Source organism: Zingiber officinale, chromosome 8B, assembly GCF_018446385.1.
Source record: "Zingiber officinale cultivar Zhangliang chromosome 8B, Zo_v1.1, whole genome shotgun sequence".
Classification (NCBI taxonomy): Eukaryota; Viridiplantae; Streptophyta; class Magnoliopsida; order Zingiberales; family Zingiberaceae; genus Zingiber; species Zingiber officinale.
In genome coordinates, this window is record NC_056001.1 from 39,247,125 (window position 1) to 39,319,213 (window position 72,089).

The 72,089-nt window shown below is 40.4% G+C and overlaps 3 protein-coding genes and 1 long non-coding RNA gene across 5 annotated transcripts; 3 read left to right on the forward strand and 1 right to left on the reverse strand.

Annotated features, from left to right (window-relative positions):
• Positions 1–13,770: 13,770 nt before the first annotated feature.
• Positions 13,771–15,389, forward strand: LOC122016249 (proline-rich receptor-like protein kinase PERK10). The gene is made up of 4 exons (XM_042573483.1): positions 13,771–14,341; positions 14,437–14,534; positions 14,989–15,061; positions 15,137–15,389. The coding sequence occupies exons 1-3, from the start codon at positions 13,855–13,857 to the stop codon at positions 15,046–15,048; spliced, it is 645 nt and encodes a 214-aa protein (XP_042429417.1). The 5' UTR covers positions 13,771–13,854; the 3' UTR covers positions 15,049–15,061; positions 15,137–15,389.
• A 95-nt stretch (positions 15,390–15,484) lies between these two features.
• LOC122016248 (rust resistance kinase Lr10-like) lies at positions 15,485–17,249 on the reverse strand. Of its 2 annotated transcripts, XM_042573482.1 has the most exons (3): positions 17,135–17,249; positions 16,932–17,021; positions 15,514–16,840 (listed from the first exon to the last, which is right to left on the reverse strand). In XM_042573482.1, the coding sequence occupies exons 2-3, from the start codon at positions 16,972–16,974 to the stop codon at positions 15,630–15,632; spliced, it is 1,254 nt and encodes a 417-aa protein (XP_042429416.1). In that variant the 5' UTR covers positions 16,975–17,021; positions 17,135–17,249; the 3' UTR covers positions 15,514–15,629. The 2 variants fall into 2 exon arrangements, with proteins under 2 accessions (XP_042429415.1, XP_042429416.1); XM_042573481.1 differs by having other exon boundaries at positions 15,485–16,840; positions 16,932–17,221.
• A 5,602-nt stretch (positions 17,250–22,851) lies between these two features.
• LOC122015912 lies at positions 22,852–24,581 on the forward strand. Its single transcript, XR_006121006.1, has 2 exons — positions 22,852–23,068; positions 24,283–24,581. It is a non-coding gene; the product is annotated as an uncharacterized LOC122015912 (long non-coding RNA).
• A 32,747-nt stretch (positions 24,582–57,328) lies between these two features.
• On the forward strand, positions 57,329–58,735 carry LOC122017321 (transcription factor JUNGBRUNNEN 1-like). The gene is made up of 3 exons (XM_042574903.1): positions 57,329–57,554; positions 57,642–57,955; positions 58,039–58,735. Exons 1-3 carry the CDS (start codon positions 57,329–57,331, stop codon positions 58,447–58,449), a joined length of 951 nt encoding a protein of 316 aa, XP_042430837.1. The 3' UTR covers positions 58,450–58,735.
• The last annotated feature ends 13,354 nt before the right edge of the window (positions 58,736–72,089 follow it).

The following is a 72,089-nucleotide window of genomic DNA, read 5'->3' on the forward strand; positions in this document are numbered from 1 at the left end:
TCTTGCAAAGCATGGAACCTTCTAAGGACCAGAGGCGCGGGAGCAAGATGGATGCGACAGCTAGACCCGGTGGCGGTGGCCAAATATGGCAGCAGCTTGGGATGACAACACACGGAGGACAACTAGAGATAAAAGTCATAATAGTTGAAAATTAGATTTTCTATTTATTGCTTTTATATTGTTCTGTGTGTGCATGTTAGTATACATGACTAGTAGGCTAGCATAGTTAAAATTCCTCGTTTATAAATAACTAAGTGGGAGAGGGATTTTTAAATAAATCTCATGGTCTCCATTACTGGTTTGTAAGTGATGCAAACAAGCTTGCGCGTTGGCTCTGAGTGCCTTCCTCCATAACGGATGAGCTTGTTTGTGGATCACTAGAACAGACTTCCATTTTTGGATGACTATAGGAAGTTAATTAAGAGCGTGTGATCTTCCCCAACGGAAGGGGCATAATCTTATTAATGGACTTAGTGTCAAGTAATGGTATACACTTAGACACATCTAATAGTATCCTCCCCATCGGAGTCACTGCTATTATTTGTGTGACCAAATGAAACCAACTATTAATTTGTCATAAAACTAGGTTGACAAGATAATAAAATTAAAGGGTTAAAACCCCTCTTACAAATGATTGATTTTGTATACGTCCACACTAACGTGGCATACAAAATTAACGGTGTTTGAGATAATTTTATTTGTCATAAAGATACGTTGACAAGATAGTTAATGGGTAAAACCCTCCTTTTACAAATGTTGAATTTGTATGCGTCCACACTAACGTGGCATGCAAAATTCACGGTGTTTGAGGTGTTGGTGAATTTAAATAATATTGTTTGAGGAATCAATATTTTATTTTAAATTCAAAAAGTCTTGACCAAATATTTGATTAAAGATAGACCAACTATTAATTTTATTCGTCATAAAGTAAGGTTGACGAGATAATAAAATTAAATGATAAAATTTCCTCTTTGAATTTGTATACGTCCACACTAACGTGGCATACAAAATTCATGGGGATTTTTAAGGAGTTGGTCTTAACCAAATATTTTTGTGATTCTTAGGATGATGGTCAATCCCTAGCTGATATACTTTAGGATAGACTTAGTGGTCCCAATAATAATTGATTGGAAATAGGATTTGGACATTAAGGTAGACTGTCCTCTTAGAACTAAGAACAATTTAGGTGTATTTAATTCATTAGTTGAAACATGTCTAGTGGTGTTATATACCAGAACCTGGAGTGTAGATACAGATGCCATTAATCATGTCTGCAATTCATTGCAGGGTTCCAGGAAACCCGATAACTAAATGAAAATAAAAACACCGTCCACATGGGCATTACTACAAAAAATAGCAGCTGTTGCAGTGGGAGAGGTTTATTCTCTAATAGGAATAAAATATGGATTATTAGAAATTATCTTTACATACTAAGTTTAGAAAGAACCTGATTTCAGTTTCTAAACTATTATAGAATAGATATTGTGTCTATTTTGATAACAAAGTTGTTATCAAGAAAAATAGGGAAGTTATCTATTCTGATATGTTGGTTGAAAATTTATAATCCAATAACTCCCACGATGCAACAAATAGAAATTAGTAACACATCTTCTAACTTTAAGAGAAAGCAACCTTCGGAAATGAACCAATTATATCTTTGGCATCTAAAGCTAGGTTACATTAACTTAAGTAGGATTCATTGGTAGCTGATGAACTTTTGGGTTCATTAGCAGTGGAAATCTTTCCAACCTACGAGTCTTACTTGGAAGGAAAAATAACCAAGAAGCTTTTAAGTCTAAGGGGTATGGAGTCAAAGATATATTGGAATTGGTTCATTCTGATTTGTGTGATCCTATGAGCATCCAGGCAAGAGGTTGTTTCAAATATTTTATCTATTTTATAGACAACTATTTGAGTTACGGATATATTTACTTGATGTGCCGCAAGTCTAAGTGCTTTGATTAGTTCAAAGAGTACGAGGCTGATGTGGAGAAACGACAAAGTAAAAGTATCAAGACACTACGGTAAGATCGTAGTGGCAAGTACCTCTTGGGAGAATTTAGGAGTCATTTATCAGAAGTAGGGATTCAATCCAAACTAACTGCACCTGGTACACCCAACATAATGGTGTAGGAAAAGGAAGGTATAGGACTCTTATGGAAATAAGTAGATTGATGGGTTATTAAGAATATTATCAAAATCATTTTAAGGATATACTCTAGAAACAGGAGTGAATATAGTACCTTCTAAAGTCAGAATTCTCTACTCATATAGAATTGCTGAATAGGCGTAAGCCTATTTCGAAGCATATTCGGATTCGAGAAGTCCAGCACATATGCAGAAGAGAGACAATGATAAGTTGAACAGGAATTCACTTGTTTGTGGGTTATCCTAGTAAAATGAAAGTAGGTTTATAGTCTTAAAAATCAGAAGATCATTGTTAGTATCAATGACCGATTTTTAGAAAAGGACTATGTAATAAACCATGTGCCCATAAGAAAATTTGTTCTTAAGGAAATAATAAAAGGCATGTCTAATCTAGTACCAACTGTACAAGATGAGATATCACAAGGAAACTGCAACACGTATCACAAATGATACACAATTGAGAAAGTGCCTTGTCGTAGTGGGAGGGTTGTTAGGCAACCTAAAAAGATTCATGTTTTGGGAGAGTTTTTGGACTCGATCCCTGGAGGACATGAACCTGATCTCCGGACATATGACGAAACACTCCAAGATAAAGATGCAACATCTTGGCAAAGAGTAATGAATATCAGAATTAGAATATATGTATTCTAATAAAATCTGGAAGCTTGTAAAACCACCAAATGGTGTAAAAGCCTTTGGGTGTAAAAAGGTCTATAATAGGAAAAGAGGGATAGAAAGGAAGGTAGTAACTTTCAAAGCAAGGCTTGATGAAAAAGGAAACTTTTTCACTGGTAGTCATGCTTAAGTCTATCCGGATTCTTTTATCTATTTGGCAAGTGGATGTCAAGACAGCATTCCTTAATGGAAGTCTTGATGAAAGCATCCATATAAAGCAACCAGAAGGGTTCATTGCAAAGGGCTAAGAGCATCTTGTGTGCAAGCTCAATCAGTCTATGGACTGAGGCAAAGCTTCAGTTGGAACATCCGGTTTATCAAAGTAATCCAGACCTATGGATTTATTGAGTAAACGGATAAGTCTTGTGTATACAAAAGGTGTGATGGAAACGTGGTGGTATTTCTTGTACTATACGTAGATAACATTTTTGGTAGTTGGAAACAATATCAAAATGTTGTCAGAAGTAAGGGTATGGTTGTCCAAATAATTCGATATAAAGGACTTGGGAGAATGTATATATTTTTGAGATCAATGTAATAAGGGATCGAAAGAAAAAAATATATTTTACTTATCCCAAGCTTGATACATCAGAAAATCCTTGCTCGTTTTAAGCATGAAAAACTCCTCAAAAGGTTTCTTACCTTTTAAGCATGGAGTGTCTTTATCTAAAGAGATGTCTCCGATGACATTAAAGGAGATTGAGGACATCTAGGCAGCTCTTTATGCTTCGGCAGTTAGACAACCTAATGTATGCTATGCACGAGATCAGAAATCTGTTTTGCCAAGGGCATAGTTAGCAGATATCAAAGTAACTCTAGACAAGGACATTGGACTGCAGTAAAGCATATATTAAAGTACCTTAGAGGCGCTAGAGACTATATGCTAGCTTACAAGGCAGTTAATTTGGTCCCTGTGGGTTACACGGATTTTGACTTCCAATCGGATAGGGACAATAATAAGTCGACCTCGGGGTTTTGTGTTTACTTTAGGAGGAAAAGTCATAACTATGGAAGAGTGATAAACATAGGTGTTTTTCTGGACTCCACCATAGAAGCTGAGTATATGGCAAGCCTCTGAGGTAGCCATAAAAGCTGAATGACTTAATTACCTCAAGATAGACTTAGATATGATTTCTAGTTTGTCCAAAGATTATTACAATTTATTGTAATAATAATGGTGCAGTAACAAACTCGAAGAAACCATGAGTCTATAAGCCAAGTAAACACAATAGAGCGCAAGTACTACCCAATACGAGAAATTGTATAACGAGGAGAAGTTGTTGCCGCCTAGATTTCATCAGATGATAACCTAAGGTCCTTAAGGCAAGAGCTTTTTGAAAGGCATGGGAATCAGATGTATGGCAGCATATATGGCAGCTTAGTCTTTTAGTATAAGTGGGAGATTGTTAGAGTGTATACTAAAAGCCTAGCTTTTGGTATAAATATTTATTATGAATAAAGAATCACATTTGGTCAAATTGTCTACATTTGTTTGTAGTTGTTCATTTAATTTATATTGTAGATAACATAGTATGTGGTGTCACATACAAAAGATGATGTTATCAGTACCTTATAAATTATAAACAGTAGCTCACGACCAAAATGGAAAGGAACAAACCATTAGAAGGTCGTAGTGTAATTAGGTATTAGTTTATCTTGACTATATAATTACACTAGTACACTCAGAGTGTATTGAGTAGGATCATTTGAGGTCGTTTCTTTTATACTGACTTTATAAAGGAACAAAGACCTCGGTTATTATGGAAGTGTGTGCTCTTAATCCTAATATAATAACAAGCACATATATTTGATATTTATTTCTTTAATTTATCAATGGGTGAGATTTAGTTCGATGAATCAATAAGCCCGATAAGTTGGGAAATGGTATCACTTATAGTGTGTGTTGTTGATTATAGAAGGAAACTATGTCCTAGAGATACTAGGTTGATAATGTCCTCAAGAGGAGCTCATAAGGATTGTCATGTTAAACCCTGCAGGTGGACTTAGTCCGACATGATAATAAGGTTGAGTGGTACTACTCTTGGATTTAGATATTAATTAAATGAGTTGTCAGTAACTCACTTAATTAGTGGACATTCGATATCTTAAACACAGGGAGACTAACACACTCATAATAAGAAGGAGCCCAAAAATGTAATTTGGGATTGGTGCGGTAGTTCAATAATAATTCTCTAGTAGAATGAATTATTATTGATAAAATTAAGTTGTGTGTTCGGGGCGAACACGGGATGCTTAATTTTATCGGGAGACCAAAACCAATTCCTCCTCTCGGTCCCTATCGTAGCCTCTTAATTATAGAGTACTATACCCACCTATACCCACCTTCTTACCCATCCTATAGGGGCCTGCCAAGCTAGCTTGGAGACCAAGCTAGGGCCGGCCATGGGTATGTTCATGGGTGAATTCATGTGGCCGTCCTTATTAAAATAAAAAGGAATTTTAATTTTAAAATTTTTCTTATGTGGATAATATAATTTAAAAGAGAGTTTAAAAATTTAAATCCTTCCTTTTATAAGATTCTACAAAAGATTAAGAGAAGAGTTAAAATCTCTTTCCTTATTTGTAGATTAAAAGGTTGATTTTAATTTTGGTAAAAACTTTCCTTTTAATTATATTCATGATTTAAAAGAAAGTTTAAAAATTAAAAATTCTCTTTTATTAGTTTCTACAAAAGATTAAGAAAAGATTTAATATCTTTCCTTATTTGTAGATTGAAAGGAGATTTTAATTTTTAGAGATAACTTTCCTTTTTGGAAATTATCCACATGTTTAAAAGAAAGATTTTAATTTATAAAATTTCTTTTTATTAACCAATCATGAAGGGATTAAAATTATTGGAGAAATTTTTATAAATTTCTAGAAACAAATTAGGAAGTTTTAATTTTTGTTTTAATTAAAACTCTCCTTGTTTTGGGGAAAGAGGTGGCCGGCCAAATAAATTGAGAAGAGAAAATTATTTTTAATTAAATAAATTTTCCTTTTCATGGCAAAAGAATTAAGGAAGTTTTTATTAAATTTTCCTTATTTGCCAAGATCAAGGATTATAAAAGAGGGGGTAGAGGAGGCTTCAATGCTAACGACTCTATTCTATTTTTCCTCTCTTTTCTCCTTGGGTGTGGCTGGCCCTTTCTTTCCTCTCCTCTCCTTTGTGTGGCCGAAACCTTCTCATGGTGAAGATAGCTTTGGTGGCCGGATCTAACAAGGAGAAGAAGGAGAGAAAAGAAGCCTCTTTTCTAGCATCCCTTGGAGCATGGTGGTGGTGGCCGAACCTCTTCATCCTAGGAGAAGTTTTGATGGTCGAAACTTGTAAGGAAGAAGAAGGTGTTTGGTGGTTCTCATCTCGGAAGATCGTTGCCCACACAACGTCCGAGGTTAGAAGAGGAATACGGTAGAAGATCAAGAGGTCTTTCTAAAAGGTATAACTAGTAATTTTTGTTTCCGCATCATACTAGTTATTTTTGGAAATAATACTAAATACAAGAGGCATACGATTCTAGAGTTTCGAATTTGTTTTCGATATAGTGTTCTTTTGTTTTTCTTTCCCTTGTGATTTGATTGTTCTTTTCGGTTAACCTAAAGTTATTTTAGGAAATTAAATATTAGCTTTCCATAAAAGGTTTTGTCTAGTCGGTGGTGGTTGCTCCCATATCCAAGAAGGTCATGTGCCTCGCCACGTCAGTACTGGGAACCAATTATGGAAATTAATATTTAATGGAATTAATAACTTAAGGTGATTTGGGTCGAACGTGTTAAGTTCCGCAGGAGACCCAAGTCAAAACCTAAAAGAACGAATAGATTAAGTTTTGGATCAAACGTGTTAAGTTCCGCAGGCGATCCAAAATTTAATTTAAAAGAACACATGGTAGCTAGGAAAAGGTTCAGACCTTTGTACAAAATTTTTGTACAGTGGAACCTCTAGGTTTTCCGAGTAGCAACCAACAGTAATTAGGTCCAGTAAGTCTATTCTGTTGAAGTATGATGGACAGTGGGTTGAAAGTCATCCTAAGAATCACAAATAACTTTTGGTCAGAACTCTAAATTTAGAATAATATTGATTCCTCAAACAATACTATTTTAAATTAACCAACACCTCATAACACCGTGAATTTTGTATGCCACGTTAGTATGGACGTATACAAATTCAACATTTGTAAAAGGAGGGTTTTAACCCATTAATTTTATTATCTTGTCAACCTAACTTTTTCACAAATAAAATTAATAGTTGGTAACATTTGGTCACACAAATAATAGCAGTGACTCCTATGGGGAGGATACTATTAGATGTGTCTAAGTGTAGGGCTGTAAACAAGCCGAGCCGAGCCGAGCTTTGGGGTGTTCAATCTTGTTTGATAAGATAACCAAGCCAAGCCGAGTCGAGCTTAAAATGAACCAAGCTTTTGAAATGAGTGTTCAAGCTTGGCTTGGTTTATTTTTTATGAGCTTGAGCTTGTTTGAAGCTTGGCTTGAGCTTGGTTCGTTTAGATGTTATCAAGCTCTCAATTCAAGCTTGACTTGAGCTTGGTTCGAGCTTGACTTAAGCTTGGTTCGAGCTTGGCTTGAGCTTGGTTTGAGCTTGGCTTGAGCTTGGTTCGTTTAGATGTTATCAAGCTCTCAATTCAAGCTTGTTTGATTGTTTGAAACTTTTAATTATTTGATTGGTTATTAAGATTGATAATTTAAATTTATTTATTTTATTTTATTTAATTATTTATTTAGGATATTGAAAAGAGTTTTATTAATAAATATGGTTCGTGAACATTGTTCACGAATGTTGTTCACGAACATTGTTCACGAACGTTAACGAGCTGAATACATATGTGTTCAAGCTTGTTTGTTTAGCTTAACGAGCTGTTCAAGCTTGTTTGTTTAATTAATCCTATGTATATTAAACAAACATAAACAAGCTCTTACCAAGCCGAACACCAAGCTTGTTCACGAACGCTTGGTTCATTTACAGCCCTATCTAAGTGTATACCATTACTTGACACTAAGTCCATTTATAAGATTATGTCCCTTCCATTGGGGAAGATCACACGCTCTTAATTAACTTCCTATAGTAATCCAAAAATGGAAGTCTGTTCTAGTGATCCACAAACAAGCTCATCCGTTATGGAGGAAGGCACTCAGAGCCAACGCGCAAGCTTGTTTGCATCACTTACAAACCAGTAATGGAGACTATGAGATTTACTTAAAAATCCCTCTCCCACTTAGTTATTTATAAATGAGGAATTTTAACTATGCTAGCCTATTAAACTTGTAAACTAACATGCACACACAGCACAATATAAAAGCAATAAATAGAAAATCTAATTTTCAACTATTATGACTTTTATCTCTAGTTGTCCTCCGTGTGTTGTCATCCCAAGTTGCTGCCATATTTGGCCACCGCTACCGGGTCTAGCTGTCGCATCCATCTTGCTCCTTGTTCCGCTGCGCCTCTGGTCCTTAGAAGGTTCCACGCTTTGCAAGATTCGATCCGCGACATAAATAGAATTTTACATTTTTGATCCTATATTCCATAAAAGGAATGTACATGTATCTAGATCAAAAATAAAATCCTAATAAAACTAAATACAGCTCCTGCTGTATTTTAATACAATCATGCACACACATATAAATGCCCTTGACATGTCCAAGGGTCCAATCACACACATAATAACTAAAAGTCATAATAGTTGGATCCTGCATCCACAAAGTTAGCACATCCTACTATTAACCTGCCTAAATTATGTATGACATGTGCATAATTAACCTAATACCAAATACACAGAGGTAAAACCCTAGCTCTGATACCAATTGTTGGTTGCTACTCGGAAAACCTAGAGGTTCCACTGTACAAAAATTTTGTACAAAGGTCTGAACCTTTTCCTAGCTACCATGTGTTCTTTTAAATTAAATTTTGGATCGCCTGCGGAACTTAACACGTTTGATCCAAAACTTAATCTATTTGTTCTTTTAGGTTTTGACTTGGATCTCCTGCGGAACTTAACACGTTCGACCCAAATCACCTTAAGTTATTAATTCCATTAAATATTAATTTCCATAATCGGTTCCCAGTACTGACGTGGCGAGGCACATGACCTTCTTGGATATGGGAGCAACCACCACCGACTAGACAAAATATTTTATAGAAATCTAATATTTAATTTCCTAAAATAACTTTAGGTTAACCGAAGAGAACAATCAAATCACAAGGAAAAGAAAAAACAAAAGAACACAACATCGAAAAACATATTCGAAATTCTAGAACGTAAGCCTCTTGTATTTGGTATTATTTCCATAAATAACTAGTATGATACGGAAAGAAAAATTACTAGTTATACCTTGTATAAAAACCTCTTGATCTTCTACCGTATTCCTCTTCTAACCTCGGACGTTGTGTGGGCAACGATCTTCCAAGATGAGAAACCACCAACCACCTTCTTCTCCTCCTATCTAGGTTCGGCCACAAAAGAAGCTTAACCAAGGATGAAGAACAAAACACCAACCAAGCTCCAAGAGATGCTAGCTTTCTCTCCTTCTTCTTCTTCTTCTTCTCCAAGTAGTATCCGGCCGCCACAAGAGCTCCAAGCCTTTGAGAGATTCGACCACCACAAAGAGGGAGAGAGGAAGAGGATGGCCGGCCAATCCAAGGAATAAAAGAGGGAGAGAAATAATAGAGGTTGTGTCTCATGAAGACACCCTCACCCCTTCTTTTATATTCCTTGGCCTAGGCAAATTAGGAAATTTAATTACAATAAAATTTCCTTAATTTCCTTGACATGATTTAATTGAGAAAAATAAAATAAAATTTCCCAATTTAATCTATATTGGCCGGCCACATCAAGGGGAAACAATTTAGACAAGTTTTAATCAACAAATTAAAACTTCCTAATTTGTTTCCAGAAATTTTAAAAAATAAAATTTCTCTTCAAAAATCTCTTCATGGTTGATAAAAGGAAATTTCTATAATTTTAATTTTACAACATGTGAATAATTTTTAAAGAGAAAATAAAATATCTCACCAATCTACAAATAAGGAAAGAGATCTAATCTCTTTCTTTAATCTTTTGTAGATCTTTTATAAGAGAGATATTTTAATTTTAATTCTCTTTAATAAATTATTTCTTCCACATAATAAAAATTAAAATTAAAATTCCTTTTTAATTTAATTTGGCCGGCCCCCACTAGCTTGGGTTCAAGCTAGGGCCAGCCACCCACCTAGGCCGGCCCTAGCTTGGCCGGCCCCCTTTGGGTGGGTATAGAAGGTGGGTATAGGTGGGTATAATACTCTATAAATAAGAGACTACGATAGGGACCGAGAGGAGGAATTTGTTTTGGTCTCCCGATAAAATTAAGCATCCCGTGTTCGCCCCGAACACACAACTTAATTTTATCAATAATAATTCATTCCACTAGAGAACTATTATTGAACTACCGCACCAATCCCAAATTACATTTTTGGGCTCCTTCTTATTATGAGTGTGTTAGTCTCCCTGTGTTTAAGATATCGAATGTCCACTAATTAAGTGAGTTACTGACAACTCATTTAATTAATATCTAAATCTAAGAGTAGTACCACTCAACCTTATTGTCATGTAAGTCCACCTGCAGGTTTAACATGACAATCCTTATGAGCTCCTCTTGAGGACATTATCAACCTAGTATCTCTAGGACACGCTTCCTTCTATAATCAACAACACACACTATAAGTGATATCATTTCCCAACTTATCGGGCTTATTGATTCATCGAACTAAATCTCACCCATTGATAAATTAAAGAAATAAATATCAAATATATATGCTTGTTATTATATTAGGATTAAGAGTACACACTTCCATAATAACCGAGGTCTTTGTTCCTTTATAAAGTCAGTATAAAAGAAACGACCTCAAATGGTCCTACTCAATACACTCTGAGTGTACTAGTGTAATTATATAGTCAAGATAAACTAATACCTAATTATACTACGACCTTCTAATGGTTTGTTCCTTTCCATTTTGGTCGTGAGCTACTGTTTATAATTTATAAGGTACTGATAACATCATCTTCTGTATGTGACACCACATACTATGTTATCTACAATATAAATTAAATGAACAACTACAAACAAATGTAGACAATTTGACCAAATGTGATTCTTTATTCATAATGAATGTTTACAAAGTTTAGGTTTTTAGTATACACTCCAACAAACTCAAGCTTGGTCAAATTGGTCAACCTTGATCTAAGAAAATTGCACCAACAATCATGACATAGACCTCCATTAGAAAGCAATCACTATAGTAATGATATCTTAAAAGTAGGTGTCGTGTATGAGTAAGCAGGCCGACATAATTCTAAAAGTCTATACCGATTATCTCGGGATAGACCATCTTTATGTGTATAAATATTGAGGTAAGAGAGAATGATATATAAAGTGTCAACAGTCGTCGTGGTGAAAGGAAACTCCTAAAATTACTCTCTAAAATTGATTTTCTCCTAAAACTTATTTTACTTTCTCAATTTATTCTCTCTCATAATTCTTACGATTTCAGTTGTTCTAGATAATTTATTTAGTGATTCTAATTAGTCCTCAATTTATAATCCTTATAAAATTAATATTTTATTATTTGACGATAGTCATGCATTTACTATTTTTGCCCATCAAGTTTTTTTTGGACATCATTGTCGAAAATGATGTAAAAATCGATATTAGTTCAATCACGAGTTGATTAATATAGATTTTTCCCTTATTGTCAATTTTTATTGTTATTTTGTTTTCTTTTCTTTCACGGTGTCAAAATCGATAATAGTTAGTTGACATAGTAGATGATAATACACAAACATTTCCTACCTATCACTACCACCTGTTAACAATTCATGGCCAACGCCACCTAGTCAGTCTCACTATCAAGGTTTAGTAGTTGTCCACATGACTTCCCCTTTTTACAAAGCTTCCTAGTCATGCACATGAGCACTTTGCAAGATTGCCTACACATGCCTCAAACTCAGTCGTACAGCACAGTGAGACTACACCTCTCTGGGGCACATGGAAGTTCAATGGAACAAAGAATTAGAACACATTCTCTCAGGGCGAGAGTAGCAGTATCTCATATTTTTTGACCTAGAGACGGGTTGACCGGGGCGCTAGGGGCGAGCAAATCGTCTTTATGCCACGTGAGAGTAGCAGTATCCCGACATCGATGTCTTATTAGGTTGATGATTCATCTATATAAATCTTCCATGTGCCCTCCAATTTTTGATAGTGAACTTCGGTTAAGAAGTTCATTAAAGCTTGAGTTTTGATCATCGTCTGAAGTTGAGATTAAATGTCATATTTATTCAACTCTGTAATCTACTTGAACAATCTCCTGAACCTCTGGATTGATTAATGCTCGGCCAAGAATATTGTTAAAAAGAAATGATGTTTTTTTTTCCCGATTATTCTTTTTTACTATATACAAAAACTAATGATACCATTGTGGAAGAAATAACGGTGAAATAAAACTAAGTACGAAGAATCAGTTAACCTTCTCAACATTCTACTCACTCAGGAATTTTATCCATCAGCCTTGTTTCTATCCCCATTTTTAGCGTCATTGTAGAGCTTGGGCAGGAACCACATGCTCCTTGCAGCTTCAGCACCACAACCAGGCCATCTATATCATGCAACGCCACATTCCCTCCATCTGCCATTAAATTTGGCCTGACCTCATCCAACACCAACTCCACATTCTCTTCAGTTAATGGAAGAACACACAGTAGTGGCCTCGACATTGACATACCATGTATAAGTACCATCCGGTAATTAATTACCACGAGAAGTGTATGATAGAGCTCGTACATCCCTAAGCCTAGTGAAATAAGAACTCGAATAGGAAAATACAATCATAGGCATAAAGATATATATAGTCTCATTTGTTTTTTATTTGTCTTACTTTTGTTGTTTCGTCGGTTAAATAGAGAGACCATTGTCTCAATTTGCAGATATTTAGGAGCGGTGATTCTAGTTGGTAGGTTAAATAGCTAACCTTGTAATTAACTTGCAAGTGACCCCATATAATTACTTGGCCTAGCATAGCTCATTCAACTAGTTTTGCGTAAAATTAAAGCAAAATCCTACAAGTTTAATATGATTATGATATGGAAAGATCTGACTAACCCACTAATTAATGAGTCACAAGGCCCAACTCAAGCATTTAGACGCTGTTATCCAACAAAAGCTATCAGTCTTCTCGTATAAAATTCAACAATATATCAAATGGTATGTGCATACATTATATAACGCAATGGTCAGCTCCGCAAACCACAATGCAACGGTCGCTCCGCAAGAGATTCATACATTGGCTATGTAGTGATCGGATTTTTTATCTCATTTTTTTCCTATTTCCGTATTTCACTCATCATCTCCAGTTTATCACCGACGGCTTACGATCATTGGATCGGTCAAAACTATACTTTTGAATAAGGTGAATCTAGAGGTATCGTCGTCGGTGCCATCGATGTCAAAATTTGGCGACATCTGAGGAGCTCAGATTAACGAGAGAAGAAAATTTACTCAAATATGATCAGATTTTGACAAATCCCGGATTCATCTCCCAAGGAATAATTTTGATCAGGTCGACGGACCACCGGTAATAAACTGAGATGACAAATGAAACACAGAGATTGAAATTTTTGAGGATAGAGGATCCCATTTTAGCTCCGTGAGCCCACCGCTGGTCGAGAATAAGACAACGCAACGGTCTCCTCGTGCCAGAAGCCCAACGGCTAGCGCTTCCCCCACCGAATTTAATGCTGTGAGACCCGAAATTACTTAAATTGCCACCATCTTAAACATGAAATTACACTGGCAACCAACATGTGGCAAAATCATGCTGCTCAAAATAACTCAACATAGAGTTATTAATGTAATTTCGACCAATTATTGAGGTAGACATGTAATTTCCGCTCTATTTATACCTCTTTCTTTGATTAGGAGCAGATCGGTGGGCCGATGCCGAGGCAGTAATAGAAAGAACAACGGGAAAGCGAACCCACGCTCCGCATGCCGCCCAAAAACCTCGAGTCCAACGGCTGTAGTGCTCGCCGAATCAGCAACCCTAATCCCGCCCAAAGCTTACCGCTAGCCGCTAGCCGTGCAATGGCCGCCGTGCGCGTTCGCGATGCCCCGCCACCGCCGGTGATTGGGAAGGCCGGGAGGTACACCGTTTTCATCACCCCTCCGCGCACCCCGAAGCCTTGTGAGGATTCTGGTTCGAAAAGCGCGAGCCCTGAGGCCGGGCCTGTTTCCAGCCCTGGAAAGGTGGCTCTTTTACCAGAAACGACTGTCCGTTCGCCTTCGCCGATGGCTGTGGAGGTTTCCTCGCCCATAGTTAGCGCTAGCCCTGGAAAGGTGGTCCCTTTGCCGGAGAAGGCTTCTCCTTTGCCGCCTCCGGTGCAGGTCCCGCCGCTTCAAGTCGAGAAGCAGGCCGCCAAGTCATCCGGATCCGTGTTCGGGTTCTTCTGGGACGCCATTACCAGAGTTCAAGATGGTTCTCTTCTGTCCTTCCAGATTTCGATATTTGATGCCTTTTTGCTGAATTTATGAGGGTTTCCTTGAAGCTTGTATCTTCGGTTTGAATTTCAGTGCATTCGAACTTGGATGAGTGTTTAGCGGATTGGTTCGGCTTAAACCAGTCAAAATATCAGTGGGCCTTGAACGATTACTACGATTATACTGGAAAGGTAAGCTTTTCCCTTTCAGTATCAGACTACAAGTTTATATGTTTTAAAGTTTCGAGCTTTTGGCTTATGATTCTCGCGCTTGAATGTCTTTTGGAAGAACGTCTTCTCTTTGGAGGCATTCTTAGGTAATTCTAGTATTCATGCCGTTTGAAGAGACGATGTTGGAAGAGATCGAATCAGTCGTTTCTCGTCTGGGACGATTAGTATGAGTTTGGTTGATGGTTATTAGGAACCAATATCTTGTAGTGCATTTAGTTGGGTAGAATAGAATGGAATGGGAATGGTTTATTGCCTCTGTGAATGCTTATCGGGGTGCTTGTTTATACTAATTTGACACCATTGTCGAATGTATTCTGTTCCTGAGGTCTCTGTTTTAAAAATGTTTGTATAGGCAGTTCCACAGTGGTATATAATAACTCATATCAAGTTTGTTTCTGCCTTCTTTCCACTGCAGAAGGAAGGGGTTAAACGTGATCGGTTGAAAGAAATCGGTTGTAAGGAGCAATCTGTATGACACTTCACATCAGGTATATTCAGGTCACCTCTCCTGCTCCATGTTTATCTATCCTCTTGTGAATCTTTTCCATCTATATTTGTTGCAGAAAAGCTTCTCCGAATTGGTTCCAAGTTTGAAGTTGTTTGGTAGTTATATATGATGCAACCGTTTTCTTGTCTGGCCCAACCAGCTCAATGTTCCAGTATAGCCAATTCTAGATCTTTTACTAGTTATCATTTTCAGTCATGCTATTCGTAAACCCAGTCACATTCGCGTGTCTAAGAATGTAGTAGAACTCTCATCTGAAATCATGCTTTGTTTATATAATTGCAAGCAATCAAAGCAATTGTTCTTTCCCATGATGCAATATGTTTACTGTTATCGCTCATGTACAATTGAGAATGGAGCTAAAAGCATCGATGCTAACAGATCATGTCCTAATTGTGAGAAGTAGTGGATTGTGAGCAATTGGAGCATCCATAGTAGTAATAGACTAGCTCTGTTTCTATTTTATAGGTAATAACATAATGACAATAGAAAGAAACTTAAAAGTAAACTGCTGGTACATGTTCCAAGACTTTGCTATTTATTCGATCTTGTCATGATGAACTCCCTACTCCAGTGCTAGTTGAGAATGTTGCAGTTGTGCTCGTCATTGAGCTCCACATAGAGATATCGACACTATATGGCTCAATATGCTTGAATGGATTGTTAACAACTGGATTTGTATCTCTTCCCTCCAAGACCTGCACAACACAGTTCATAGTTGGCCTTTCTTCAGGCTGATGCTGAATACACTTCAATGCTACTAGACACAATCTCTCGACCTTCTCCCTGTCCTTCTCTTCGACCCCACTTTCTTCAATTATGCTCTTTATCTCGCCTTGTTCGAACCTGTTCCACACCCAGACGGGGAACCACTCCTTGCTCTCCGCTTGCTTGGCGTCAAAATTCTTTCTTTTCCCCAGCATCTCAAACAGAAGCATGCCGAAGCTATAGACGTCAACCTTATGGGTGACTGGCGAAGGCGACCACATCTCGGGTGCAGCATAGCCAGGAGTTCCCCGACCACCAAATGCGACCACTGAATGAGTCTTCAGCTTGTTCCTCTCACATAGCTTTGCCAGTCCAAAGTCGGCGATTTTGGGCACAAATTCTGTTGTAAGAAGTATGTTTGCCGGCTTTATGTCATAGTGCACGATCTTTTGTTGGCACTCCTCGTGCAAATATCGGATTCCTTTTGCAGTGCCAACTGCGATTTCATACAGCTTTCTGAACTCAATCCTCTCTTGTGCTTGATCGAACAAATACTGGTCTAGTGATCCCTTCTCCATGTACTCGTACACGAGCGCCTTTGTCATTTCGTCGAAGCAGAAACCATAGAGCTTGACTAAGTTGAGGTGATAGGTTCTGCCTATGGTGCCAACTTCTGCCATGAATTGCTCCTCGGCTTTCTTGCTCGAGGTGCCATGGAGGACTTTCACTGCGACTTGTACTCCATTCGGAAACTGGCCTTTGAATACCGTTCCATTACCACCAGAACCCAATTTTTCCACAAAGTTTTGGGTGAAATCTACAAGATTTTGAGGTGTGAATCTAATGGGCTTCTCTTTCATGATCCTAAATAGGAACTCTTCAATAGGCTTCATTTCAATCCTCGATTCATGGCTCAAGGAAGGATCCATAGATCCAGTTTCCGAACAAGATGGATGCATCCTCGCATCTATCGACGACTTTCTCATGTTTTGAACACATCGTATGACCAAAATTGCTATCACGAGTTGGATTATCCCACCAAAGATCACTAATACTGTAAGGTTTGAAATTCAAACTTTTAAACTATTGAAATTCGAACAATAAAGAAACTTTTCACATATCGAACCTGAAGTAGAAAATCTTACTTATTATGACAGCAACAGAGAGGCCGCCTGAGCCCGAAGCCATCCCCTCAGTCGCGGAGGTAGTTTAGGATCTTAAGCTTGGATTTCTTTCTGCATAAAAAAAATCGTCTCTTGCAGTAAAACTAACTTTAGAACAGGTAGATCTCCTTTATACACTCTTTTCTTAGAAGCAGAAATAAACTGAGGGAAGAAGAGAAACTTACGAGCTTGATCAGTGATCAACAATGGTAGATGTTTTTCTGGTTCGGTACAAATGGGAAAGTTACAAATGATGAAGAAAGACTTTATTTTCTTACACTAAATGGATGAAAGAAATCTTATCAAGAATGAAAGAGACTTAAACAAATTTCTCAAATTTTCTTATTGCAAGTATATTTTTTTTGTGTTTTTTGATTGGTTAGCTGGGGCAGTTGCTGTCTGGTGATGGCTGCTAAGCTATCGTTTATCTAGCGAGGTGACTACTATTTTGGAGTAAAAAATAATTTCAATAATGAGGGCAGTTGAAAGCTTGTGACTTTGATTGTGATATATGCAAAAGTAAAACCTAAAATCAACTTTCATATTATTATTTTTTTCAGAAATTAAAAGATCGTCTTCTTTTTAATTCGAATTGTTAAAATAACACACTTCTTTTTTATTAATTATCAAAATAATATTTCATCACATTTCAATCTTATTTGGTTGTTATAACATAAATGATGTGCAATTTGACAGAAATTTTATAGGCCCCTTGGGATCGATCTTGCATGGGTTGATAGTGTCTTCAAGGGGCGGACAGTTGAAGGATAATAGTTTTATTATAAGAAGACAGGTATCAAATCTTAACAAGAGTATATTCTTTAAAAAAAAAAATTCTTTTGGTTGTCGGCTATAAGTTGAACTCGTTCTTTATATAATTTAGGGATAAATTGTAAAAAATATCTAAGATAAGTGTAATTATTTTTTATTATAATTTAATGGATTATTTGAAAAAAAAAAAGCTCCCAAGTTATGTTTCTCTCACCCACAAGTTCTTCCTTTATCCCAGTGCAAATTCAGATGCACCTCCTTCTTAGCATTGTAGGTCTTCAGGCTACAGCTTGGATAGGATAAAATCAAGGGAGTTGCACCTCTTCCTAAACATTGTAGGTTCGAGCATGTCTTTTTATATATCTTAATATTAATAATCAATAGTTATTCATGATTTATTTTTTCCATATTTACCTAGGGACATATTAGTGGGAGGATATTGGGATGAATAAATTATATTTTACCACATGTAAACCTTCTTGTTATAGCTTGGATAGAGCAGGGATTTTCTGGTCCAAGATCTCTAGATCAATCCTAAATCCCTGTTCATTCATTGGTGGGGTAAATTATACTCCACCTATTAAATAGATGGAATACAGTTCACCCTACTAATAAATTTATAGGACCTCTTTTGGTCCAAAAGATCCTGAACCACTGTGGCTTGGATAGGGTAAAATATGGTTCCACTGTGAATGATGTGTATTTATCCCATTTCAATCTATTTTAAATTTTGAAAATACTTTTAATTTGTTTGATATGATATTATAATAATCAAAGGATTATAATTATTACAATTACATGATTATAGTAATTATTGTGTAATTATTATACTACTATAGAATCATATTTATAACCGTATAGTTCCCGGGATTATGGTAGTATAGTAGGATATCTAGATTGTCACCCAAGTATCTATAGTTTAAACCTCAGATACGGTGTATTTGCAGAATTTTTTTCTTCAAATGGAGGGCGTAATCATAAGATACTAGACTTCTGAATTGGTCACCACGTATACTTCCTGATTTATCTTAGTGTCTAATAGAAAATTTCTATACGATAAGATTGAACATCTCTGGTCAATAAAATTAACTTAAATTATCAAGAATCGTGAGATAGTGTGAAAATAAAACTATTTAAAAAAAAATTAAAAAAGGATTGAAACGGGATGAGTTGTTTTGATAATAAATATCCTTTTGATAATTTTAATAAACAAGTATATATATATATATATATATATATATATATATATATATATATATATATATATATATATATATATATTATCTTTGTGTATATATTTAACAATAATTGCCATGAGTTTAGGAAGCCGAGTTGGTTGACCAAGTCATAATACATTAAATTGATCGATTTATTGTGATTTGACATAGAAAAGGTTCGATCTAAACGAAACACTAAGTTTTAATATCCACCTCTATTTTGACTCACCTTGCTCGACCCAATTGATTTATTTGACTAACTTGATTAGTATGCTTGACTCGTCTGACCAATCTACTCAACCAGATCGCATTATAGCTTCCTCGGCTCAGCCAACTGCTTTGACTCGATCAACTCATTTGGTTTACTCATCAAGCTCAACTTCATCAAAACCAACTTAACTAGCAATGCTTGACCCACTCATTTCACCAGCCCACTCAATTTGACCGACATGATCAACAGCTTGACTAGGTTCAGTTCAACCAACCTTGTCAGCCCGACTAACCCTACTTGGATTTGATCGACCCATTCAGCTCCTTCAGCCTGGTTGGCTCGACCACTCAATCTGTCCATTTAAGCGACTCAATCAACCTAACCAACTCATTCGACTTTTCTGATTAGCTTGGTCAGCCCCTTTAAACTGTTCTAGCCAACCCAATTGGCCAACCTAAGCACTTTTAAAATTTAACTTTTTTTAATATATATATATATATATATATATATATATATATATATATATATATATATATATATATATATAACGCATATTTGTGGGGTCAGTAAAATGAGGTGACTAGAAGTCAAGACCACAAGATGGTCAGAAGTCAAGCTGACGTGGAGCTCAGGAGGGTCAGAAATCTAGCCTCCGCGACGGGTCAGAAGTCAAGCTTATGTGGAGGTCAGAAGTCTAGCCTCCGTGGCTGGTCAAAAGTCAGACTTACGTGGAGGTCTGAAGTCAAGTTTGCGTGGCCAAGGTCAGAGTCTCGGCGGACGAGGCGAGTCGGACAATAGCCGACCTCGATAGTGATCAAGAATTGGGCCCACGGGCCAAATACAATTAGGAACTGAACCCACAGGCCGGGTATAGTTGAAAGCTGGACCTATAGACCAGGCATAGCTGAGAAGGGGGCCCACATGCCAGATAGAGACAGAAGAAAAGGCCTTGGGCGAAACCCAGAAGGGCGGGACACAGACCTAGCGTACAGGTCGGGATGTACAAGCCATGGATAACAGTAAACAGAAGCAGGTCGGGATGTACAAACATGGATAACAGTAAACAGAAGCAGGTCGGGACACAGACCTAGCGTATAGGTCAGAACGTACAAGCCATGGATAGATCGGGACACAAACCTAGCGTATAGGTCGGGACGTACAAACCAAGGATAACAGTAAACAGAAGCAGGTCGGGACACAGACTTAGCATACAGGTCGGGACGTACAAGCCAAGGATAACAGTAAACAGAAACAGGTCGGGACACAGACCTAGCGTACAGGTTAGGACGTACAAGTCATGGATAATAGTAGGCAGAAGCAGGTCGGGACACAGACCTAGCGTACAGGTCGGGATGTACAAGCCATGGATAACAGTAAACAGAAGCAGGTCGGGACACAACTCTAGCGTACAGGTCGGGACATACAAGCCATGGATAACAGTAGGCAGAAGCAGGTCGGGACACAGACCTAGTGTACAGGTCGGAACGTACAAGCCAGGGATAACAGTAAACAGAAGCAGGTCGGGACACAACTCTAGCGTACAGGTCGGGACGTACAGGTCATGGATAACAGTAGACAGAAGCAGGTCGGGACATAGCTCTAACATATAGGTCGGGACGTACAAGCCATGGATAACAGTAAACAGAAGCAGGTCGGGACACAGCTCTAGCGTACATGTCGGGACATACAGGTCATGGATAACAGTAGACAGAAGCAGGTCGGGACGTAGCTCTAGCGTACAGGTCGAGACGTACAGGCCATGGATAACAGCTGACAAAGGCAGGTCAGGATACAAGCCTAACGCACAGATTGGGACATATGAATCACGGATAATAGAATATAGAAGCAAGTCGGAGTACAAATCTTTGCTGCTTACTCCAATCGTTGCTACCAAAGGATGGTCGTTCAGCATCCTCGCCTTGTCGACTGGGGGCTCCTGGTCAGTTCGATTGGCCGACCAAGACCTTTGACCATTTTTGACTTTGACCTCCATGTTAGCGGACCTTTTCTTCCTTTGACCCTCCTTTGATGAGGCTCTTCTTTATCATCGTATCACCCATCGAACTCACTAGGCTAATTGACTCGTTATTTAGTTGACTTACCCAAACCAAGCAATGAGTACATGCTAAATGACTCAACTCGCATGTCTCGCTCGACCAACTTAACTTGCTTGACTTCACAAGATCACTCAAGCTAAGCCATCCAACTCGTCTCAAATCTACTAGTTCATTCGGACCGCCTAACCAGCTTAAACCAACCAACCCAGCTAAGCTGATTGACCAACGTACAAAAACTTATTAGCTTGCTTGATTCGACTCATGTAAACTAGTAGACTTAAACCAACCAACCAAACTAGTCTGATTGACCAACCTACGTAGGTAGACTAATTCACTCGTACACGTAGACTAATTAGCTTGCTTGCTTCGACTCTTTTACACCAATCAATATGCCTAGCCGGATGAACAAACTTTATCTAACCTAAATAAGGGGAAAAAAAAAAATTTCACTTATGTGTCAAAACAAACAATATAACTCGTTTAGACCGACCAGCCTATACTTAGATCGATCAGCATGTCTAGCCCGATGAACAAACTTGATTGCTTCAAAAACTACCACCAATCAATCTCCATAATAAATCAGGGTCACCTGTGACTGTACATTGCAAGTCTGAAAGGCATGTGATGTGATGCACCATCACTGATAGTGACCCAACGTCCTGTTCATGAAAATAGATTTCTCATTGTCCGGTGCAAGAACCAAACTTGTTCATGCAAATAGACATTTTCTCAAATCTAATAGATATGCCATCAATAATAATAATGGATGAATCTTATGCTTAGATTGTAAAATTAAATTTATAAATAAATAAAAGGAAAATATGCAACATTATTCTGAAAGACCCTCCTCTCCTCTGTTTAATTAGCCTGAAACTGAGCTGAAAGCATTAACTCCTTCCTGTTCAATGGTCAACTATTTCAATCAGCAAATTTAATTCAACCTCTTCAACGAGGCAAGAAACCAAATAGCAAGAACAACAACACTGATGCCTGCATGTGACCTTGCACTTAATGTAATATGCATTGCCCCAACATTCAGACTAGGCACCAGTGGCTTAAAACTGAACCGGTTGGGTTGAGTCGATCTGCGGTTCAACCGAACGTTGGGGGCCATTTAAACCCCATTTCCTCACAAACTCCGTGCTTCAAATTCTTCCGAGCAAAATAAGCCATGGGCTCCAAGAAGGTCATGTTTGTGTTCCTCTCTTTCCTCCTCTTTGTATCTTTAGCTCATGCGGGCAAGCCCGGACCTTTGGATCAGAACAGCACAAATCATGAGGTACTTTTCTTTTGTTTATGGCCGTTCGATTTTATGGGAAGTTACAGTTTGGTTTAGCAGGATGTGAAGAAGATGGCTGAGAGTAGTGCAGAAGGATGTGAGGGAGCAGGGGAGGAGGACGCTGAGTGCTTGCTGAGAAGAACACTATCGGCACACACTGACTACATCTACACCCAGGAGGAACATAATTAAGAGTTAAGACGAAGATTAAGGCAGCATAAATTCCAGGGATTAGTGATAGCTTTTTATATATGTATGTGTATATGTTTGTACAGTCCGTGTCTTGAATAAAATGGGTGTGAATAGATAAGTATATGATTTACTATCGGATTATTGTAAATTAATTATGTTGCTTGAGCATTTGCTTGTGTGAGAGCGTTACGCCTCTTCCGCAGCCGTCCATATGTGATCGGACAGTGGATCTCGGAGTGGTAAATTGTGACCGTTGGATGAGTCTATGTCTGAGACGCGGATGCTTCGGTTTAGCGGTTTAAGGGAGACGGGGAGGAAAAGGTCGAGGAGGAGGCGAAGATGTTCCGGAGGGGGAGGTTCTTGTCGTTCCCGATGGTGATCGGAGCCGTTGTGTGAGTGCTTTCTTCTACCCTTTTCGTCTCCCATCAATTTTGATATTTTTTTGTATTCGATCTGTATTCGTCTTTTGGAAACCCTAATCGATAGGTATGGATTTGTTTTTTAAACATCTTGGATTTATTAGAGATGCTACGGCATGTATCTGCATGATTATCAAGATCCTAAACGCTAAGATAAAAAACGGGGTTTTGTTTAGCTTCGGTCGTGGTTCCTGTTGGACTGCAGTGTATACGAGCACTTTGGTGAGTTTCAGTGATGTTCTAATTGGAAAGCAAAGGGAAAAAAAACCTTGTTTTGAGCAAAGATGCAACCATACTTGGGGATTTTTGTCTACTTGATTTGTTTTCTGAATGTATTAGAATTATTATAGTTTGGTGAATCTGATGGTGCAAATTGATGTTTCTTTGTTAAATTGAGTGGATCAATTAAGGATATGTAGATGCTTGCTTGGGGAAGCAAGAAAGATATCTATAATTGTTGTACAAGAGGCTATTGTCTCATGATTGTGGAGTAGTTAGTTAATTGAGAGATTGTGCCGCAGGAATTTGATGCTCTTTTTCCAAAAGGCACATCCTTATGTTGTTCTACTCAAGCAAGACATCTAGATACAACACACCTTTAGTATATGAATCTACTGTACTTCTGTCAAATCTGTTACTGAATTTTCCATTTCTAGTATTCTACTTTGCAAGTGGAGGTGATAGGAAAAGTTGTCATGTAAGTAAAATTGAAGGGCAAATCAAATTGACAGATTTCATGCAGTTGAGTAGTTGAACTTAAATAGTTGGAACTTAGCTTATTATCGGCAATCCTTCTCTTATGAGTGACTTGGGTTGGCTATTATGTTGATTGGCGATTCTAGAATTGAAGTTACAAGCTTCTCTTTTATTAGTTAAATGAGGAATGATCATCATTCATTGTTTCAAGTTTTCAGCAAACCATAGCACACCGGCTTTTACAGTTCGACTGATTTTATAATCAGCTTATCTTTTCTTCCTCTCTTCATTTTTTTTCTAGCCCTATACGACTCGCAATTTCCAACGGTTTCACAATATATGAATGCTACTATTTAGTTCATATATTTTAAATTGTGTGATAGCACTTATATCTAGATAATTACCAACTTTGATCAGAGCCAATAACCACTTACCACCCCAATAATCTTAATTGTTTGCAAGAATCATGCTTGGTTGTTTAATGTGTATAGGATCGGAGTGGTCTCTGGTAAGGCAATTTTCGGGCCGCCTCTTGATGAGTACTGGACAAAGAAACTGCAGGAAGAGGCAGCAAAGAAGGGTGATGCTGGGTCCAGCTAGTTGCCAGCGAAACATGGCTAAGTGATGATTTGTTATTCTCTTTCGTACCTTAAGTTTTTCGTCACCAAACTAATACCAGTTGTATGAAGGTTGTAGTTTCTTTCTTTCTTTTTTTTTTAATCGAAAGTTAAGTGAGTTTTTACCAAATTCTCTAGAATAATGATGAAGCTTACAATTTTATTGGCGGTTATCGAGTCTTTAACCTTTTTATTTTAGGTTCAGTGGTAGCAAACTTGCCTTTCAGCATATATGCTTTGATTAGAGCCCCAACAGTTAGAACTCACTCTAAAGATAAAATGTATTAAACAATCAACAAATGTTCTCTAGTTCTTCAAGTGAGTTGTTGAGCTTATCTTTCAATTCTTTCATCATTCCAAGAATTATCGAGCTTAATTGAGTCATCATCAACTTCCAAGAAGTTCAATTGATCTCCTAGCATCCAAAAGTATCATTTGGATCAAAGTACTCACTCTAAAGATAAACTACACAAGTGAGATATGGTTACTCTTATCAAATAGAGAGACATTTTGTGGGAGAAAGACTAAAAAAGATAGTCTGTCAGAAGCTCTCGTCAGTGTGGGATTCCAAAGAAAGGTTGGATCACACTGGTATATTGTATAATGTTTTATTCTACATTGCAAGATATTGTTATTATGAGAGAAAGATCAATATAACAATAGTTAGAGTTGATATTGGAATAACTTATGTTGAGCTTGGGTTATAAGCTTTAGGAACGCTAAGTTTCCACCAAGAAAGCACATGTGACTGAGCTTTGGTCTAATAGGCAAGATGATCAAGCATTCCAATTTTTTCCATGATCTAGGTGGAATACCATGGGGGTAACACTAGATTGAAATTGTAGGGAGATGATTTGTCTCTTGAAGGAGCTTAACTTGTCTTCTTAATGTTGTCGTTGCTACATTAGACAATTCATATTCATGAGATGTGGGAAGGTCGGAGCAGCGTTCCAACTCATAGCCATCCCAACTTAGACTTTGATACCAAATGGACACCCAAAGAAGGAGAAAAATAAATGGTCGAGATAGAAGGTCCATCAAGAAGAGAGAAAAATTAAAGAAACTAATGATCTTAACAAAAATTGTACCTTAACAAGTATCTATTTCATTTTATTGTTTGCATTCTATGTGGTAACTTGTTTCAATGTTTGACGATAATAATGTAACTCGAATGCACTCTCCGAGTTCCTTCTATTTCATGTCAAACTCTACAATTAAAGAGATTATAGTGTCAAGTAGTCGAAAGAGTCAATGTTCAAGGAGAAAAATTAAAAAATTAAATTGAGAAGCCATGTCGCTAACTCCAAGTTGAGGGTACCACAAACTTCATGCTAAGTCACAAAGAGATTCAAGAATAGTCTTCACTTAGGTTTAGGTTGCGCCTTGACCGGTTGTAATGCATATTAATTTTATGTACATATTCTAATTTAGCATGTGAACAACATAAGTTCATATTGTCCATGGCCCATGGTGTGAAGAATCCTTTCGACACTAGAAAAGTACTCAAATGGTGATATAAAATTCGATTCATAATGATTTTGAATTCGGGATGGATATGAAGATTCAACCATATGAAAAATACTATAAAAAACTACAAATATATATATAAGCATTTTCTTAAAGATTATTATTTATTAATGTGCATCATATTAATTCTTGGAATAATGATAAATTCAATTAGCCTTATCGACTAGTCCTCAAGTGATCGGTCTGGTCCTACGAAATTTTTTCATTAGTCATCAAGGTAAATTGGGAAGCGTGTGCATCGGATAGCCTAGAAGTTCAGTATTCTTTAATTGTGCATTCTATTTAAAGAAAAAATTTCTACAAATATATCATAATTAGAGATTAAATTACGGATATCTGAATGACAACTTAAATATCCTATCATGACACTGTAAGCCCGGGCATAAGAAACTAATAAACATGGTTGTAATCCTTATGTATCAATAATCACACATCTATTAAGGAGTACGGAATATGCATACAATTCAAACCGTGCTCTTTCACATTCTGGATTGGACAAGGAGCAAATATTTCCAAGGACAACACCATGCTAAATTAGAAAATAATCAATTTAAATTAGGTCAAAGTCTAATTAATATGACCTACACGCAAGAGGGAGGGTCGATAATATAATTTAATCATGCCCTTAATTTTCTTGTCTAATTATTACACAAAACTAAGTTTGTAAATGTCGAAATGTATCTTTTTACTTGGAAATTAGAATATTCAACATGCATTACATATATGTGGATGTTTGACTTTGCTTCGAATTTAATATTATACTTAGTTATTGCACACATATGTTATACGTAATATAATACATGAATATATATAAACTAATATCATAATCTTCTCGTAAAAAAATAATTTAATTTTTTATATTAAATTTTAATTTTAATAAAATAATAATAATATGATATATTTTTTTAAAAAAATAATCATACATTGAATTTTAACTTTGTTTAGATCTACCACTTTAGGAGTTCCCGTCAAACTTTAATTTTGTTTAATTTGTAGCATATATTTCATATTTTTAACGATATTTTGTTCATTTTTTATTTAAAAATAAATAAATAGTTTAATTATCAATCATAGAATTTATTTTAAAATACTAAAATATAAAATAAATTATATACATTTTCAACTATAAGATTATAAGAAATTAACCAAGTCGTGTATAATATATATAAATTATATAAGTTCCATCACCATATATATAACTAATGTATTCAAAATATTTGATAATAGAAAATGAATTTGAAAAAAAAAATGATGGAACTACTATTTTTCTTTATTCATTTTGAAATAATTTAATAATTATTTCAAATGAAAGATAATTGAACATGTAACTTTCATTAAAGAAACAGAAGATGATGTTTTTTTAATATTTCTAAAGATATGCTAGAATAAACCAAAGTTAAAACTTGATACAATTAACTATTCTTTTAAACATGAATAAATCTCAAAACAAAGTCAAAGCCATATGCTTGATTTTGCAATTAAGGCATTATTTCTAAATTGCTAAATCGCATATGTGATGACGTTTATGATAAAGAAACTAATTAGAACCAAGTTATGTCTTACAGTTACATGAAATATTTACCATTAAAAAAAAAGTCATAAATTGACTTGGCTTAGCTTGAATTTTTCATATGTCATTAAGGACCTGAAAGGACATTTTTAAATTGGTTGAAAGGAATGCCCTAAAATTTAGGTGGCGTTTGGTTTATAGGTTTGAGAATGAAGGAATGGATTCATTCCCAAACTTTGTGGTTGGTTGATGGGAATGGAATCAAGATTTTACAATGAAACTCAAAAATTTGGATATGAATGAAACTCACCCCCTTCCTTGGGTTTTGATGGAATAGAAATGTGAATTAAGTTTTAGACAAAAATACCATTAGTATATTTGTTCAATTTTTTTTTATTTCACACTCTCTCTCCTTGTTCTCTCTCATCATATTTTCTCTCTCTTTATTTTATCATCACACTTTCTCTCTCAACATACTTTCTCTCTCATCACACATTCTCTACCATTTTCTCTCTATATTTTCATCCATCATACATTCTCTCTCCTCATTTTCTCTCTCTTCATTCTCTTCCATCACACTTTCTCCCTATTTTTTCATTATACTTTCTCTCTCATCATACTTTCTCTCTCCTCAATCTCTCTTAGCATACTCTCTCTCCTCATTTTCTCTCATCATACTTTCTCTCTCTTCATTTTCTCTCATCACACTTTCTTTTTTTATTTTCTCTAATCACACTTTCTCTCTCATCAAACTTTCTCTCTCCCCAGTCTCTCATTTTCTCTCATCACACTTTCTCTCTCTTCATTTTCCCCCATCACTCTTTCTCTCTCATCATACTTTCTCTCTCCTCACTTTTTCATTTTCTCTCATAATACTTCCTCTCTCTTCATTTTTTCCATCACTCTTTCTCTCTCAGCATACTTTCTCTCTCCTCAGTTTCTCATCATACTTTCTCTTTTCATTTTTTCTCATCGTACTTTCTCTCTCCTCACTCTTTCATTTTCTCTCATAATATTTTCTTTCTCTTCATTTTTTCCCATCACTCTTTCTCTCTCAGCACACTTTCTCTCTCATCATACTTTTTCTCTTCTCAATCTCTCCTATCATGCACTCTCTCCTCATTTTCTCTCATCATACTTTCTCTTTTTTCATTTTTTCCCAACACACTTTCTCTCTCATCACACTTTCTTTCTCATCATATATTTCTCTCACATTCAACTTTCTCTCTCATTTAATTTTTTGTCTTATTTTTCTGTAAAGGTAAAAAAGGAAATTTAGGTTCATTCCGATTGAAAATATTATATAACCAAACATCATTTTTAAGAATGGTACCCAAGCTCATACTCATTCTCATTCTATAATACTATAATACTCATTCTCATTTCGATTTCTAGGAGAAAATCAAATGCCCCCTTAGTTGCAAAATCCAATCAGTGTTGTGGAAAATGCCCTAAAACTTTGATTTTTAATTGCTTGACTCTGAGAAAAAACTTGAGGTGGAAGGAAGTCTTCATTTTGAAAATCTGTACCTGAAGCTGACCATTTAAAAATCTTCAGTGGTCTGAGTCAACTAATATTATCTGAAAGTCATCTGATAATATTTCTAACCCTAGTTTAAACCACAAGCATTGCTTACCCTTGGAAATAAAGTCCTTGTTTGAATCCATCAAAACAGTACAAAAATTCCCTTTTAAATTATTCTTCAACTGATCAACATCTCCAGGAAGCTGAAGTCATCATGTATACTTTTCCACAAGGATCTGATTGTCTTTTTCCCTCAATTTTTACCATGCGTGCTTTGATTTTTTCCATGACTAGCTACTTTTATTTTCCTTGTTTAATTGCAAGTGTTGTGACAGACTTCTCAATCAAATTTAAGCTTGATGATCACTGATAGCAAGTATCAAGTATCTATCATTGTCATGAAATTAATAGCTGTGAGCATTTGTATTGCTAGCTAGCTAAGGGAGAATATATACTTTCAGACTTGTTGATAGAGTCAATAGACAAATGTTTGTGACTGATTCGTAGAGAGCACAACACGAAAATAATAAATATATATGTAAAGATAGTAAAAGTTGAACAGATTAAAAAGATAATTAATTACTAGAATATATAGGAGATGTAATTCAAAGTATGAAGCTAGCTTGCTTGTCTAATATGTCAAGTGGACTTTGACTTCTACGTTGTTTCTTCTTTGTATAATAAGTCGTCCTACTTGACATTTGAATGGTAAAAGATTATGAGCTAGAAGTGGTCTTTAAAGACGGCATTTTAATTGCTTTATTAGATATATTTAGGTGCAGTAATTAATCACCAACAAGAATAATTAAATTATCAGATTTTGTTTGTTTTGATTATATTTCGAATATAATGAAGTCAAATAGTTGTTGGTGCAATATTTCCTAGGTCAAGGTTGTACTGGATGACTGAGTTTAAATAGGGTCAAGTTCGAGTCTTGATATTTGAGTTTCGATGTTTGACAATACATGTAGACAACACATGGAGATTGCAGGTGCGATTGTTCATGTGGGGAGATTGTGAAGGAGAGTCAAGTAGGTCAAGGTTGACTGGATACTTGACTGGAAAGTCCTAGTGAGTGAAACTAGGCAGAAGGAAAGTCCTGGTGAGTGAAGTCAGACAGATGGAAAATCCTAGTGAGTGAAGCTAGGTGAAGTCGCGGTGAGTGAAGTCGGGTAGCTGGAAAATCCTGGTGAGTGAAGCCAGGTGAAAGACCTAGTGAGTGAAGCTAGGCATGATGGAAAGTCCTGGTGAGTGAAGCCAGGCAAATGAGAAGTTCTAGTGAGTGAAGCTAGGCAGAAGGAAAATCCTAATGAGTGAAGCTAGGTGAAAGTCCTGGTGAGTGAAATCAAGCACAGGAAATCCAGATGGATCAAGTTTGATCAGACATCTGGTGTTGGGAAGCCCAAGTAGGTCAAAGGGATTGACCGGATACTTGGCACGGGAAATCCAGGTGGATCAAGGTTGATCGGACACCTGGTGGAGATAAGTCCAAGTGGGTCAAGGATGACCGGACACTTGGCACGAGGAGAAAAGTCCAAGTGTGTCAAAGGGATTGACCGGACACTTGGTGAGGGAGTTCTAGCAGGTCAAGGGTGACCAGATGCTAGGCATGATGTACTAACAACAGGTCATGGTTGACCGGATGTTAGTCTAGAGGACTTTGGACTTGTTTTTGGGCAAAAACAAGAGCTAGATCAATCAGCCGATCGATTAGCTCATGCCCAATCGATCGGCTGATCGATTGGACGAGTCCCTGCGACAAGCCTCCTCCCAATCGATCAGTGGATCGATTGGGAGAATCGCCGATCGCACAGAAAGCCTCCCAATCGATCGGTCGATCGATTGGGAGCCTCCAATCGATTGGCTGATCGATTGGGAGCTGCGATTTTGCACGATAAGCCCTGGATCGATCAGCCGATCGATCCAGGTGATTCCCAAGAGCACAAAGGCGCTCTGGATCGATCGGCCGATCGATCCAAAGCCTCCCCAATCGATTGGGATTCGACCGTTGGCGTAGATTAAAGCCGTTGTCGAGCTCTTTCTCCACCAACGCTTGCACTGTTCAGCTCCGATCTTCACAGCGATTCCAGAGCTTCTCCACATAGTTCTCACCGCCAGATCTTGAAGGTTCTTGGAGCCATTTCCAAGTCTCTTGGAGGCATTTCCAAGTCAAGAGGCGGATTTACAACAAGAAGAAGAAGCTAGGGTTAGGGTTTCATTGTCCAAATCTTGTAAGCTTTCCCTTGTATTTGCTTCTCTTTGTTTCTTGTTATATTAAGAGTATTGTAGGGCTTCTCCGCCTTCGGTAGTTACCGAAAAGGAGTGTTTATATAGTGGAGGGTGCATGAGTGTGTGGATCCTTTGATTAGTCACCTTTTCTTGAGGTGGATACCAAGTAAATCCCTAGTGTTAGCGTTGAGTGTTGTTTCTTTGTATTTTCCGCTGCATTTCATCACAAGAAACAAGCAACGACGAGCACGAGATCGCGCCGAGCTATTCAATCCCTCTAGCTACATTTCGATCCCAACAATAGTGTCATAGGATTGAGTTGTGTTCAGGGGCTTAGCCCAAAAATCTACATACCCTAGGTTGATTGATCTGATAAATTAAATTATCAAATACCTTGAAAAATTGAAGAACAACTTGGTAGAAATATAGTCACGAGTTAGAGGCTTCAGGTTCCAACCATCTTAAACTTGATATTAAAATGAATCTTATGGTGTGAGAAATAAAAACCCTCAATCAATTTTGAGATTACACGATTGCACTAGCTAGCGGAGTATGACTTTTCATGACAGAAAGAAAGAAAACTGATTGATTATTTGATCTTCCTCTGTTTTATTGAGCTAAAAGAAACACTACAAAAAAATCATGATTACCGACGGAAAGTTCCATTGTCATTTCATTGGTATAATGGTTTAGCGACGGAATTATGATGGAAAACGAGTTTCGGGAGATAATGCGTCGGAAAGAATTTTACCGACGAAATTTATATTCAGTTGGTATATATCTACGGAAATTAAAATTTCGTCGGTATTTGTAACGACAGAATTACAAATCTCATCAATATTTACCAACGGAATAGAGTATTCTGTCAATAAATACCAAACGGATTTATCGATGGAATATTGTTTCCGTTGGTATTTACCAAATTGATTTACTAACAGAAACAATATTTTGTCGATAAATACCAAACAAATTTACCGACGAGAATTTATATTTCCATTAGTGTTTACCGACGAAATACTCTATTCCATTGGTAAACACCAACGTTGTATCGTTGCTGGTTTCGATATTTACCGATGGAAACAATATTTCCGTTAGTAATTTTAAAAAAAATTGAAAGGAAAATTTTATATTTAGAATATACCTTATTTATAATTTCCATATTTATATAAACCATCACATACCATGACAATACAAACACAATCCATATATACAATTATATTTCATATAATCACAATCCATACATATAAACAAATACAATTCATCTAAACTAATCACAATATAAACAAATCACAAACATAATCATAGAAATAAACTAAATTATCCATACCATGATAGAAGTGTCTAAATCCAAACAAACACAATCCATACAAACTAAACTGTCATAATGATGTATCTAAATCCAAATTTACAGAATAAGATATTTACATTTATACCATGATAGAAAATATTAATAATACATTCGTATACAAGGTAGTAATATAAAATCTTGCATAAAGTCAAATATAATAAATTATGATTAGAAAGATGCATAATTAAAGAAGTGTAACATATGTATAATTAAAAAAATTTACATATATGTATAACTAATTTTACATGTAATAAAAAAGATACCTAAATAAAATATCAGATGATGATTATGATGACGATGATCAAAGAAATTAATAGGGGCACATGAAATATATAATAATACAATATTTAGAAATGAACATATTAGAAAATCGAAATAGAATAAATATATTTGCATAGTTTATATATAATAAATAAAATAAACTAAGTTGTAGTTGAACAAATCTCAGAAAAAGCTAATCAATACGGTCTGATAGGTCTTGAATCTCCTGTAACTCAAAACATGCGGTGCCAAGGTCCAAAAGGCAATGCCCACTCACATATAGGCCAAGAGAACAACTTGATTCACGTCTCGTTCGACCCTCCTTTGCTCATTAGCAGCCCTCTTCTACTCATCCTCAGCCCTCCTCTTCTCAGTGGTCATCCTTTGATTTATTGTGGCCATCCTTTGATTCATTGAAGTCAATTGAGTATGTAGTTCTTGATTTTCACATCTTAAATATTATACCTCATTAGAAGAGGAACTAGCATAGCTCCTAGAAGTCCTCATTAATATCCAATTTGATCATAATTACTAAAGTTATTCAAGATAAAAACGATTAAATGTAATAAAGTTAATAATCTTGCACATATGGTTTGGGATTGAGCATCGATAAATGTATCATCTTTCTTCTTGTGGGTCTTAAGAAAGATCTTTATACAAGTGGATTGTCATGCTATATCACGTTCCTGTATATATATACAAATAAGTTGAGATAAAATTATACAAGTTTGGTAATAAATATAAAATTTATGGTTATAACTTTAAATTAAACTCACCAAGTCCATGGCACGCTCAACAATAGATCTGGATCCTTACATATGTCGACCAGTTCCGGTACTCGAGCCACTTGGCTTTGTATTTCTATTTGGCTTTTAAAAATTTGACTATCACCTTTCTGCAGCCCAGATGGTTGTCCATGCACCCAATATCTTATCTGAAACATACGCAGACCTCGTGCCTTCTTTCTCATATAGTAAAGAAGGTGTCTATACAATTTTGCACAATATGTATTTCAAATGTCCTTAAATTATGCCTCGTGACTTTCCTCCCATGTATATTTTTTTTGTAAATATAACTTGAAATTTTAGTACATTAAAGGATAAATATATTATACAATACAAAATATATTAAATTTACTTACCACAAATTCATTATAATAAAAAATCTTCATCTCCTGGTCTACATGTCTCCATGTAATAATAGAAGTGTATACTCTTTCTTTAAATTTTTGCGTGATATATGTCACTGCTTGATGACCATCAGGAGTAAAACTGCATTAGTAAGGTATGAAAAATATGTTATAAATAAAGTCATATATAAACTTGAATTACTAATAACAAAAAATATTTACAAGTCCCCAACAACTCTAAGCACCTTATGGCCATGGAGTGCTACTGCGTACTGCTTTGCCATGATGATGTTTGTAAAATAATATTACAACACATCATAATAAAGTTGACTAACATGATAATATAAGCACAAAACAATATAGAAGTATAACTTACTTGATGAATAAAAATGCTAATATTTAATCATCATTAACATCAGACTAATCAACGTTATCAATTTCTAATTCCTCATTGCTAGACTCTGTTAGTTCAACAAGATCCTCACTGCTGGACATCTCTCCATCATCTATCTCCACATAAGTGACATTAACATATATTAGTAATTGAGATGTGGATTGGAGTTGCGAATCAACTAAATGTCTCTCTACTTTGTCATTTTGAAATGTATCATGGTTTTGACCAGTGATGGTGTTCGACATTTCTATGGTCGAGCGAGACTCCATTTGAAAAACAGACAACCATTTACTAAATCTTTTTCTCTTCGTAGGGTATTCAAGATAGAAAACTTGACCCGCTTGTACCCCAAAAATGAAAGGTTTAAACTTATTAAGCATTTTGTTTGCATTAATCTCAACTAAATTGTAGTTTTGATATATTCTGATACCTATTCTTGGGGTTAGATGATACAATGAATATTTGAACAATACATACCTTTTTATAGGTAATGTAGGAAATTCAACCTCTATGATTTCGTTAAGTCTACCATAATAATCAAATTTAATGTTACTGTTATCCATAGATCCTTTGATGCAAACACCAGAATTATAGGTTAATCTCCGTAAATCTCGTTGTGCCAAGTGGAATTTGAGGTTATTAACATAGTAATCAGAGTACACCATTATTTTACAGAGAGGTCATAATGCAAGATTCATTATCCTATCATCTTGCATATTTGATATTCTACCGTCTTTCACTTATAAAAATAGTTATGATATAAATTAGATACAAACTTAATACACATGAACTAAAAAATTTTAAAAATTCTCTAACTTACATATATTTAAAATCATAATGTAAATTCGACCTCTAACTTTTCAGCTACTTCACTTGTACTCATTGATGAAATTTATAGATATAGTTGTTGTTCATACAACATGAAAAAGAAGATGATTTTAAGATAATTGGGATATCAAGCAAACAAATTAAATGGGATAAATGTTTGATTAGAGAAGTCAACTTACTTTATATAAGATTTGACCTTATCATAGTTTAAGAGTATGTATATTCTTATAGAATGATATTCTTGTTGAGTTAACCATCTAAAAATAGATGCACCCATTGGCTTACTAGGAAATTTAAAAATAGAAAGTATCGATGGGTCTATTGGCTGAGCATTATCAAAATTTTAGGACACCTATGATATCTAGTTTTCATATTATCAGCAAAATAATATGAGCAAAAAGAAGATGCTTCTTCAACCAGATAAACATTATATATTGACCCCTTAACTCTTGCTTTGTTACGAATACTATTCTTTAATTTCCTTAAAAACTGTTTGAATGAATATATCCATTTGTTACAAACATTATTCTTTAATTTCCTCAAAAACTATTTGAATAGATACATCCATTTATACTATCAAGACTAGTTATTTGTGCCTTGTGTGGTAAATGTACTGATAAATATTCCATTGAATAAAAAAACTAGGTGAAAATATGCACTCCACTTACATAGTATGAGAGAAATGTCTGTTTCTAGCCGAAGCATATCGACTACCATAATACACCTCACTGTCAAATATCTGAAAAATAGACTCAATTTTGTAAATGTTTGCCAAACATTATTGGGAAGTAAATCATGAAAATCTATTAGAATAAGTCTTTATATGAATACGTGACAGTCATGACTCTTCATTTCAAGCATCTTTAACTTGTTCATATCCACGCATCGAGCCATATTCGATACCCATCTGGGAATTTAATTTCTTTCAACCAACTATATAAAGGTTGCTTACCATCTTTGTTTAACAAGCATTTAGAAATTTATTGGTTATTTCATTATGATGCAACTCTTGTTTGTTGACTAGTTCTTTTAATTCCTCATGTCATTTTGAAATGTCTTTAATTATTGCAAGCATATTCATCACAGTATTGAAGATATTATTGAAGAAATTTTTCTCAACATACATCACTTCTAAATTATGTCAAATGAGTAGATATTTTCAATATGGCAGCTCCCAAAAAATGCTCGTTTTCTTCCAACCATACTTGCACATTCTAACAATATATTTATTTATCTCATCAGAATCATGTTGAGATACTGGTAGACATTCATAACTATCTATTTGTTCAATGCTTTTTTTTTACCTGAAGCATGGACTATTGGAGAAAGTTTTCTGATTACAACATTCTTTAGGACTTTTTTTTTATTTCTCCTGAAAGGGTGATCAGTTGGTAAAAATTTACCGTGATTATCAAACCAAGATATCTTCCCACTGCAAGGTAATGAAATACATCAGACTATGTCATATAGTGTAGACATGCTAATTTATCAGTCGTGCTCTATCCCGACAACATTGTGCAAGTGTCTCGAGGTAGTTTTGATGTGATCAACAAAGTCAAGTTAGGTTCTGTTGTGGTTTAACCCTTGTGTCTAAGTGTGAAGGAGCTTAGGAGCATACGAAATCGAGCAAAAGATGCAGCTAGCGAGAATGACAGCAGGGAGAGAGTACCGATGAGCTCAGTGCATCCGAGGGATGAGGCGCTGCGGAAGAGTACGTTGGCGGATGAGAAGGAAGCACACAGCAATTCCAAGGGACGAGAATGAAGCGCGCAGTGGTTCCGAGGGACGAGAAATCGGAGTGGAAGGTTACTCAAGAAGGCCAGAAAATAGGTTCGGGTGAGTCCTATTTCAGATGACCGAAATCACCCAAGCAAGTGGAGTGCACTGGCGGACGAGAAGGAATCGCACGGTGGTTCCGAGGGATGAGAAGTTGGAGCAAAAGATTGCTCGAGAAGGTCAGAAAATGGGTTTGGGTGAGCCTTATTTTAGATGGCTGAAATCATCCAACTAAGCAGGGCCGGAGTGAGAGCCCAGACGGGCGCTTGGACCAAGTCTAGACGCCCGAACGATCTGAGTGCTCGGACCAGAAACCTTATTGAAACTTGACATGGTGTGATCTGTTGCAAAGAGGATAAAATTCCATCCATGTCCAGGCGCCTGGAACCCTTTCAGGTGCCCCGATCAGGGCTATAAATATAGTCTTGATCCGATAAACTACATATAACACTTGTAATCAATTCTATTTGAGTTTAGCTTTGTAATTCAGTGTGTCAACTGTTGTAAGAGGCTTCTCCGCCTGAAGGAGATTTGATGGTGAACTTTACTTACTTTGGATACACGTGGTCGGCTGTAGCCAGGAGAGGGCGAGCGGACCCGAGATCAGCTTCGGGCCTAGGGACCTCGAGGAAGTCGAAGTCCCGTACGATGACGCCCTGATCATTCGAGCGATAATAGCTAACTACACTATTCACCGCATTTTCATTGACACAGGCAGCTCGGTCAACATAATATTCAAGAAGGCATTCGACCAACTGCAAGTCGACCGAGCTGAACTACTGCCAATGACAACCCCCCTCTACGAGTTCACTGGGAACGAAGTCTTGCCGGTCGGCCAGGTCCGGCTGGCTATCTCGTTGGGAGAGGAGCCGCTCAGAAGGACAAGGACCACCAGCTTCATCGTGGTTGATGCTCCTTCTGCGTACAACGTTATCTTGGGACGATCGGCTCTCAACGAGTTCCGGGCAGTCGTCTCTACCTTCTGCCAGAAGATCAAGTTCCCGGTGGAAGATCAAGTAGGGGAAGTGTGGGAAGACCAGCTGTCAGCTCGAAGATGCTATGTGGAGATGGTCCGAGCCGAAGCCAAGTCCACCCGGAAAGTGCCGCGAGTCGAGGTAAATGCTATAACCGAAAAACCACCTTCTTTGGTTTACGAAGAAAAGGAGGAGGTGCAGATTGACTCTTCCTGGCCGGAGGCCACCACCTTCATAGCATCCGACCTGGAGGAGAACCAGAAGGAAAAAATCATCAAATGCCTCCAGCGAAACCGCGACGTCTTCGCTTGGTCGACCCATGAGCTGCCAGGGGTCTCGCCAAGCGTAGCGCAGCACGAGCTTCACGTCCGACTAGACGCTCGGCCGGTGAAGCAAAGGAAGAGGGACTTTAGCGCTGAGCAAAATGTAATTATCCGGACGGAGGTAGAGAAGCTTCTGGAGGCCGACCACATAAGGGAAGTGTAATTCCCAAGTTGGCTCGTAAATGTGGTACTGGTCCCCAAGCCAGGCAACAAGTGGAGAGTCTGCATCGATTTTCGGGACCTGAACAAGGCATGCCCGAAGGACTTCTACCCCTGCCCCGGATTGATCAATTGGTAGACTCCACGGCCGGGTGTGAGCTGATATGCATGCTAGATGCATACCAAGGCTACCATCAAGTGTCGCTCGCCCGAGAAGACCAGGAGAAGGTTAGCTTCGTCACGGCGGACGGCACCTACTGCTACAACGTAATGTCGTTCGGGCTGAAGAATGCAGGAGCTACCTACTAGCATCTGATGAACAAGGTATTCAAGGAGCAGATCGGACGCAACTTGGAAGTATACGTGGATGACATACTTATCAAGTCCTTCCGAGCGGCAGATCTCTATGCGGATATGGAGGAGACTTTCCAAACATTAAGAAGATATGGAGTCAAGCTTAACCCTCAGAAGTGCCTGTTCGGAGCAAAAGGCGGGCGCTTCCTGGGTTACATCGTAACCGAGCGGGGCATAGAGGCGAACCCCAGCAAGATAAAGGCATTGCAAGATATGTCGCCTCCCAGAAATCTTTGAGAGGTACAGTGCCTCACCGGTCGGATAACAGCGCTGTCAATGTTTATCTCTAAGACCGTCGACCGGAGCCTGCCGTTCTTCAAGATTCTGCGTAAAGCTATCAAGTTTCAATGGGACGAGGAGTGTGATCGGGCATTGGAGGAACTGAAGACTTACCTGAATTCCTTACCTGTGTTGGCAAAATCGGCCGTAGGCGAGCCACTCCGCATTTATTTATCTTCAACCGAGCAGGCTGTGAGCTCGGCATTAGTAAGGTGAACGGCGAAGAACAGCCTGTATACTTCTTAAGTCATATCTTAAAGGATGCTGAGTCTCGCTATACACCGGTTTCGAGAAGTTGGCCTTCGCCTTGGTCCTTGCCGCTCTGAGGTTGCGCCCTTACTTTTTGGCGCACACCATTATTGTGATGACGAACAGCCCGTTGGGAAGGGTACTCCTAAACCCTGAAGCATCTGGACGGCTCATCAAATGGACGACGGAGCTAAGCGAATTCGACATCCAATATTAACCCCGCTCGGCGATCAAGGCACAGTCCTTGGCAGATTTTGTGACGGAGATACAAAAGCTCGAGCCCGAAGCTACATGGAAAGTATATGAGGACGGATCGTCCACTCGGCTCGGAAGCGGAATTGGGATCCTGCTACTTTCGCCTCAGGAAGAGCAGATGCATTTGTCCGTCCGACTGGACTATCGGGCAACAAATAATAAGGCGGAGTACGAAGCCCTCATAGCCGGACTACAGGCCGCACGGCATGTTGGAGCCAGTCGGGTGGTGCTCCACTCGGATTCCCAGCTAGTTGCTCAACAACTCACGGGCGCCTTTGAGATAAATAACACAAGACTCAGGCTGTAAGCGGAGGCCTTTGAAAAACTCAAGACCAGCTTCACGGAGGTGGTGGTCCAGAAGATACCCCGAACGGAGAACCAGGCGGCAGATAAGTTAGCCATGTTGGTGCAACCTTAGGTCAAGATTGACCTGGTTGACCCGACTCGAGGTGACTTGACTCGAGTTGTATTTTGATGTTTGACTTGGGAAGATTGTCGGTGCAACCTTAGGTCAAGGTTGACCTAGTTGAGTTGCATGTTGATGTTTGACACTCGTGAGAGAGTTCTATTCTTGATGTGAGACAAGAATAGATGGTTGGGAGATTATTGGTGCAACCCTAGGTCAAGGTTGACCTGGTTGACCTGAAAAGTCCAAGTATGGAGACTTGGCACTGGAAAAGTCCAAGCAGGGAGCTTGGCACGCGAAAAGTCCAAGTATGGAGACTTGGCACGGAGAAGTCCAAGCAGGGAGCTTGGCACGAGGGAAAGTCCTAACTGGGATGTTAGGCAGGTAGAAAGTCCTGGTGAGTAAAGTCAGGCAGTGGGAAAGTCCTAACTGGGATGTTAGGCAGTGTGGAAAGTCCTGGTGAGTGAAGCCAGGCAGTGGAAAAATCCTAACTGGGATGTTAGGCAGGTGGAAAGTCCTGGTGAGTGAAACCAGGCAGTGGGAAAGTCCTAACTGGGATGTTAGGCAGTGTGGAAAGTCCTGGTGAGTGAAGTCAGGCAGTGAGAAAGTCCTAACTGGGATGTTAGGCAGTTGGTGAGTGAAGCCAGGCAGTGAGAAAGTCCTAACTGGGATGTTAGGCAGTGTGGAAATCCTGGTGAGTGAAGCCAGGCAAGGAAAAATCCAGATGGATCAGGGATGATCGGATATCTGGTGATGGGAAGTCCAAGTAGGTCATAGGAGTGACCGGATACTTGGTACGGAGAGAAAAGTCTAAGTGGGTCAAAGGGATTGACCGGACACTTAGCGGGAAGTCCTAGCAGGTCAAGGGAGTGACCGGATGCTAGGCGCAATGTACCAACAGGTCAAGATTGACCGGATGTTGGTTTGGACTTGGTTTGGGCGAAAACCATGAGCTGGATCGATCTGGTGATCGATCCAGTGATACCGAGAATATTCTGATCGGTCTGGTGACTAATCAGTAACACATCAGTAGTAGTATCAGAACTGATCGGTCTCGGACCGATCTGTCGACCCTCGTGCGAAAGCTGATCGGTGCGGGGACCGATCAGGTAAGCCTGGCACGCAGAGCCCGCTACTGATCAGGTTCTGATCGGTCCACGGACCGATCAGGTAGTTCCATGATCGAAGGCTTCTTCCCTGATCGGTCCACAGACCGATCAGGGTTCTAGCCGTTGCAACGCAACGGCTAGTTTCTTCGCTGTCTTCTTCGCAGGTATAAAGGGGTCGAGGGCTGCTGCTGCACAGTAACTTCTTCTTTTCTTCTAAAACTTCTGTTCTTCTGCTGCTGAAGCTTCTGCTTCAACTGAGCTTTGATTGAGCTCGCCTCCGAAGCTTCGCGTGAGCTTCCAGTCGTCGACCAGCTGCTGCGTTTGGGTTGTGAAGTTGTTGCTTCACCTCCAGTCGACAAGAAAGCAAGCAATTGGTAGAGTGCTATTGTATTCATATTGTATTGCTTCTCTTACTGTTCTTGTACTCTTTGTTTGCTGTTGCAAACGTTTGTGGCGAGGTTTCTCCACCCACAAGGAGTATATTGTATTAGCCGGTTCTCCGGGGACTCATCCACCGAAGGATTGACTGGACTCGTCCACCTTACGGACACGCCGAGGAGTAGGAGCCCTAATCTCCGAACCTCGTTACATCCTTGTGTTAAGGTTTGGTTTTCTTCTCTTTCGTTTCTTTGTATTTTCCGCTGTGCTAACACGTTTTGTAGAAAGAAACGATGATTTGGGGTCGGCTATTCACACCCCCCCTCTAGCCGAGTACGAACGATCCTAACAAGTGGTATCAGAGCAAGGTCGCTCTTCACCGGATTCACACCCATGGGAGCACAAGCTAGAGATGGATCAATTCGGAGAAGACATCACCATTCCACCCTTCTACAACGACAACTTCGCATATTGGAAGGTAAGGATGATGTATTTTCTTAGGACTAATATGTGGAACTGGTTTTGTGTACAAGAAGGGTTTACTCCTCCAATGGATAAAGAAGGAGAGCCTCTAGAGAAGAACAAGTGGACGAAGGAACAAGTCCACCAATCCACGATCAACAATGAGGTAACTAAAACAATTGAATTTTCATTACCTACTAATGTTTTGTGTAAGATAGGTAAATACAACAATGCCAAGGAGTTGTGGGATAACTTGGCCAAGTACCATGAGGAGAGCTCCACTTCAAGCCATGAAGAGGAGCCTAGTGAGCCAAGTAGCTCACATCATGGAGGGAGCGAATTGGGAGTTGAGGGCTACTCAACATCCAAGGAAGAAGAGGAGGAGAGTTCCTCTTGTTCAAGTTCAGAGCAAGAAGAAGAAGTTCCCACCTCCGGAAGGGTTGAAGAAGAAAGCTCATCTCCATCCACAACCCTAGGTAACTCAAACACTGTGATTTCAAGCAAATTACACATAATGTGTTTTGAGTGTAGGAAACATGGACATTACAAGAGCAAATGTCCAAAGAAGGTTAGGAAGACTCCACCGGCACCAAAGGTCAAGGAAGCCGGAGTCCCAACACGCAAAGGCAAGAAGCACGTGGTGTGCTTTCAATGCAAGCAACGGGGACACTATAGGAGCCAATGTCCGAAGGGGAGGAAACCTCACAAGGACAAGGGATGCACATCGATAGGGGGAGCTAAGGCAAACCCTAAGGTATCTTTTAAGGCTCATTCGTGCAATTCTAGTAGGATACATGCTAGTAATTTTATTGCATTAGTCAATAATGATAAGCATGTTAACACTAAAAATCAATACATATGCTTAGGTGCTAAACATGTCAACCTAGATAGGGATACTACTAGGAATGCTAACCCTAGGATTAACACTTCTAAGGTTAAGGAAAACCTAGGTAGAAACCCTAAATCAACTAGACACATGCCTAGGAACACCTCAAGAAAGAATGACAAATCAAAACTTGAGGTATTAGAAAAGGAGAATCAAGTCTTGAGGTCAAGGCTTGATACCCTAGAAAAGGCCCTTAAAAATTTAGAGAAGTCAACTCTAGGGCCTAAGGGTCAAAAGTCCCAGGACAAGAAAGGTCTGGGTCACAAATCTAAGTCCCAAGTGGTCAAGCCCACTTATCACAATGTTCCATTCGATTATGGAACAAAACCTAGGGCTAGGAAGACCATTACCAAGGTTACAAGGGGAGTCACCCCTATAGTTGACCTTGATGAGACCCAAATGACCAAGGCTTCAAAGCCTAAGAGGGTCATTAGGAGGGTTGCTAGGGAAGTCATCCCTAGTGAATATTTAGTGAACCCAATGAGCTCAAATAGGTATTGGGTTCCTAGGAGCATCTTCTCTACCCCATAAATGGGTTAGAGAGTGTCAACTCCAATAAGAAGGGTAGTTAACCCAACTTTGAGGAAATTGACACTCAAGGAGCATTTTCAAGGTTTTGTGAACCTTTGAAAATGAAATGGAATTATCATTTACTCCTTGGAAGAGTAAAATGTGCCATTATGGAAAAGAATGATTTTAATTGGCACAATTTGAGAAAATCTAGAGAACTCTCGAGGAAAAATGAAACATGCCAAGTTTTGAGGATAAATTTGATCTTTAAGTGGCATGAATTAATTTAGAGTTCAAGAAGTGTCAAAATTAGGATTTTGGCATTTTAGGGCAATCAAGGGTTAAATTTTAGGTTAGCAAAGTGGTTAAGGATACTTAGATAGGTAATCTAGGTATATTTATTTATGCTAAATCTTGCCATGATTGTTTGCCCTCACATGTCATGACATCATGTTTAGTTTCATTATCATTTGAAATGTCATGATAATGCTTAGGCTAGTTTATATGTCATGCTTTATTTAAGTTTTCAAACTTTATGCCATGACATCATGACATTGGCACATATTTTTACTTATGATATCATTATATGCCATGTCATCATCTCTTGCATTATAATCAATGAAATTGATTTAAGGACAAACATATAATTTGATATTGAGATCAAATTGGTGTTTAGAAAATGCATGAGAACTTAGCCTAAGTTGACCTTAATCCATATCTCACATCAAATTGACTTGAATGTGGTTTGATACACCTTAGATGTGTGTGAGATATTAGGATCATGAGTTAGGATCAAGGTGCATAGTCCTTGTACCTAGATGACCCTAATTCAAGAAATTAAGGATCATAGGGAAAGCTTGTGTACAAGTCATGTACATCTAGCCCTAAGATTATGATCCTAAATTCAAATGGTTTTAAAAGCATTTTAAAATTGATTTGAAAAACCTTGATGAAGCTTTCCTAGTGATAGCATTCATCATTGAACATTGTGATACAAAGTTGAGTTAAACTTGAACTATTTCAAAGTTTTTGAACTTTGTATCAAGATTGAAAAATGGAAACTATTTTCATAGAAAACTATTTTTCCTTGATATTGTATGATATGAGGAATGTATCCTCATGGTTTTATAATTTTTTGAATTTTTTGGAATTTTCTAGGAGTTTCTGAATTTCGGGAAGGAAATTTCAGAAATCTCCTGTCAGAGTCTGGATCGGTCTGGGGACCGATCCAGGGAAGTCCTGATCGGTCTGCGGACCGATCCAGTGAAGCATGGATCGGTCTGCAGACCGATCCAGTAAGATCCAGAGAGCTTGGTGCGATCTGGTGAAGGCCTGATCGGTCTGGTGACCGATCAGTAACGATCCAGTGCGATCAATGAAGCATGGATCGGTCTGGGGACCGATCCAGGGGGCTTTTGATCGGTCCTAGGACCGATCAGTGCGTGCCAGTTTCTGATTTTCATCAGGTGTCCGAAATTTCAGTTTTTGGGAGTTGAGTTTCGGGTTTCTAAAGGTTTGAAACTCTCCAAGACATTGTTGGTGCAATGGTCAAGGGAGAGTTTTTACCTAATTGTCAAGGGGAGTTGACTCTTAGGGGGAGTTTTTACTCCTTAAGACTTTTGAGGATTAGTGATATGGGATTATCACTAAGTTGATTGTTGAATTTAGTATCAAGGGGGGAATTAAGAGTTTCAATGAAAGGTATGGGACTTTCATTAGGAAGAAACTCTTGACCTTGATACCCTCCTTTTTCTTTTTGATGTGTGTCAAAAAGGGGAGAGAGTTCATTGGAGAATTATTGGAGAACCCAAGTTAGGTTATCGGGTTAACCTAAGCTAGGGGAAGAATGTCAAGGAATGTTCGAGGAAGAACATTGGCATTCTTTTTGATGTGTGTCAAAAAGGGGGAGAATTATTGGAGAACCCAAGTTAAGTTATCGGGTTAACCTAAGGGGAGAATGTCCAGAGAATGTTCAAGGAAAGAACATTAGACATTGGAAGATGGTTGGAAAACCTAAGTTAGGTTATCGGGTTAACCTAACTTGATTATGGGTTTTGTCAAACATCAAAAAGGGGGAGATTGTTGGTGCAACCTTAGGTCAAGGTTGACCTGGTTGACCCGACTCGAGGTGACTTGACTCGAGTTGTATTTTGATGTTTGACTTGGGAAGATTATCGGTGCAACCTTAGGTCAAGGTTGACCTAGTTGAGTTGCATGTTGATGTTTGACACTCATGAGAGAGTTCTATTCTTGATGTGAGACAAGAATAGATAGTTGGGAGATTATTGGTGCAACCCTAGGTCAAGGTTGATCTGGTTGACCTGAAAAGTCCAAGTATGGAGACTTGGCACTGGAAAAGTCCAAGCAGGGAACTTGGCACGCGAAAAGTCCAAGTATAGACACTTGGCACGGAGAAGTCCAAGCAGGGAGCTTGGCACGAGGGAAAGTCCTAACTGGGATGTTAGGCAGGTAGAAAGTCCTGGTGAGTAAAGTCAGGCAGTGGGAAAGTCCTAACTGGGATGTTAGGCAGTGTGGAAAGTCCTGGTGAGTGAAGCCAGGCAGTGGGAAAATCCTAACTGGGATGTTAGGCAGGTGGAAAGTCCTGGTGAGTGAAACCAGGCAGTGGGAAAGTCCTAACTGGGATGTTAGGCAGTGTGGAAAGTCCTGGTGAGTGAAGCCAGGCAGTGAGAAAGTCCTAACTGGGATGTTAGGCAGTTGGAAAGTCCTGGTGAGTGAAGCCAGGCAGTGAGAAAGTCCTAACTGGGATGTTAGGCAATGTGGAAATCCTGGTGAGTGAAGCTAGGCAAGGGAAAATCCAGATGGATCAGGGATGATCGGACATCTGGTGATGGGAAGTCCAAGTAGGTCATAGGAGTGACCGGATACTTGGTACGGAGAGAAAAGTCTAAGTGGGTCAAAGGGATTGACCGGACACTTAGCGGGAAGTCCTAGCAGGTCAAGGGAGTGACCGGATGCTAGGCGCAATGTACCAACAGGTCAAGATTGACCGGATGTTGGTTTGGACTTGGTTTGGGCGAAAACCATGAGCTGGATCGATCTGGTGATCGATCCAATGGAGAAATTCTGATCGGTCCGGTGGCCGATCAATAACATCGAATACGTTGTGTAACTGATCGATCCGGTGACCGATCAGGCGATCGAGCCGAACAGGAGCCAGGCGGAAGAGGGGCTGATCGGTCCGGGACCGATCAGGAAGCCCTGATCGGTCCCCGACCGTCAGAGGTTCCTGATCGGTCCATGGACCGATCGACGGGCAAGCGGTTAGAAATGGATCGGCGTGGACCGATCCATGGACTGATCGGTCCACGATCGATCAGGTTCTAGCTGCTGCAACGCAAGCCTAGTTTCTTCACCGCCTTCTTCGCAGTATAAAGGGGTCGGGATCTTTGCCGGTAACTTCTTCTTTCTTCTAAAACTTCATTCTTGCAAGCTTCGCTTCAATCGAGCTTTGATTGAGCTCGCCTCCGAAGCTTCGCGTGAGCTTCCAATCGTCGACCCACTGCTGCGTTTGGGTTGTGAAGTTGCTGCTTCACCTCCAGTCGACAAGAAAGCAAGCAATTGGTAGAGTGCTATTGTATTCATATTGTATTGCTTCTCTTACTGTTCTTGTACTCTTTGTTTGCTGTTGCAAACATTTGTGGCGAGGTTTCTCCACCCACACGGAGTATATTGTATTAGCCGGTTCTCCGGGGACTCATCCACCGACGGATTGACTGGACTCGTCCACCTTACGGACACGCCGAGGAGTAGGAGCCCTAATCTCCGAACCTCGTTACATCCTTGTGTTAAGGTTTGGTTTTCTTCTCTTTCGTTTCTTTGTATTTTCCGCTGCGCTAACACGTTTTGTAGAAAGAAACGACGATTTGGGGTCGGCTATTCACACCCCCCCTCTAGCCGAGTACGAACGATCCTAACAAGCCAAGCTCGCAAGTTCGATATCGCCGGTCATCATCCAGCAACCAATCGAGCAAGTATCCTTGGTAGCGCACGTGGACCGGATGGAAGGCCTCACATTCCCGAGCGATTGGAGAACAGCCATCATGGAGTTTCTACGCTCAGGGGTCACGCCGTCTGATCGGGAGGAAGCCCAGCTCATGAGGAGGAGAGCAGGCCGGTTCACACTCATCGGAGATCAGCTTTACAAAAAGGCGTTCTCCCGACCTCTGCTGAAATGTGTCAGTTTGGAAGACGCCAAGTACATTCTCCAGGAGGTACACCAAGGATCTTGCGGAGGTCATCAAGGACCTTTCCCTATGGCGACCGGACAACGGAGGTTCCTATTGGTGGCTGTCGATTACTTCTCCAAGTGGGTGGAGGCTGAGCCACTGTCCAAGATAACCGAGCAGATGGTCAAGAAATTCATCTAGCAACACATCATTTGTCGGTTCGGTATTCCGCGTCGTCTCGTGTCAGACAACGGGCGACAGTTCGTCGGAAAGCAGCTCGAGGAATGGTGCGAGGGATATGGCATTGAGCAGCACTTCACGTCTGTGGCGTATCCCCAAAGTAACGGTCAAGCCGAAGAAGTCAACCGGGAGATCCTCTGAATTCTTCGGGCTCGACTCGACCACATGGGAGGAAGCTGGGTGGACGAGCTACCGGGAGTCTTATGGGTCATCCGCACGACCCTTAAGGAGGGAACGGGAGTAACACCGTTCCACCTAGTGTATGGAGGCGAGGTGGTCGTCCTAGTCGAAGTCGGCGTAGAGTCCGTCCGGATCCAGAACTACGACGAGGATAATGCCGAGCGGAGGCAGCTAGAATTGGACTTGATCGACGAGGAGCGAGCCAAAGCGTCTGTCCGGCTGATGGCCTACAGGCAAAGAATGAAGCAGAACTACAACCGCCGCGTGATTCCCCGAGCATTCCAGGTGGGTGACTGGGTCTGGAAGAAAGTGAACTCGGTCGAGAACGTAGGCAAGCTGGAGGCTCCCTGGGCAGGACCCTTTAAAGTCGTCCAGAAGCTCCGATCGGGTGCCTACTACCTAGAAGATGAAGGCGGGCGACGGCTAGATCGACCTTGGAGCGCAAACCACCTCCAGCCGTACCGCGCTGGATAAAAGGTGCACCATTGTAATTCATTTCATGTACGTTCCGTTTGTATGTATCCATTGGCTGCAGGATTGAAGATAAGAAAAATTACGAAGAGTCTGAGCATTATTCGCTGAACGACAACCTACATGAAGACCGTCGAGCGGCGACGTTAAACTTTAGAGTCGGACCGACGACTATAAACCCTCCGGTCGGAAGACCGTTGAGCAGCGACGTTAAATCTTAGAGTCAAACCGGCGACTATAAACCCTTCGGCCGGAAGACCGTCGAGCAGCGACGTTAAATCTTAGAGTCGAACCGGCGACTATAAACCCTCCGGCCGGAAGACCGTCGAGCAGCGACGTTAAATCTTAGAATCGAACCGGCGACTATAAACCCTCCGGCCGGAAGACCGTCGAGCAGCGACGTTAAATCTTAGAGTCGAACCGGCGACTATAAACCCTCCGGCTGGAAGACCGTCCAGCAGCGACGTTAAATCTTAGAGTCGAACCGACGATTATAAACCCTCCAGCCGGAAGACCGTCGAGCAGCGACGTTAAATTTTAGAGTCGAACCAATGACTATAAACCCTCCGGTCGGAAGACCGTCGAGCAACGACGTTAAATCTTAGAGTCGAATCGGCGACTATAAACCCTCCGGCCGGAAGACCGTCGAGCAGCGACGTTAAATCTTAGAGTCGAACCGGCGACTATAAACCCTCCGGCCGGAAAACCGTCGAGCAGCGACGATAAACTCTAGAGTCGAACCGGCAACTATAAACCCTCCGGTCGGAAGACCGTCGAGCAGCGATGTTAAATCTTAGAGTCGGACCGGCGACTATAAACCCTCCGGCCGGAAGACCGTCGAGCAGCGACGTTAAATCTTAGAGTCGAACCGGCGACTATAAACCCTCCGGCCGGAAGACCGTCGAGCAGCGACGTTAAATCTTAGAGTCGAACCGGCGACTATAAACCCTCCGGCCGGAAGACCGTCGAGCAGCGACGTTAAATCTTAGAGTCGCTTGAAGACCGTCGAGCAGCGACGTTAAATCTTAGAGTCGAACCGACGATTATAAACCCTCCAGCCGGAAGACCGTCGAGCAGCGACGGTAAATGCTAGGGTCGGACCAAGGGCGATAAACCCTCCGGTCGGAAGACCGTCGAGCAGCGACGTTAAATCTTAGAGTCGAACCGGCGACTATAAACCCTCCGGTCGGAAGACCGTCGAGCAGCGACGTTAAATCTTAGAGTCGAACTGGCGACTATAAACCCTCCGGCCGGAAGACCGTCGAGCAGCGACGTTAAATCTTAGAGTCGAACCGGCGACTATAAACCCTCCGGTCGGAAGACCGTCGAGCAGCGACGTTAAATCTTAGAGTCGAACCGGCGACTATAAACCCTCCGTCTGGAAGACCGTCGAGCAGCGACGTTAAATCTTAGAGTCGAACTGGTGACTATAAACCCTCCGGACGGAAGACCGTCGAGCAGCGACGTTAAATCTTAGAGTCGAATCGGCGACTATAAACCCTCCGGTCGGAAGGCCGTCGAGCAACGACGTTAAATCTTAGTGTCAAACCGGTGATTATAAACTGCCTGGACGGGACAAGTCATGCAGGCTTCGGCTCGGTGGTAAAACACCAGCAATCGACAAGCCTTGCTCTTTGGGGCAAGAAGAAAATAATAACGTACTTCCGTCCAGGTCGATCGGCAAGAAGATAATAAAAAGGTCGGCCTGTGAGCCGAGCGGCCGATTGGCCAAGTTACAAAAGATCAAGTTACAAAAGGTATTTCGCGAACATCTAACTGGAATTTCATTTAAAGAGATGGATGTGTTCAGAAGAGCGGCCCAGTTACAGAAAGTACTTCGTAAAAAATTCCTTTTGAAAGCGAGGAAGGCAAGACGAGAGACGATTAACGAGAAGGAAAGGGGGGGACGCGAACGGCAGTAGTTCGCACTCCGATCAGAAGACACAGGTATTGACGAAAAAAGAGTAAGCTAACAAAAGGACGGCATGTCTTCATTAAAATTCAGGCCACTAGAGCCGGTCGGAGTGATTGCAAGAAACACTTCATTCAAGGAAATTATAAACATGCTTTGGGATAGAAGAAAGGAGCGTCGCGTAGTCTTTGGCCGGGATGGCAGTGGAGTCGGGAAGCTGACCCGTGGACTTCAGATAGTCCGTCGTGGCAGCAATGGTTAACTCAAAGGCAGTATACATCCGCTCGCAGACTTTCTCAGAAAATTCATTCGAGCGGATGTGCTGCAGTCTCAGGGCTACGACCCGGCCTGGCTCGGCCTCTTGATACTCCTTGAAGGCAGATCGGGAAGCTTCAAGAGCCTCCTGCAGGGTTTTCAGTTCGTCCTTGTGTTTGGTCGCCTCCTCCGAGCGGCCCGTCTTCTCGCCGTCCAGCTTCTCCATCAACTCCTTAACTCGTTGCTCCAGGGCCCTGCGCCTCGACGTTCTTCTTATCCAGATCGGCGATAGCCTGCTTCTTCCGATTGATGGCCAGGCTTATTTTCCGATCAAAAGTTTTGACCTATTTTTCGAATTTGGCCAGCGTGTAGGCCTGGTCGGCCGTCTTCTTTCGCTCGACTTCCAACAAATCTTTGGTCCTCTTGAGCTCCTTCTGCAGCTCGGCATATGAGGGGCCCTTGGAGGACGGGCTGCCCAAACTCTTCAGCCTCTTCAGCTCCTCCTCCGCCATGGCCAGACGGTTAGCGACAGGGATGTCCTCCACCCATCTCTGACATAAATAGGAGTATTAATAGTCGATCGAAAAGACGGCGTAAAGAACTTCGGAAGAAAACACACTTACCCCAGTAGCCTGTTGCATTTGGTTGTTGGCCAGGTTGCCGAGCGGAATCATCGCAACACGGGGCCGAGCGTCGGCCCACATCTCGGCGAGGGGCCCCTTCATGGTGATTGTATTCTCGGGCGCTGTCGGCAGATCCGACTCGGCCAAAAGCTCCTCGGTGGGAAGGTGCAGGGTGGCCCTGACGGTGCGGCTCCGGCCAGGAGTTGCGTGAGCAGACGCAGAGGGAGCAAAGGCCGGGGCGAAGAACTTGGACAAAATGGCCGAGCGCTGAACCCGGCGGGAGACAGGTGGAAGAGTGTTGACAGGCATAGCCTTGATAGGGTCGGCAGGCGGGTTCAGTTGAGATGGATTCCGATCGGAGGATAATGCCTCCACCATGGGGGTTTTCCCACGAGAAGCAGATCCCGTCCGCTCTGACACATGAACAGCGGAAGTAGTCGATCGCAGCGGCGTCTCCGTCCGGCGCCTTTTTTGTCTGAGCGGGCGCTCGCCTTCCCGATTGGAGCCTTCCTCCTGGATGGCCGGTTCCCTGCTTGAGGTGGCACCTCCCGTCACCTCCACGGGGGAAGCCTGAGCGGCCGACTCCTCCGCGTTTGTCCCGCTCTCACCCTCGTGAGAGTTGACCGAGATGATGCTCAGTTGCTCCATCTCCTTGGCAGCTGCCGACTCAAGCGCCTCCGCTTTTCTCTTCAAAATCCCGAGCATCACGGACTCCATGACGATATTCGCTGCAAAGAAAAAAGAAGAAAATCAGTTAGCACTCAAAGACATACACAAGTCAAATTCTTACCGAAGCTACTCGGGAGTGGAGCTCGGCTCGGACTCAGGCCGAATATATACAGCACGCCTTCAGGCAGAAGCTTGTTGATGTCGAGCTTCAGACCGGCAAGCATGTCGTGGCCTGAAGATAGTCCGGTCGGGTCTTAAATCTTTTTAGCTCGGGAGAAGTAGGCGGTCCGACTTGCCATTTGGTTTGGAAGGGAACCCGCTCGGGGAGACGAAGATAAAAGTAATACTCCTTCCAATGTTTATTGGAGGAGGAAAGTTTATCAAAGAAGACTAGGTCGGGCCGAGCCTGGAATAGATAGGTACCCAGCTCGGACTGCTTGGGATAATAAAAATAATAAAAAAAATTCGGGTGGAGAGGAATGCGGTGTATCTTGAACAATACCACCACTCCACACAAAAGGCGAAAAGTGTTGGGAACTAATTGGGCGAGCGGGAGACCAAAGAAATTACAAACGTCGACGAAGAAGGGGTGGAGAGGAAACCGCAGACCGGTTGTGAATTGGTCGCAGAAAAAACAAATAGCTCCGCGCGGTGGTTTGTGCGGCCAAGCGGATGGTGAGGGTAAAACGAGTTCAAAGTCGGACGGAATATCATAACCATCAAACAAGGTCTCGGCGTCGCGCCGATCGAAGCGAGACTCCATGGTAGTATACCAGGGGCCTAACGTGAGGTCTGCGGGTCGGGAAGAACTGGCCATTGTCCGACCGAGCAAGAAAACAAAAGGCAAGAAAAAGACACACGGCAGGAGGAAGAAGATGATGAAGGGGACAGCGACCAGAAGACAAGAACTTGACAAAAAAAAACACACAAGGGAAACAGAGAAGAAAGGCGGAGGAACCTTACAAAGAAGCTGAGGATCGAAGGAAGGAGGCGGGGAATCGTCGGAAAATGGAAAATCGGAGTCGCCGGAACGCTGAAGCACCAAAGAAGGCTGCGGGACACGCGAACGCAAAGGTGCGGCGGAGGAAGAAGGCGAAGGCTTTATAAGGTCGGGCCCGATCAGTCTCGGCCGTCAGATGCAGGTCACAGGAACCGAGGCCTACATCGGGCCGTTCATTTCAAACCGCCGATGTCCCATCGAACACATCGCCGAGCCGTACAATGACACCAGCGGAGGCTCCACGTGGCGCCATGCCACAGGGGCGTATTTAATGAGCGCCATTACGGCGCGCAGCGCGCGTGCTCGGTCTTAATGGAGAGGATTTGCACGAATTCTGAGGAGATCCGAAGGGCGTTAGCGTTGACCGTCGACACGATAGCAAAGCCAGAGGCAGAGCGGCCGTGAGGAGGAACATTCCAGAAAGTGGCAGAGCGGTGTCACTCCGGCCGACCGGCAGTCCAGTCAGTCGGACTTAGCGCCTCCTTCGACTAGACTTAAAGGGGAGGCATGTGATCCGGTGGTAAGGACGGGGGACCCTCGTGGGCGGAAGGTCAATGACACGTGGAGGTCAAAGGTCAAGAGATTCAACCCTGAGACCCGACCGATCGGACGGAGATGCCCGACCGGCTGGGAATCCTCCAAGCCAAATGAAAGACAACCCGACTAGGGGTCGGGTTTCCGATGCTCAAGGTAAAAAGGTTTCAGGGCCAGGCGGGATGTCCGTTCGGTCGGGGCACAAGGCAACAAAGACATGCAGGAGCAATCTCATCCGAGCATACGACCGGGAGTTCTCACAGTCGGACCGATACCTACAACCGGGGGCAGAAGTGATATGCCTGCCGAGCGGCCGAATCGCTCAGCCCTGGAACAGACAAGGAACGCAAGAGGACAAAGGAGACAGGGGATAACATCATCCTCGAGACATCTGCCGCCGACAGGGAGCAGGGTTGGCGGTCGAGCCGTACGCAGGATCATACGGTGGAAGCTTCCACCGTCACATCCGGGATATGCTCGGACGATTGCGGAATGACGTCAGAGGTACTTTTCTGACATGGGCTTGTTAAGGTATGTTTGGGGAAGCGTGCACACATCAAGAAGCGTGCCCGCGCCTCCCCGGGGTCCTATATAAGGGCCCCCAGACGTCGACGAAGGTATGCGCAATCCTCACTGTAGCCACAGTTACGCTGCCTCTCCCATTTCTCGTTGCCTGACTTGAGCGTCGGAGGGCCGTCGTCGGGAAACCCCTCCTGACTTGGCTTCTTTGCAGGTCCGTCGAAGATATTCATCGCCGACTAGAGACAGCGGAGCGTGTCACGTCCCCAGCGTCCGTCGACTCAGCGCTCGGACAGGACCATCGACAATCAGAGGTTGCAAAAAAAATTTATCTTCTCTTAGGATTGATTAGACCAGGAATAAGCACAGTAAGGAACATAAATTCATTTTTCATGCACATCAATTGCAGTAAATTGTACAGTGTTAATATAACTAGCCAAGATGAATATTGTTGTCCCGACTAACCAAATGGCTAAAATTCATCTGTGGAAAGTCTCAATCTCACATTACGTGGTTCCATTGTAAAGAGGAAAATATAATATCAAGATGTTTTCATACAGAGGAATCACAAGAATGGCATATTATACCTCCTTCGTGCTCATGCTCATGATGTCACATCATGTGGAAAGTTGTAGCAGCAGATGCATACAAGTATTGAAGTCTAGAAGTTAACGAAAAGTAATATATCACTTTCTAAGCAATATTTTTTTTCTTCTATCCCAGTATGCGAGTACGATACTTATAACAAAGGTGAGTACAAATTCTGTATTCAATAAGTTCATTATCTTTATTCTAAAATATCATGCAATTGTTTATACTGTTGGATCGTAAAGTTTGCTAGAGGGGAGGTGAATAGTGATTGTCGAAAATTCGTTATCGAGTAAGCAGCGGAAACAGAAAAATAAATACAACGCTAACAAAATTAATTTTACTTGGTTCGGAGCCTTCGACGACTCCTACTCCAAGGCTCAGGTCCCGTGGATCTATATCGATGGGAAATCCACTAAAAACCTCTTCCGGTACTCCCGGAAGAGAGAATCGAGTACAAGAGAAATTAGGTCAAGTGCAACACACTGCACTTGTCCTTTTATAGTAATTAAGTATTAAAATATATATTACCAACACTTTTTAGGAATTGAAATGAGGCACTTTGTGTTGATATCAGTCTGCCAGGCGCGATCGAAACTCCTTGGAGCAGTCGTCGAGCTTGGCAGCTTTACAATATAATCGTAGTAGGAACCGGAAGCAATCAGAAACTTCAATGCACGTGTAATAGCTTGTATATACTTTCTAATTTAAACTAGTGATCGGTAGAAAATTTTTATAAGATAGATCGGTCACCTCTAAAGATAAGATTAGAGTAAGAAAAAATTACCAATATAATAAACACTAATATAATAAGTTTAATAATCAAACTCATGGGTGTTGGAATGAGTGACTCATTCAATATACCCATGAGAAAATAATTAATTAAGTTGGGTAACGTCGAGCTTGGATGGCTGACTTGATCTTATAAAAATTTTTCATAAGCCATCAGGGTACATCAGGAAGTACTAACGGACGATGACCCAAAATTCTAACATCCCTTAGTTGTAAGTCGTATTTAGAGAAAAAAATCTTTGTAAATACGTTGTAGTTGGGAATTGAAGCGTGAGTGCATGAGAGATAATTGAGCGTCCTTAGTTTTAATATACCGATTAGAAAAAAAATAATAAGCTCAGTTAGCCTCATTGACTAGCCCTGAGGGTGACCAGCCTGACCCAATTGGCCCATTGAATATTTCCACCGACTACTAGGATAAATCGGAAAGCGCGCGACGGGGCAACCAAAGAGCCAAGCATCCTTTGGTCGCGTGTCTCATTTGGAGGATTCAATATACACATTAGGGGGGAAAATGATAAACCTAGTTAACCTGATTGACTAGCCCAGGGGTGATCGACCTAGTCCCACGGAATTTTTCCACTAGCTATCAGGATAAATCGGGAAACGCATGTAACGATCAGCTCAACAGTCCAGTATCCTTTGATTGGATACCCTATTTGAAAAAAAAAAATTTACAAATATATCATACATTGAGATTGAATCACGGATATATATATATATATATATATATATATGATAACCAAAATATTCTACTATAATATCATACGCCAAAGACCTCAATATACCCGTTAGAGCATCTACGGTTTCTCTTTCAAGTATTCTCATTGGAGGGGAATATTTGAAAAGTATTCATAGGAGATTTCTCTTTGTGGCATGCAACCGACAAGCTTTTGGGTGAGCAACGATAAATTTTATATATATATATATAAATTAAATCTATTTGGAATCTATCCACCTTTTTTTTAAAACACGAACGTTGTGTTTTTTTTTGAAAAATTCAACCAAAGTTTTTGAAAAATTCAACCAAGGTTTTGTATTATTTTTTTAATAAAATATTAATATTAAAATAATTATTATATTATATTAAATAATATGTAAAAATATTTATGAATAAATAATAGATGAAATATATTAAATTAAAGAATTAAAAAATATAATTAATTTTTTAAAATATAAAATTAGATATCAATTAATAAAATAAGTATAGGATCTATAGATATCTAATTGGGATGAGACATCAGTGTGACTAACTATTATTATTTTCAATTGATGTGTATATATATATATATATATATATATATATATATATATATATATATATATATATATATATATATATATATATATATAGATCTCTAATTGGGATGAGACATCAGTGTGACTAACTATTATTATTTTCAATTGATATATATATATATATATATAGATCTCTAATTGGGATGAGACATCAGTGTGACTAACTATTATTATTTTCAATTGATGTGTATATATATATATATATATATATATATATATATATATATATATATATATATATATATATATATATATATATATATATATAAATGATATGCTACGGACAAATTCTGAACGGATCGTTGTGGACTTATGCCATGTCATTCGATGAAATTTCCTGATCGATCCAGAGACCGATCAGGAGGTTCCCTGATCGGTCTGGTGACCGATCAGGAAGGCATGTCCACAACGATCTGCTCAGATTTTATCCGCAGTATATCATTTATATATATATATATATATATATATATATCCGGGCATTCAAAAGTGATCCTAGCTGCTCCGATTTTCAAAAGTAAATCGGAAACCGGATGTACAGATAACAAACCTCTTGACTATGTGATTTCTCCTTCCATTGAACTTCAATACGAATAAATGATGATAATAGTGGTTTGCATCCTGTCTGAGAAAAGTATGCACCGAATCAATGTCCTGGAACAAGTCAAATCAGAAATATATAATTACAAATTTTATAAAGAGTCAAATTAAAGAATTGACCATCACCCATGACTTCATACGAGTATATATAAACAGACCATCCGTTCCGAGACGATCTACCAAATGGAGGACAAGAAGATGATCATGGAGAAGAAGGCGGCGCAAGTGGTGGTGGCGGCGGCGTTAGAGGAAGAGGAGGAGGAGGTGTTCCTTCCCGGGTTCCGGTTCCACCCCACCGACGAGGAACTGCTCAGCTTCTACCTCAGGCGGAAGGTGCGGAGGAAAGCCTTCTCCATCGACCTCATCAGGGAGATCGACATCTACAAGCACGATCCTTGGGATCTTCCAAGTAATTAATTAATGATTATTTTAAGATTTTTTTTTTTAAAAAAAAAATCTCGGTTTCATGTTTTAAACTGATATTTGTTATGAGCAGAGGTCGGTGGCGGCGGAGTAGAGAAGGAATGGTACTTCTTTTGCCTGCGAGGGAGGAAGTACAGGAACAGCATCCGGCCGAATCGCGTCACCGGCTCAGGCTTTTGGAAGGCCACCGGCATCGACCGCTCCATCTACGGCGGCTCTGGCGGCGGCGACGCCTGCATCGGCCTCAAGAAGTCACTGGTTTACTACAGAGGGAGCGCCGGAAAAGGCACCAAGACGGACTGGATGATGCACGAGTTCCGTCTCCCTCCTCTTTCCGACAACAACAACAACAATGAAAAGCAGAGCACTCTGCAAGATCATCAAGCGGTGTGTGGATCTATTCTTGTTCGAGAAAAATCTTGATCGACCTGATGATTTTATTTAATTTTTTTTTTTTTTTTTGCATGCAGGAAATTTGGACGATATGTCGAATTTTCAAGAGGGCGAGTTCCTGCAAGAAGAGCAAATCTCCGGTGAAGTTCAGCGAGAAAACCGACGACCTTGCTGCTCCGAGCGACTCGAGCTCTAAGGCGAGTAGCTTCGAGTCCGATCAGGCGGCCGCCTCCTCCCCTTGTCCGCATGAAGAAGGCAAATCCGCCAGAAGCAATAATAATAACAATTATTATAATTGTTATTACGAGGAAAATAAGAGTGATAATTTTTATGAAATTAATAATGGAGGGCAATATCTATGGAACAATTATTCGTTCGAGCAACTGGCTCCGGAGCCGGCGCCGGAGACGACAGGCTTCGAGGTGAACGACTGGTTCAACGACGGCAACTGGGATGAGATCGAGCGGATGGTGGAGGCGTGGAGCTGATGAACGACCAAAGCGTCGGCTATCAGTATCAATACTGATAACTTTATTTTTGATTAAAAAATATTTCTATGTTATTAAACTATATATATACACACGCGACGATTATACCCTACACACGCAATGTGTGTGGGTTACATGTGTGGGCGTCTGTCATGCGGAGAGGCACTTCCGATGAGGTGCCTCCGTGCATGTGAGGGGCAAGCACGCGCGTCGCGAACAGACGTTGTATTGGCTATATATCAACAGCGTGTATATGTATATTTTAAAGGAAGGAGAAAGAGACAGATTAGAGGGGTTTTTGCAATATTTTTTTTTTACATATAATGTTTTTTAGGGGTTTTAAAAATATAATGCATGCATTAAGTATAATCGTCTTTAGTTAAAAAAAAAATTATTTACCCTTAATTTTAACTTCGTGTATTGTCAGATAGAATTATAATTCCGTCATTAATTATTGATAAAGAATTATAATTTTGTGATTAATTTCATTCTTATTAACCAAAAATAATATTTAACTTATTTAATTAATGATGAAATTAAATTTTTGTTGCTAATTGATGAAATTATAATTTCCATCGCTAAGGGTTTCCTTATTTTTTTGCTCTCCTCTCATTCTCTCATTCTTTCCCTCTTACCGATCCCTAATCTGCCACGTCTCTTCTCTAACACGATCTCTTCTCCGACATGTGGATAAACCTCTCCCCTCTCCCCTCTCCCCTCTCCCCTCTCCCCTCTAGCATTGTGCTCTCCGTCACGGCACTACAACAAAAACCTTCATAGACATCGGTTTTCCACCGGTGTCTATTTCATTTTCGATCGATGTCTATGAAGCCGATGTTAAAAGTCTGTCATTTTAGACATCGGGTTAAAACCGGTGTAGTATCACTTAACGACACCTGTTTTATAGCGGTGGAAAATCGATGTAATATTAGTTAATAACACCGGTTTTACAGCGGTGGAAAACCGATGTAATATGTATATTTTTTCACAAATTTGATTTCCGAAACCATGAAAAATCGACAATAAAAAAAAACACAAGTATTCACAAATTATACAAATATTCTTCATTCAATAATATCCATAAAATACAAAAATATTAACAAATTATATAAATAATCTTCTTAGAACAATATCCATAAAATACTCAAACATTCTTTTTACATCAAAAGTTAGCTAATAGATATACTATCCCTAACCATTAATGGGTACCCCACGGAGCAGTAGGCCTCACTTCCTGTCCAGATCCAACATTCAATCCTTTCCCTAGGTCCCATAGCATAGTTCAGTGGTCGGCTCTGAAGTCCTCAGTGGTAGAAGTCCGACCCCATTCTCCTTTTCTCGTTCGCTCCTCCCTTTTCCCAGTCATCCCTCTTCCCTGTCATCTGTGCAATTAGTTTGTAAATTCAAATAACCAGAACATGAGAAAATATACATATTCAATGACATTCAATAAAATATATAATATAGTTAAACAAAGTGAAAACCTTGACAAAATTAAGACTCCAATGGTTTAGTCATGCATATTGCATAGAGTTCAATTGAGGAGTAACAACTAAGAACCATATAGCTGACCAAATAGTTAGCAAAAATATGGGTTCATTGATGTTGATAATATATTTCTCTGTCCTATTTACTAATAACCACCTGATATGGGTTCATTAAAACATTTTGTCATATTTTGTCAAAATTAGAATCAACTAGCTATAGACTGAAACTGAGCCTAAGCAGAATCAGAATCATAAACTTGCTGAACAATCTTAGGCATCCTACAATAGATTATCCAAAAGTTGCAGAACAAAGTTGTAAAAAGCAGTAAAAGATTTGCAACTCTTATTCGATGCATAACAACAATTTTGATTTTGACACACGAGGCATTAACACCTGTTTTAACTTGACGCTATCTACTTGATAAAGTCAAGCAAAGACATTTACCTTCACTTCGATCCTTGAATCCTCGAATAATACATGCAAGACTCCAAGGCCTTCCACCAGAGCATGCTTTTGCTCCACCTTTTAATATGCCATTGTGTTTCTTCAGTATGAGAATATGTCATCTTTTGTCAAACAATGGGAAGGGTTTCACTTACATATGCACGAATCTATATATTCATCAACAACATCTTCCTGCCAGACGAATCTAATGAAGGTAAAGGCACACAAATAATACAAAAAAAAAAATTCTTCTGAGTGTGTGTTGATAAAATATGGCTACGCACCTTAAAAGTCCTCATATTTAACAGAGAAACTTTTCCACCTGATACAGACGTTGCATAAGAGTCATTCTTAGATAAACCAATACAAGTAGTTGCTTCTTCTGGATTGTTATCACTCCTTTCATTGGTCATAAGAATACCATTTGGTGGCTGACGGAGCTGAGGAGCAACAGATGCAGTTGACTGAACAAGCAAAGCAAACAATCAGCACTAGGCTTATAGCAAATAGATAATTTCTTACAACTGTTTCTTTCTGACCTTGCCCGATGGATTTCGTTCATCGCACGGCCACTGCTAGAATTTATGCACTGCATTGGAACCAAGTGCTAGTAAACTGCATCCAGAAGAAAAACTGCATTGGAACCAAGTGCTTTGATTTTACCATCAGTTGAAGTTGAGAAGAAAAACTTCACAGATAGAAATAATGAAACACTAGAAATATATAATTCTGTTTCTGTCCAGTATACTGTTTCTGTCCAGTTGAAGCATCCCACACCTATTCATCATGCAACGGAACCTGTTAAGAACATACAATTCTTCTTGTACAATCTTCTGACTGATCAACCACATGGTTTTACTCACTTTAATTGCCTTGTCATTACCGCAAGTGATGATCGAGAGAGTCTTCTTGGGATAGGAAAAGGCAATGTCATTAACACTGCCTATATGAGCATCAATCTGCAGAACAAGATGCTATCATCATCATCATATATATGGTTGCCAAACACCATAACTATTAACTGACCTCCAAATGTTGTCGTAATTCTTCATTTAAATTAAAAGCATAGATCTGCACTAGATGCTTTGAAAATGCAACACCTATTAGTATCACAAAAGAATAACAAGAATTTTAGTTTGATGAACTTGATCAAAATAATCCAACTTTATTTTTTTGCTTCGGCATACCAAGAATAGAACGTTCAGGACTCCACAAGCATCTGTTGACAGATTAGAACAAAAAATACTTTGTTCACTACAGCAAAGAACAAAAAATGATAAAATCTAAATTAATAAAACACATTAAAAAGTCCAATTCGATCGAAAGCTTACCACATATACACAACTATGCAAGTGTCTGTGATTGGCTTCAATTCACAAAAGGGAATTATGTCATTGCAGTTAACATAGACTGTGCGCTCCATGCCAAACACAAAAGGGAATTATGATATCAAGTAACTGTGTCAATTAAAGAGCAAGTTGAATCTCAAGTAGATGTTGATGGTCCATTTGCTGCATGCTTACATTGAGAACTTGTTGCCTTTGCCTTGTCATCTCATTCCCACCCACGAGAAAGTAAGCAGTGTGCCTGAAAGCCAGCCTAAATAATAAAAATAATAATAGTATTCATATCATCAACAAAGGAAGACACAGTTGTTAGGACCAAAAGTAGCTAGAGAGGGGGGGGGGGGTGAATAGCTCGTCGCGTGCCCGGTGTTCTGCGTTGCTTGTTTCTTCGAAGATGTGCAACGGAAAATACAGAAACAAATCACACAACGCTAATACGGTTGGTTTACTTGGTATCCACCTCACAAGAGGTGACTAGTCCAAGGATCCACACCTACACACACACCCTCCACTAATAAAACTCTCCTTTATGGTAACTACCAAGGGCGGAGAAGCCCTACAAGACTCAATACAAGAAGAAAGGGAAAGGTAATGAAATACAAGCTCACAAGCTTACAATGAGTGCAAAAGCCCTAACCCTAGTTTCTTCTCCTTGCTTTGATCCGCCTCTTGACTTGGAAGAACCTCCAAGAACCTTCAAGAACTGGCGATCTCGAGCTTGAGAAGAGCTGTGAAGGAGCTGGTGAAGATCTGAAATGAATCAGTGAAGCAGTGCTGAAGGAGACGCCCGCCTACAGCTCAAATACTCCCGATCGATTCGAAAACTCCCAATCGATCGGGGAGGCTTTGGATCGATTCACGGATCGATCAGGGACGCACGCGATAAGCGCTGGATCGATCCACGGATCGATCCGGCGCTTATCGTGCGAAGGCGTCCCAATCGATGATCGATTGGGACCTCTGGATCGATCCACTGATCGATCCAGAGGCTCTCTGTTCGCTGGAAAAGGCCTGGATCGATCCACTGATCGATCCAGCTCTTGGTTTTTGCCCAAAACCAAGTCCCAAGCCTCTCAAACCAACATCCGGTCAACCTTGACCTGTTGGTACATCATGCCTAGCATCTGGTCACTCCCTTGACCTGCCAGAACTCCCCACCAAGTGTCCGATCATATCCCTTTCACTCACTGTGGGCTTTCACCTAGCTTCACTCACTAGGGTTTTCCTTCTGCCTAGCTTCACTCACTAGGATTTCCATCTGCCTAGCTTCACTCACTAGGACTTTCACCTGGCTTCACTCACCAGGATTTTCATCTGCCTAGCTTCACTCACTAGGACTTTCACCTGACTTCACTCACCAGGATTTCCATCTGCCTAGCTTCACTCACTAGGATTTTCACCTGGCTTCACTCACCAGGGTTTCCTTCCAGTCAGGTATACCTACTTGACTCTTCTTCATTCACACTGATCAGTCCCTGATCAGAATCTCCCCATATGAACAACTGCACCTGCATTGTTCATGTGTCTACATGTATTGTCAAACATCGAAATTATGACCAAGACTCAAGCTTGGTCAAACCAGTCAACCTTGACCTAAGGGATATTGCACCAACAATCTCCCCCCTTTTTGATGTTTGATAATACCTTTAAGTTTGGACCATTCTGAGTTAAGCTAATCCCATAGCCTTAACTCCATTCATGCCAAAGTATGAATGTTGGTTCCCTTCATTCTCCCCCTATGACCTCCCCAATAGGTAATGAAGGTCTAACTTAAACCACACATTCTCCCCCTATTGGCACACATCAACCCGTGCCTCAATTTTGGGCACACTTCAACAAATGCCCCATTGTTGAAAAAAAAAAAACTCTCCCCCTGAAGAGTTGCTCATCGTTGTTCACAACTTCACTCGTTGTGACCAACACGATAATGAAGGACCCATTCCCTTCATTTTCAAATAATGCTCGCTCTGGAGCATTAACTTGGTCTAATGACCCAAATGAAGGTCCCATACCCTTCATTTATCCTTAACCCTACATTTTTCCTCAATGTAGGCAAATGCCCATCCTTGAGCATTATCCACTTAACGGAAGGTTAACCACCTTCCAAGGTTCATGAAAAATAATTTTCATGCCTTTAAAGAGTCCCTCCCCCTAAAGACATAGTGGTAACTTCTGTCATTGCACCAACAATGACTTGGAATCCCTAATCCTTTAGGAAACCCAAATTTAGAAGCTTTGAGGTTCAAATATTCAAAATTTGAAACAAACCTCACCCTAGACTTCAATATAGTCTTCCTTAACCAATCCATCCTTGTTTTCAACACGAAAACACCTTTTTTATGTATACAAATGTATTTTGAGGGGTTTGGAATGGTTACCTAGACTAACATAGGTTCAAAATACTGAAATCAGGCCTTCCCAGCCAAAATCAGCAACTTGGATCGATTGGAGTTGGGTTCCAATCGATTGAACCTTGCTGAATCGATCTACTGATCGATTCAGGCCTTGTGGATCGATTGGCTGATCGATCCAGCAAGCTTCTGTTCGCGAGAAGCTTGCTCCCAATCGATCCACTGATCGATTGAGACCCTCAATCGATCGGTGGATCGATTGAGGTCTGATAGTTGCTGAAAAATGATTTCAGTCACCTTCAGAGGCCCCTAGAAAATTCTACAAAAATTCAAAAATCATGAAATTTCGTGTATACATTGTTTAGGGTATACTTTATCATGGAAAAATAGTTTTCTATGAAAATACATCATATTTTCAAAGATTGACACAAGCTTGAAAACTTGCTAAAACTTTAGCGTATTCTTCAAGTTTATGTCTAACTATTCAATGGTGAGTACTATCAAAAGATAGCCTTCACCAAGGTTTTCTAAAATCATTTTGAAAACATTTTCAAAACCAATTTCCCACCATGTTCCTTGGGCTTAATGCACATGACTTGTACATTAGCTTTCCCAATGATGGGAAAACACATAACTATGTGTTTTGATGAACTTAAAACTCAAAAGAATGCACTAAATCAACATATTGAGTTTTGTTCATCATCCTAACATCTCACTTGTATCTAATGTGCACTAAAACACATACAAGTCATCTTATAGGTCTTTGTGAGATGTGAGATTTTGGTTTTGCCCTATTCTAGGGATCATGCATATCTATCTAGGCATTTTAGAGATATTAGACATCCACCTAGGATGTCACTTGTTAATAAGTGTTGTTAAATGCCATTTGTCCTTAATTACAAGGAATTAACCTTAATGCATGATTATGTTATGTCATACATCAAAAGGAAATAATTTTTCAAAAGAAAATATCCTATAACTACATGATGTATGAATGTCATGACATGGTATTTTTTTTGGATTTTTCATAATAAAACATGAATACAAAAATAGACATGATGTCATGGCATATGATGGGCAAACAATCATGGCAAGGTTTAGCATAAATAAAATATACCTAGATTTCCTATCTAAGTATCCTTAACCACTTAGCTATTTCCACTTGTTTTAACTTAAAACGTTAAACCTAGATTGCCCTAAATGCTTCAAAGAAGTGCCAAAACCTAAATTGACATTTCTATTTCTCTTGATTTGTTTATGCCACTTAAAAATTTTGCATATCCTCAAATGTTGGCATATTCCATTTTTCATCAAGAGTAATCACATAAACCAAGGCCCGGATTGCCTTAAATTTCCAAGAGAATACCAAAATCTCAACTTGGTATTTCTCAAGGTTTTCCCAATTTGTGCCATTTTAGATAGAATCAATCTTTCCACCATTAGACACATTTTACTCTTTCAAGGAGTAAATAATCATTTCATTTCATTTTCAAAGGTTAACAAAAACCTTGAAAATGCTCCTTGAGTGTCAATTTCCTCAAAGTTGGGTTAACTACCCTTCTAATCGGAGTTGACATTCTCTAACCCATCTATGGGATAGAGAAGATGCTCCTAGGAACCCAACACCTATTGGTGCTCCTTGGATTCTCTAGGTACTCACTAGGGATTACTTCCCTAGATACCTTCCTAGTGACCTTGTTGGGCTTCTTAGAAGCCTTGGTCACATTTTCTAGGTCAACTCTAGGGATAGCCTCCCTTGTGACCTTGTTAGTGACTTTCTTAGACTTCTTAGAAGTCTTAGTCACATTTATCGCAAAAATACTCTTAGGGATGACTTCCCTAGTATTCTTGGCTTGACCACTGGACCTAGGGTTTGTTCCATAACTATATGGAACTCTATGGTACGAGGGCACATCCTTCTTAGCCTTTGGTTTGTATCCCAACCCTCTATGGCCATTGGATGAATTTGATTTTCCTAGCCCTAGGTATTGCTCATTTTGCCCTTGTAGGATATTTTCCATCCTTTTTAGGGTCTTTTCCATTTTATCAAGTCTTGACCTCAAGACTTGATTTTCTATCATTAAATCCTTAGGTTTTGGTCCATGAGTATTTTTGTTCTTGGGCATGTATCTATTATCCTTAGTGTTCCCGCCCAAGTGTCTACATACCTTCCTAACCTTAGGTTGGGTAGTTTTGGCATGTAGGGCCACATGCTTTTCCTTAAAGCCCTCATGCTTTCTATTCTTATGGTAAATTGCATTAAAATGATAAAAATTAGAACTATCATGCTTTTTACCATAATGTAAAGGGTTAGGCTCAAGAAAAGATACCTTCTTCTTTACCTTGGAGGCTCCCCCTTGACTAGTGCCTTCTTGAGCCTTGACCATCTTTTTCCCCTTGGGGCATTGACTTTGGTAATGCCCCTTTTGATTGCAAGAGAAGCATATAATATGCTCCTTGCTCTTCTTTATGTTGGGAATGGTCTCCTTGGGCTTCACCTTGCCCTTTTGTGCCACTTGGCCCTTCTTCTTGGCCAATTTAGGACACTTGCTCTTGTAGTGTTCATGTTCCCTACATTGAAAGCATATAATATGATTTTTATTATTAATTAAAATATTTATACCTTTGCTTGTAGGGGTGGCATCTTTTCCTTTGGATTCGGAGGTGGAAGCTTCCTCTTGATCGGACCTTGATTCCCCTCCATTTGATTTTTCTTGACTTGTGGAGGTAGAATCTTCTTCCTCCTCTTCGTCTCTTGACCCGGATGTAGAGGCTTCTCCTTCTTCTTGATCCGGCGTCACCAAGGATCGCTCCCCCTCAATCCTAGAGGTGGAGGCTTCATCATCTTGAATATGAAACAAGGAGTATGCTCCCTCTTTGCTCCCTTCGATGCATTCCCTTGAGGATGAAGCTTCTTCTTGGACTTCTTCTTCGGAGGTTGAGCATCTCTCAACCTCCGAGTCCTCCTCTTGGTCTTGCTCCAAAGAGTCACCCTCTCTGGATACTTCTTGCTCTTGTACAGTGGAGGGGATCTCTTCATGAAGCTTGGCCAATTTGCTCCATAAATCCTTTGCATCTTCAAATTCTCCAATTTTGCAAAGGATGGTACTTGGCAATAAATTTACCAAAAGCTTGGTCACTTTGTCATTGGCCTCGCACCTTTGGACTTGCTCCGAGCTCCATTTGCTTTTCTTGAGAAGCTTGCCCTTGGAGTTTGTTGGAGCATTGAAGCCTTCCATAAGAGCAAACTATTGCTCTATCTCCATCATAAGAAAATTTTCGATTCTTGATTTCCAAGAATCGAAGCTCGTGGAAGTGTATGGTGGAGCCACCCTCGTGTCGAATCTGAGCCCATCTCGGAATTCCATTGTAGAACTTGAGCTTTTGAATTTCTTTGACTTTGACAATTTTGCTTCAACTTCTTCACCCTCTAGCTCTTCTTGTTATACTTGACCCTTCCGGCGATGATTCCGGTGAAGAGCAACCTTGCTCTGATACCACTTGTTAGGACCAAAAGTAGCTATAGGGGGGGGGGGGTGAATAGCTCGTCGCGTGCCCGGTGTTCGGCGTTGCTTGTTTCTTAGAAGATGTGCAGCGGAAAATACAGAAACAAATCACACAACGCTAACACGGTTGGTTTACTTGGTATCCACCTCACAAGAGGTGACTAGTCCAAGGATCCACACCTACACACACACCCTCCACTAATAAAACTCTCCTTTATGGTAACTACCAAGGGCGGAGAAGCCCTACAAGACTCAATACAAGAAGAAAGGGAAAGGTAATGAAATACAAGCTCACAAGCTTACAATGAGAACAAAAGCCCTAACCCTAGTTTCTTCTCCTTGCTTTGATCCGCCTCTTGACTTGGAAGAACCTCCAAGAACCTTCAAGAACTGGCGATCTCGAGCTTGAGAAGAGCTGTGGAGGAGCTGGTGAAGATATGAAATGAATCGGTGAAGCAGTGCTGAAGGAGACGCCCGCCTGCAGCTCAAATACGACGCAACGGTCGGATCCCGATCGATTCGAAAACTTCCAATCGATCGGGGAGTCTTTGGATCGATTCACGGATCGATCCAGAGCGCCTCTGTGCTCTGGAAAAATGCCTGGATCGATCCAGCACTTATCGTGCGAAGCAGCAGCGTCCCAATCGATCGGCTGATCGATTGGGACCTCTGGATCGATCCACTGATCGATTCAAAGGCTCTCTGTTCGCTAGGAAAGGCCTGGATCGATCCACTGATCGATTCAGCTCTTGGTTTTTTTCCCAAAACCAAGTCCCAAGCCTCTCAAACCAACATCCGGTCAACCTTGACCTGTTGGTCCATCATGCCTAACATCTGGTCACTCCCTTGACCTGCCAGAACTTCCCAACACCAGATATCTGATCATCCTTGATCCATCTGGATTTTCCCTTGCCTGGCTTCACTCACCAGGGCTTTCACCTAGCTTCACTCACTAGGGTTTTCCTTCTGCCTAGCTTCACTCACTAGGATTTCCATCTGCCTAGCTTCACTCACTAGGACTTTCACCTGGCTTCACTCACTAGGATTTCCATCTGCCTAGACTAGGACTTTCACCTGGCTTCACTCACCAGGATTTCCATCTGCCTAGCTTCACTCACTAGGACTTTCACCTGGCTTCACTCACCAGGATTTCCATCTGTCTAGCTTCACTCACTAGGACTTTCACCTGGCTTCACTTACCAGGGTTTCCTTCCAGTCAGGTATACCTACTTGACTCTTCTTCATTCACACTGATCAGTCCCTGATCAGAATCTCCCCATATGAACAACTGCACCGGCATTGTCCATGTGTCTACATGTATTGTTAAACATCGAAACTATGACCAAGACTCAAGCTTGGTCAAACCAGTCAACCTTGACCTAAGGGATATTGCACCAACAACAGTGTGGGTTGATATGTGCCTGAAAAAATTCATCATTTTGACTTTTGAATTAGGATCGATGCTCATGGTGCTATCGAGTGCTTGTTGCATGTGGTGCAACCACCTCTCAGCAGCTTGGTGTGTAATAGGGAATGGTGCATGTCGTCCGATCAGAGCTGGATGACCTGCAATAATGATTGATTCAAACGAAACCGTGTTGCAACAATTCAGCCAAAGGTTTCCCTTCATTACAGAAGCAAACTTAGAACTGGAATCAATAGAGAGAGATGGATGTATCAATTTCTTGTATATTTTTCAGATTTTTTCTTCTGTATCAGTTGAGTCCAGATACTAAATTGTTCTTATGATTTCCTTACCAAATGAATAAAACATGCCTTTTGTTGCATCAAACTCCATAATACTGGTCTAAATATAGCAGCATATCCACAAACTAAAATTAATTATTCATAATAAATTCAAATGCATGAACTCAGGTGTTTCAGTTATGTGACTATTTTTGATATAATCACATAATCGAAACACCAGAGATATGATCGGTATAACAATATCTCAATATGCATCAAAGTAGGACACCAACCATTCTTGTACTTCCTAACCACCATTCTCCTAAAGGCTCAATGAACAAATCCTGAACACAAGGTGATTACAAAAGAGAATAGAATATTTAAGAGGTCATATGAAATTACAATGATACGAATATCATCACAATAATCAATTTGTGTAAGATTCTGATCATATAAAACAAATATAAAATGATAAATTTGGCAGATGCTAAATGATTTTGCTACTTTAAAAGGCGAAACAAATAGTGCAAGTTTCAGAAAGAAGCTATCAGACATCAAAAGAGCAAGTTCCCTTCACCTTTCCTCTGGGAATACAGATTAGGGCCTCCCATCCTCTGAACGAAGAACTCGTACTGGTTCCAAATCGCGTCCTCCTTCTTCGAATTCGAAAAGATAGATCAGAACCCCACTCTTCCTCATCAGCGAAAACCCTACCAACCATCTGTGTTAACAAAATCAGAGATGGTCATAATCAATCGAGCATCTACAACAGACGGAGAGGGCCGCGGAGGAAGAGGTAGGTAGATCAGCTCACCTGTTGTAGAAATTGGTTGAGAGATCGATGAAGGGCTGGATTCCGCCTAGGGTTTCGAAGAGGTTGGTCTCGTCGATGGCGAGGCGTCGCTCACTGCCACTTCACTCGAGGACGAAGGTAGCGTATTATCTATAGCCTTGATAATTGTGGCGCCGACCCATTTTGACTTAACCCACCTGCTAAACTATTGAAGATGAGGAAGAACTTCAGTAGCGACAATGGATAAAGAAAATTTTTTTCGGAATGTAAAGAAGGACTCCAACGATGACAGTGAATGTTGGACCGGAGATGGATGAAGGAAAAACTATCGGAATGCGAAGAAAGCCTCCTCTTCTCAACCAAATGGAGGAGTTGGAGGAGATGCGGTGTGGTTGGACGGAGAAGCAAGTTCGTCGTGTCTTGATCCTGATCGGGAGAGGATCTAGGAAGGGGGGAAGAGGGAGATGAGGTTGAGAGAGATGGTCGAAGGTTTAGGTTTAGGCTGAGAGAGATGGTCGGATGGTCGGATGATCGGAGGTTTAGGTTTAGGCTGAGAGAGATGTCTCGGTTTAGGTTATCGCGAGAGAGATGGTCGCACGGAGGAAGGGGCGGGATAAAGATTTAGGTTTGGAGGGAATTCACAGTGTGCAGATTTTGGCTTGTGGGGAAAATTAAAATATTTTATTTGGGTTCATTAACATCGGATTTTAAAAACCGATGTTAAAATCGGTGTCTATTAACGAAAAAAAGGGCGCTCATAGACATCGCCTAAAAAACCGATGTCTATGAGCTAAAATCTGCGCTCATAGACACCGGTTTTTAGAAAAATTGGTGTAAAATGCTCAAAGACATCGGTTTTAGCCTAAAACCGTTGTTGTTCCACTGATGTCTATGAGCGATTTTGTTGTAGTGCGGCCTCACACTGTGCTCGCAAGGCTGAGCGCGACCTCGCATTGTGCTTGCGAAGTTGGTCGAGTGCAACCTCACATTGTGCTCGTGAGAATGGCTGCAGCCTCGCCCTATGCTGGAGAGGACTGCAACGACCTCGCGTAGTGCTCGCAAGGTTGATTGCGGCATCTCCCTGTGCTTGCAACGCTAGCCGGAGGCTTGACCCCATACTTGTTAGCAAAAACAATCTGTCGCTAGAGATTTTTGGGAACTTAGTTGAATTTACAATTACACAAAATTTAAATTTACTTAACTATTGAAATGACCTGAGCTGATAATCTCAGGCTGTCAGCAGGAGCTAGTGTCTGTCAAGTGCTTAACGTAGGCTTCACAGTGGTCGATCGGGCGAGTTAGCTGTCGATCGAGCGAAATAGGCTAAGGTCGGTCGAGCGAATCGAAGGCTTATGCCGATCAAAAGTAGAGACTTAGGCCGATCGAGCGAAGAGGCTAAGGTCGACTAAATGAAGAGTTCGACCGAGCGAAGAGGCCGACCGAGCGAAGCTTAAGGCCGACCGAGCGAAGAGTCCGACAAAGCGAAGAGTCCAACCAAGCGAAGGTTAAGGCCAACCGAGCGAAGAGTCCGACCAAGCGAATCGAAGGGTTCTGTCAAGCGAGTTGCTGCTGAACAAGTCGAAGGCTTCTGCCGAGCGAGTTGCTGCCGAGCAAGTCGAAGGCTTTTGTTGAGCGAATTGTTGGGCGAACAGCAGAGCAAAGCGATCAGCAGGGCGAAGGCTAGAAAGTGGTCGCACGAGTGAACTGAGTGAACCGAGGCCTACGACGAACGCAGTTTCCTTAAAACAGATTCGTCTCACCTCCGGCTGTGCTTCAAGACTTTCTTAGATCGTCTGTTTCTCATGATACAATGGTGAACCATGATTCCCACCAAACACTGATGGTCACGGTGAAATGAGTGGTACCCGAACTATCATGGGCACTCCGCCGAGCAAATGTTGCACGACAGAGGAGGAGGGAACGTTGGCTGATAGCTTTAGCCGTTTTTCTATGCGGGTACGTTTTGCCTGTAGTCGCAGCCTCCTTATATAGGAGCTCAAACCAAATTATTTGCCAGCTGTGTAAC

Coding starts and splice junctions, on each gene's coding strand:
- LOC122017321 (XM_042574903.1), top strand. CDS start 57,329: ATGGAGGACAAGAAGATGATCATGGAGAAGAAGGCGGCGCAAGTGGTG. Junction 57,555..57,641: donor CGATCCTTGGGATCTTCCAA/GTAATTAATTAA, acceptor TGTTATGAGCAG/AGGTCGGTGGCGGCGGAGTA. Junction 57,956..58,038: donor CTCTGCAAGATCATCAAGCG/GTGTGTGGATCT, acceptor TTTTGCATGCAG/GAAATTTGGACGATATGTCG.
- LOC122016248 (XM_042573481.1), bottom strand. CDS start 16,974: ATGGCTTCGGGCTCAGGCGGCCTCTCTGTTGCTGTCATAATAA. Junction 16,841..16,931: donor CTCTGTTGCTGTCATAATAA/GTAAGATTTTCT, acceptor CAAACCTTACAG/TATTAGTGATCTTTGGTGGG.
- LOC122016249 (XM_042573483.1), top strand. CDS start 13,855: ATGCCGCCCAAAAACCTCGAGTCCAACGGCTGTAGTGCTCGCCGAATC. Junction 14,342..14,436: donor CATTACCAGAGTTCAAGATG/GTTCTCTTCTGT, acceptor TTTGAATTTCAG/TGCATTCGAACTTGGATGAG. Junction 14,535..14,988: donor ACTACGATTATACTGGAAAG/GTAAGCTTTTCC, acceptor TTTCCACTGCAG/AAGGAAGGGGTTAAACGTGA.